The sequence below is a fragment of the Miscanthus floridulus genome, chromosome 5 (genome assembly GCF_019320115.1).
Source record: "Miscanthus floridulus cultivar M001 chromosome 5, ASM1932011v1, whole genome shotgun sequence".
NCBI lineage: Eukaryota > Viridiplantae > Streptophyta > Magnoliopsida > Poales > Poaceae > Miscanthus > Miscanthus floridulus.
Window position 1 is genome coordinate 27,348,635 of NC_089584.1, and position 72,089 is coordinate 27,420,723.

The 72,089-nt window shown below is 45.6% G+C and overlaps 2 protein-coding genes and 2 pseudogenes across 9 annotated transcripts in view; 3 read left to right on the forward strand and 1 right to left on the reverse strand.

Annotated features, from left to right (window-relative positions):
* Window positions 1–36,563: 36,563 nt before the first annotated feature.
* Window positions 36,564–46,909, forward strand: LOC136451843 (putative pentatricopeptide repeat-containing protein At2g01510; annotated as a pseudogene).
* A 1,355-nt stretch (window positions 46,910–48,264) lies between these two features.
* LOC136454441 (uncharacterized) lies at window positions 48,265–53,377 on the forward strand (annotated as a pseudogene).
* A 140-nt stretch (window positions 53,378–53,517) lies between these two features.
* LOC136454442 (uncharacterized) lies at window positions 53,518–56,903 on the reverse strand. Its single transcript, XM_066454866.1, has 4 exons — window positions 56,726–56,903; window positions 56,138–56,322; window positions 55,722–56,032; window positions 53,518–54,235 (listed from the first exon to the last, which is right to left on the reverse strand). Exons 1-4 carry the CDS (start codon window positions 56,877–56,879, stop codon window positions 53,800–53,802), a joined length of 1,086 nt encoding a protein of 361 aa, XP_066310963.1. The 5' UTR covers window positions 56,880–56,903; the 3' UTR covers window positions 53,518–53,799.
* Window positions 56,904–65,588: 8,685 nt separating this feature from the next.
* The window catches only part of LOC136449734 (uncharacterized), a 7,629-nt gene continuing 1,128 nt past the window's right edge, over window positions 65,589–72,089 (forward strand). For 2 of the 8 annotated variants that reach the window (XR_010758110.1, XR_010758111.1), the window contains exons 1-4: window positions 65,589–66,677; window positions 67,410–67,914; window positions 70,734–71,782; window positions 71,900–71,979. Coding sequence is in view for 2 of the 8 variants with exons in the window: in XM_066449898.1 (XP_066305995.1) it covers window positions 65,696–66,677; window positions 67,410–67,914; window positions 70,734–71,613 (2,367 nt within the window). In the remaining 6 variants the exon portion in view is untranslated. Of the gene's footprint in view, window positions 66,678–67,409; window positions 67,915–70,733 lie in introns of all 8 variants that reach the window. The other 6 variants (XR_010758108.1, XR_010758109.1, XR_010758113.1 and 3 more) reach the window with 5 other exon arrangements.

The following is a 72,089-nucleotide window of genomic DNA, read 5'->3' on the forward strand; positions in this document are numbered from 1 at the left end:
AGAACAAAAGAGTTAGTCAAGCTTATATGACCCAAGCCAACACAATGTACTCAAAGGATATGAATTAAGCATGAGTACTAATTACAAAGCTCATTTGCTTCGAAGTATAACCGCGGAAGCAAAGGGCAAATGAGCATTACTCAAGTGATATGACATATAGATAAAGCAAAGTAGGAATCACACATGTCAAATATCACAATCACGTAGATAGCACTATCACATATATATAATAGTATGCATGAAAGTAAACACACGAATGCATAAGTAATAGTGTATCACACAAATAAAACTCCAAATGTATATAAAAAGCTAATACTAGATAACTAGCTCCCCCTAAAACTCGCTCCCCCTAAGTCTACATACTCAAACCCTCTCCCCCTTTGGCGTCAAACACCAAAACCTAAGGGTCGGACGGCGGGGCTGCAGCGGACGAGTCGGGCGCTGAAGTACGTGGAGCAAGATGGAACTGGGCGCCATCATCATCAGATCCTGAGCTCTGAACTGACTGACCCTCTGAAGCAGGAAGTGTCGCTGAAGCGGTCTGGGTCTGAGCTGGGGCTGGTGCTGCCTGTGACGCTGCAAGTAAGTCTGTCGTAGGATCTGACGAGGCGACAGACGAGGGGAGCCTCTGAGTGGTCATGATAGCTGGAGCTGCTGTAGACGGACCGGCAGTATGCATGTGAGGCGGAGTAGGCATGCCGGTCAACTCGCTGAATGATGCTCCAAGACTCCTGGAGACTGACGACTCAGGCACGAACAGCGAGGAAGACTGCTCTGGTGTAAAGCCCGTCTGAAAGGGCGTGAACTGCGGGGCAACACCCGGTGAGGCTAACCACTGGGACACCTGTACTGGAGGTGACGTGAACTGAACTGGAGGCTGTCCCTGACTCTGAAGCCCGATGGGCTGTACTGCTGGAGTCGTCGAAGTGGTAGGAGGCTGTGCAAGCTGGGGCGAAGGCTGTGGCATTGGGACCCCAATAGCTGTCACTACATGCTGCATGAATCCCATGAGCTGCTGCTGCATTAGTAGCTGCTAGTGCTGAAGGAGCTGCTGCTGCCGCTGGAACTCGTCCTGACGAGCCTGAAACTGTGCGAAGTTGGCAGCTGTCTCCTGTGCCTGTCGTGTCTGATCCTGCTGCATCCGCTCAAGAATAGCAATGAGAGCGGGGTCTGTCTGTGGAGCAGGTGGAGCAGAACTGGAGCTACCGGCCTCTGCATCGTGTCTGCGTGGAGGCATCTGAGGTATAGGCTGGTAGTCGTCGTCGGAGCTATCACTGTACTCGCTCACCTCCTGCTGTGCCTCTAGCTCCGCCTCCTCAGTAGCTGCAATCCCTCTGATGATCTCATCCTACTGAGCTGCAGACTCTGGCACGTCGGGGCGACGGCTAGGCTGACTGGGTGCCTGAGGAGTGGCGTGTCTGATCCGCTGTGACAGGTTGTAAGCTGGGAACTCTGTGGTGGCACCTGTATACTCATCCATCATGCCAGGGGGCTTATCCATCACAACTCTGCGAATAAGGAAGGTGATCCAGTGAGCATAGGGAAGCTGCCTGCGACCCTTGAATCCCTCAGCTATAGTATCCTCCATCTCAGAAAGAAGGAGGTCCCAGATGTCAAACACTGTCATCTGCATGATGGCATTGAGAAGCCAGAGCTGTAAGCGAGTCAGGCCCTCCCTGTATCCCAACCTGGGAAGCAGTGTCCTCCTGATGATGGCCTCTAGTATCCTCGCTGTAGGAGTCAAGTCACTGGGGTTCCTGCTCGACCCCTCACCAAACGGCTCCTTGAAGCAATGCCGCACTAAGTCTGTAGGGGGCACCAACCCTCCATGGGGACGCCTGGGAGGTCCCTGCTGTCCATAGCAAACCTCATGCATCTTTATGGGTTGCTCCTGTAGTCTCAGTATCTCCCTGGCTCTGCCACTAGTCACTCTATGGTCTTTGCCGTTGAAGGCAAAGTGAATGAATCTGTGATGAGGATCAACATAGAGCGAGGCATAAAACTGACGGACCCAAGATGGTACATATATCCCCGTCCGTCCAATCAGATCTGACAGTCCTGGCAAATATGACAAGTATTGCCGAATGCCCTCTCCGGCTGCTGCCACAATGGACTCTATCTGACAGACCCTCTGTGATCTGAACACTGCCCCACTGTTAAGATATGCATTGTAGAAATCCTCATGCAGTGGCGTGTAGAACCCCTCAGCTGCTCTCTCATCCCTCCTCGGAGGAAACCAGATCTCGAACTCAACAAACCGCAGCTGCTGAACCTGCCTGGCTGTAGCGGCCCTCAAGTCGAGGTGTACCACTGGAGGCGGACCCTCTGGTCTGGGCGGGGGACGTGAACCCCTGCGCCGTGTAACTGGCCTCGGTGGAACTGTAGCACTGGTACGACTCGAGCGGCGTAGCTGAGGTGCCGGCTCGGTCTCCTGACTCTCCTGAGTCTCCTGGGCTGGCTGAGGCTCTGCTGGTGGGGGCTGCTTGCTGTGCTGACGGACCCTCCTCAATGGCAACCCGTCGTCCTGCCAAACGTGGCAGTCCCAGCTGGACTACCCATGACGACGCTCAGCCTCCTCAATCGCAGCTCTGAGTTGCGGGTGAAACTGGATGATCTGCAATAACAACTCCGCTGCGGTACCACCTCTCTCTGCACGCTCTGCGGCCTCTGCAACAGCTGCTGCTCTCGCTTGTCTCGGCGTCGGGGTGACTTGCGCTTCTTGGATGTTACTTGCTTGGTTGACTTGCCCTTGGATCCGGCTGGCTGACGAGGCGGGGGCCTCCGATCATCATCGCCTGGGCCACCACCAACATTCTTGGTGCGAGCCATCTGAGCTGACAAGATGGTGAACTGCCGCTGATGAAGATCAACTGTCAATACTGCTGCTTTCGAGGCTTGGCCTCGATCCTTACTCGCGAGCTTGGCTCCGAGTTTGCTGCCAACTGCCAGACGAAACACAACGGAACCGACTCGCTGCACGATGGAATAGATGGATATACAAATAAATACAATATATCTAATAGATGCGAAATCCTAATAGAGAAAGCAATGTAGATGCGAAATTGAATCGTATGGCTTTCTACCTGACGAAACTCGAACCGAGAAGAGGTAAGATATCACGCGGGGGATTTTCGGAACCGGGCTAGGGTTATGTCAAATGCCCTGAATGCAATGGGGAATCAGTGCGATTAGAGTTTGATCTAGGTCACAATTTGAGATCAATATTGAAGCACAAGATTTTGCCTTACCAACCAGTGAGAGGATCGGGCAAAGAGCGGCGAAGATTGGCAGCCTCGGCACCGATGGGGCAGCGAGCTTGGGTGCGAGGTGACCGGCGAGGTGCTGAGCAGAGGCAAGGCAGGGCCGGAGCTCGGCGGCGCTTGGCTGCGACGGGCAGGTGGTGGCGCGGGACAGCGGCGCGGGGCTCGGTGCGCGCGCTAGGCGAAGGCACGACGGCGGGCGCGGGGTTGCAGGCTGACCGGAGTAGGTGCCGCGCGGCTGGGCTTGCGACGGTGGCTCGGGCTAGGGCACGGCGGGCACGGGCGCGAGGTAAGGCGCGAAGAGGCGGCGGCGCAACGGTGCGGCGGGCGACTTGGGCGCGGGTCACGGGTTAGGTCAGGGAAAGAAAAGATTGAAGGCCCGTTAATATAATCCCCCAAGAACGTGACAGAGAAGGAAACGGGAAAAGAGACTTGAAGTCGCGCGAGATCCACTGACCGGGACGCTCCGGTGGTAGCGACCGGACGCTACCACCCAGCGTCGGTCGATTCCAGAGAGGTCCAAATCCTCTGGAATCGCGACCGGACGCGTCCGGTGGGTCCTTGACCGGACGCAGGCAGGGTCCGGTCAGTACAACTTTGTCATCCTCCGATCGACCGGACGCTGAGCCCTTTCTGACCGGGACGCACAGACGCAGCGTCCGGTCACTCCTTCAACAGCAGTTCACCTCCTGTGAACTGACCGGACGCTGGACAGTAGCGTCCGGTGCAGCGTCCGGTGCACCTTTTTCAGCAATTCTTCAACATACCTTCGCGGCTACCTGTTCCCAATCAAGTCCCAACTTGAATAAGATCCAAATAAACACCAATTGGGACTGATGTGAGTGACCTCTCTCAAACCCTCATATTTTTCAAAATATTTTGCCTTAGGCTATAATTCTTTTTAAGAAAGTAGGCAACAAGAGGGCAAATGGAACAAAACGACAAAACAACATTCATGCATATGTAATGCTTGTAAGTAAATCTAGTTGCTTGTCAAGTTTGATCCAAGGTTAAGCTTCTTCACACGCTTTTCGGCGGTTATCTTAACCATGTTAGACAAGCCCTATATGCATTGCCACAAATTAAACATGTTGTATTTTACAATGAATGCAAGGGACAACACAAGCTCAATTTTTTGTGAAGTTACTAAAATCAAGTACATTGAGCTCGTTCCGCAATCTACAAAATGTAGCTTCATCTAGCGGTTTAGTGAAGATATCCGCTAATTGATCTTCGGATCTTACACCTTCTAGTGATATATCATTTTTGGCTACATGATCTCTTAGAAAGTGATGGCGGATATCTATATGCTTGGTGCGAGAGTGTTGAACCGGATTATTTGCAAGTTTTACCGCACTTTCATTGTCGCACAAAAGAGGTACTTTCTCTAGAACTACTCCATAGTCTAGTAAAGTTTGTTTCATGTATAATATTTGTGCACAACAAGCACCCGCGGCAATGTATTCCGCTTCGGCGGTGGACAAAGCCACACTATTTTGTTTCTTGGAGGACCAAGACACAAGAGATCTACCAAGCAAATGGCACCCTCCGGATGTGCTCTTTCTATCAACTTTGCATCCGGCGTAGTCCGAATCGGAATAGCCAATTAATTCAAATAAAGCTCCTTTGGGATACCAAAGGCCAATGCTTGGTGTGTGCTTAAGATACCTAAGGATTCTTTTTACGGCAATTAAATGTGTTTCCTTAGGACTAGCTTGAAATCTAGCACACATACACACACTAAACATGATGTCGGGCCTAGATGCGGTTAAATATAACAAGCTACCAATCATAGAACGGTAGAGAGTTTGATCAACCGAGTTACCTCCCTCATCTAGGTCGAGATGTCCATTGGTAGGCATTGGGGTCTTGATTGGCTTACATTCATCCATCTTGAATCTCTTGAGAAGATCTTTTGTGTATTTTTCTTGAGAGATGAAGATGCCTTCTTTCATTTGCTTGACTTGAAAACCAAGAAAGAATGTAAGCTCACCAATCATTGACATCTCGAACTCCTTAGACATCAATTCACCAAATTCTTTGCATGAGTCTTCATTTGATGATCCAAAGATGATATCATCAACATATACTTGACAAATGAAGATATGCCCATCAAGCTTCTTGGTGAATAGTGTGGTGTCGACCTTCCCAATGGTGAAGCCCTTCTCAATGAGGAAGTCCCGAAGGCGCTCATACCAAGCTCTTGGGGCTTGCTTAAGCCCATATAGTGCCTTGGACAACCTATAAACATGATTAGGATATCTAGGGTCTTCAAACCCGGGAGGTTGATCAACATAGACTAGTTCATTAATAAAGCCATTTAAGAATGCACTTTTCACATCCATTTGATATAGTTTCATTTCATGATGTGATGCATATGCAAGAAGGATACGGATGGCTTCTAATCTTGCAACCGGTGCAAAGGTTTCTCCAAAATCTAAACCTTCAACTTGAGAGAACCCCTTTGCTACTAGTCTTGCCTTGTTCCTCACAACAACACCTTGATCATCTTGCTTGTTGCGGAACACCCACTTCGTTCCAATGACTCTTGCATCTTTTGGTCGCTCTTCAAGATTCCAAACTTCATTGCGAGTGAAGTTGTTCAACTCTTCATGCATGGCATTTATCCAATCCGGATCTTTAAGAGCATCTTCTACCTTGGTAGGCTCATAGCAAGAGACAAAAGAGTGATGAGCAATAAATGAAGTAAGTTTTTGAGATCGAGTCATCACCCCCTTTGTTGGACTCCCTATGATGAGATCTTGTGGATGATCTTGTAGGAGAGGTGTATTTCTTCTATTGACCACTTGAGGAGGAGGTTGTGGAGCATCAACATCTTGTGCTTGTACCACCATTTGCTCATGGGAGATATGAGTATCTTCATTTTCTACTCTCCCAACTTTTTCACCATCTTGTGGTACATTTGATGAAGAAGGTTGGTTAATGACTTGTACATCATCTTCATCATCTTTTGGCTTGATGTCTCCCACCGGAATGTTCTTCATAGCCTCCCTCAATGGTTCATCACCTACATCATCAAGATTCTCATGTGCTCCTTGGGAGCCGTTAGATTCATCAAATTCCACATCATATGTTTCTTCAACCAAGCCGGTGGCATGATTAAATACTCTATATGCTTTGGACTTCAATGAGTAACCAACAAGAAAACCTATATCACAACGCCTTTGAAACTTCCCTAGGTGTTGCCGCTTCTTGTAGATGTAGCACTTGCAACCAAACACCCTAAAGAAGGAGACGTCCGGCTTCTTCCCATTGAGCAACTCATATGGTGTCTTGACAAGGAACTTTTGAAGAAATAGGCGGTTGGATGCATAACATGCGGTGTTGATTGCTTCCGCCCATAGAGCTTCGGGGGTGTTGTACTCATCTAGCATTGTCCTTGCAAGAGTGATCAAAGTCCGGTTCTTCCTCTCAACTACACCATTTTGTTGAGGAGTATAGGTTGCGGAGACTTCATGTTTGATTCCAACTTCATCACAATAAGCTTCTATATTTGTGTTGTCAAACTCTTTGCCATTGTCACTTCTTATCTTCTTTAGCTTCACTTCAAATTCATTTTGAGCTCTCTTGGCAAACTTCTTGAAACATGATGCAACTTCGGATTTGTCATGAAGGAAGAACACCCATGTATATCTTGAATAGTCATCCACAATCACAAGACAATAGAGATTTCCTCCCAAACTCTTGTATGTTGTTGGTCCAAATAAATCCATGTGTAGGAGTTCTAGCACTCTTGTGGTTGACATGAAGGCTTTGGTTGGATGAGTGTTTGCAACTTGCTTGCCGGCTTGACATGCACTACAAAGCTTGTCCTTCTCAAACTTGACATCCTTCAATCCTCTCACCAAATCATTCTTCATAAGCTTCTTGAGTGAGCTCATCCCAACATGAGCAAGTCTTCTATGCCATAGCCACCCAAGTGTTGTTTTGGTGAATAGGCAAGTCTTCAAGTTTGCATCTTCGGAGGTGAAGTCAACTAGATATAAGTTGTTGTATCTAAATCCATTGAATATCACTTGCTTGTCATCTACCTTGGATACAACAACCTCCTTCTCGGTGAACAAGCATTGGAAGCCAAGATCACACAATTGTCCAACGGATAGCAAGTTGAAACTTAATGAAGCAACATAGAGCACATTGGAGATGGAATGATCATTTGATATTGCCACTTTGCCCAATCCTTTGATCTTGCCCTTTGAATTATCTCCAAATGTTATTTTCTCTTGTCCATCTACCTCTTCATCTAGTGAGGTGAACATACGAGGATCACCGGTCATATGTTGAGTGCAACCACTATCAATAACCCAATGACTTCCACCGGTCTTGTAGTTCACCTACACACAAGAGATTCAAGCTTTAGGGATCCAAGCTTGTTGAGGGCCCTTCACCTTCTCAACAAGTGACTTAGCCACCCAAATTTTCTTAGGCCTACTCTTGTTGGGGGGACCTAAGAACATAACTTTCATCTTTCCACTCGAATCTTTTCTAAGCATGTAGTGAGCATTGAAAGCAAAGGGTCGAGCATGCTTGGGCAAGGGTTGTGGTGGTGGAGTTTGACACTCATGAGCAAAGTGGCCTTCTTGTCCACACTCAAAACATCTCTTTGGCTTTGGCTTTGGCTTTGATTGTTGGTGTTGAGCTTGAGCCTTCTTCTTCTCTACACTTGCCATATATCCAATGCCACTTCTATCCATCTTCATGACGGTATTCATGAGTAGCTTACTTTGGAGATGCTTGCCTCTAGCAAACTTGCTCAATCCCACCTTGAGATGCTCTTTCTCCATCTTGAGCTTCTTATTCTCTTCCTTGAGAATATCATTGTTCTTCTCCTCCTTGAGTTTCTTGATTTCTTCTTTTAGCTTCTCATTTTCAAGGATCACCTCTTTGTCATGATCAAGAGTTTCTAGCACAATGGTGTTGTGACTTTTCATCTCTTCAAGATCTTTCATGAGCTTCTCATTTTCACTCTTGAGCTTGACAAACTCATCATAGTCATTGCACTCAACCACTTGCTTGCCCTTGCTACTAGATCCATGCTCAATGCTTTCATCAATTAAATCATCACATGAGGTAGCTATATCAATCTTAACAACATGGTTAGTAGCATCATGTGGCTCATTTGGTAAGAATTCTTGTGCAATAATAAGAGTATCATAATTGATCTTTAGAGTTGTATATTCATCTTTTAGCTTATTGTGACTAGTGATAAGCTCATTGTGCACCCACTCAAGTTTATCATTTTTATCTTTAAGCTCTTTCTTAGAAGATTTGAGCTCCTTAAGTTTGGATGATATGGAATCATTTGCTTCTTTGAGCTCATCATTAGTCTTTTCTAATGTATCACACTTAGCTAAGAGTGAATCATTTTTAGCATCAAGTTTTTCATTTGTAGCTCTACTCTTTCTAATGATCTTTGTATATTTTCTTAGTATTTTGACAAGATCATCATATGTAGGTGAGTCATCATCATCGCTATCACTATCATCATCACTAGCATGTTCATCATCACTACTATCATCACTCTTAGTTACCTTGCGTTCACCTTTGGCCATAAGGCATAGGTGTGTAGAGGATGATGGCGATGGTGGTGGTGAAGATGCAAGATCAATAGCAATGGCGGCCACCTTTTCATCGTCACTCTCATCATCGGATGATCCACTTGATGAATCAATGTCCGTGAGCCAATCACCGACAATGTAGGCCTTGCCACTCTTCTTCTTCTTGTAGAAGTCCCTCTTTTTGCCATCTCTCTTCTTGTATGGCTTGTTCTTCTTCTTTTCATCTTCATCACTTGACTCATCTTTCTTGCCCTTGTTCTTGAACTTGTCTTTCTTGGGCTTTGTGCATTGATGAGCTAGATGGCCAAGTTCGCCACAATTGTAGCAATCCATCTCGGAGATTGGCTTTCTTCTTGAGCTTGTGAAGAACTTCTTCTTCTTGCCATCAAACTTGATGCCACTCTTATTTAGCCTTTTTAGCATCTTGGTGGTCTTCTTCACCATGAGGGCAAGGCTTTCTTCATCATCTTCATCACTTGAGCTCTCATACTCAAGTCTTGCTTTGCCCTTGTCTTGACTAGCTTTGAATGCTAAGTCCTTCTCTTTCTTCTTTGTAGAGGATGAGCCATCTTGTGGTGTGATGTGCATGTACATCTCATGAGCATTGATCTTTCCCAAGATTTGTGTCGGTGTAGCGGCGGAAAGATCACCTTGATGTAGCACGGTCACAATGTGCCCATATTTGTCAATGGGGAGGACACTCAAGATTCTTCTCACAACGTCGGATGGTGACATTTGAGTAAGTCCAAGCCCATTGACTTCCTCTACAAGAACATTTAAACGAGAATACATCTCATTAGCACTTTCTTTGGGAAACATCTCAAAAGAATTTAGCTTTTTAATCACAAGATGATAGCGTTCCTCACGCTCACTCTTGGTTCCCTCATGGAGCGCACAAACGTCCGACCATAGTGCATGGGCGTCTTTGTGGTTCCTTACACGGTTGAACACCTCTTTGCAAAGGCCTCTAAAAATGGTGTTGCGAGCCTTTGCATTCCATTTTTCATAATTTACTTCATCGCCTTGAAGTTGTGCGGCATTCCTAGGTGCGGGGAACCCTTGGGAGGCGGCTCTAAGAATTCCAATATCTAGAGCTTCTAAGTATGCTTCCATGCGAATTTTCCAATATGGAAAATCATCTCCCTCAAAGATAGGAGGAGGTCCATCCCCGTGAGACATCTTGCTCTAAGCGATTAGGCTTATAAACGTGAGCACGAGGCTCTGATACCAATTGAAAGGATCAAGATGCCCAAGAGGGGGGGGTGAATTGGGCTAATTCGAAATTCTCTTGCAATAAACAAATCCTACGGATAGCCCAATTAACCCCTTGTGCCTAGAAAAGTATTTCTATCAAACTAATGCACAACGAACTCACCACCTATGTTCCAACCTTACTCAAGCAAGCAATTCTATGGATATAACACAAGTATTGAATTGCTTAAAGTAAATACTCAAAGTAAGTGCTCAAAGTAAATAGGGAGAGAAAGGAACGCGGCGATGTTTTGCCGAGGTATCGAAGAGTCGCCACTCTCCACTAGTCCTCGTTGGAGCACCCGCGCAAGGGTGTAGCTCCCCCTTGATCCGCGCAAGGATCAAGTGCTCTTTACGGGTTGATTCTTCAACACTCCGTCGCGGCGAATCACCCAAAGCCGCTCACAACTTTGAGTCGGGTCACCCACAAGCTCCGCCGGGTGAACACCAAACTCCCAATCACCACCAAGCCGTCTAGGTGATGGCGATCACCAAGAGTAACAAGCACGAACTCTCACTTGACCACGCGAAGCCTAATGAGACGATGGATGCACACTTTGCTACTCTTGATTTGCTAGTGAGGCTACTCTCTTGGATTCTCAAATCACAAACACCTCACTAGGACCTTGCTCTTCTTGGCACTCACAAACGTGTTTCTCAGCTGTTGGAATGAGCAAAAGTCACTCCACTCACGAGTGGAGCTTCTATTTATAAGGCAGCCTGAAAAACTATCCGTTATGAGCTTCTGCGGGGTGACCGGACGCTCCGGTCGTGATGACCGGACGCTCCGGTCAGTTCTACCCGCGAACCAGTATTTAAAGAGTCGACCGGACGCTGGCAGGGTCCGGTCAGCACTGACCGGACGCGTCCGGTCGCATAAAACCCTTACTGGAACCTTACTGGACTCGACCGGACGCTGAACCCTCAGGGTCCGGTCGCACTGACCGGACGCGTCCGGTCACACTTTTCCAAGTCTAGACCCTTACTGGAGTCGACCGGACGCTAGCTCTCAGCGTCCGGTCACACGACCCTCCAGCGTCCGGTCACAACAGACTTAACCACCTCAGTCAAACGAACTGACCGGACCCTGCGGCCAGCGTCCGGTCGCACCGGAGCCAGCGTCCGGTCAGTGTTTGACCCTCCATTCACTTTCAACTTTCGAACATATGTGAATGAAGTTTGCTCCAAAGGATCTTAGGCATTCATAGGAGCTACCTAGAGCTAGTTTTAACAAGTGTGCACCACACCTAACTCACTAGACTCAACTAGGTCAAGCTACCCGTTCATACCCCCCTTCATAGTACGGCCAAAGGAAAAACAAAGTCCTAAACTACTCTAAGTGTCTCTCCAACTCCAATCGACACTTAGAACTAGTTATCCTTAACCTTGTCGTCCATCCTCTGAAAACCGAAACGATTTCCATCGTAGGGGCATGACAACCTCGATTGCCCAATCGATCTCCATTACCATGACCTAACTTAATTGCCTCTACAAAACACACGTTAGTCATAGTAATCTTGTATTGACATTAATCACCGAAATCCAACTAGGGGCCTAGATGCTTTCAATGATGACAAGAAATCCATCAAGAGAGCACTAGCAAGTATCGCCATCAACAAGAAGCTCTCCATCTTCAACACTCCATCGACATGCCTCATGGCAAAACCTACCAAGGTAAAATATGATGTGAGTGATGATGATGAATGTGAAAGTGATGCTTGTAGGAGTGATGATGATAAGGAGTACTCCAAGAAGGAGCTCATGGACATGTGTGAGCAAGTGCATGCTTGCAATGAGATGAAGAGAAAGGAGTGCAAAGAATTGCGCAAGAAAGTAAAATTTCTTGAGCAATCCCTTGATGAGCTCAATGCCACTCATGAGGGGCTAATGGATGCCCATGAGAAGCTTGGCAAAGCTCACTCTAAGCTTAAAAAGGCTCACTCCTCTCTCATTGAACAAGTTAAGAAGGAGGAAGCCAAGAAGGAGTAAGTGATAGTAACATGTGATGTGGGACTAACATGTGATCTTATTGATGAATCTTTTCATGAACCCATTATTGTTGCTCCCACTAACACTACTTGTAGCACTACAACTTTCACTTCACCTTTGAGTGATGGTCTCACTTGTGATGCCTCTCTTATGGTGGAAAATGAGAACCTTAAGAAGGAGGTGAATGAGCTCACTCGTGCCTTAGGCAATGCCTATGGTGGAGAAGCCCACTTGCTAAAGTGCTTGGGTAGCCAAAGATTTTCTCTCAAGGCAGCCTTTATCACTCACAAAGCTAGTTTTGTGAAGGGCAATGGTCGATTTTGCAATAGATGCAAGCAAGTTGGGCATATAGAGCAAAATTGCAAGACTAACAAGAATAAGCTACCTAATGTATCCTCAATCAAATTTGATTCTTGTTACATGCTTTATAAGGGTGCCAACAGTGTGAAGGCTAAGTTCATTGGTACACCAATTGTGGGCCCAAAGAAGAAGGCCATTTGGGTACCAAAGACCTTGGTAACTAACCTATAAGGACCCAAGCAAGTTTGGATACTGTTGGTACGGGACCCATAGGATACCCCGCAAGGAAGGAAGAAGACCTAGTCTAATTAGGATTCTTCTCCTATAATCTTAGTAGTAGTATTACTCTGTAATCCTACTAGGAATTCTCATCGTAAACCGACTAGGATTCTGGCCTCTTGACTATATAAAGGAGGGCAGGGCACCTTGGATCAAGAGTTCAACGGAGCAATTGTACGACACAACACTTCATAATCAATCAAACATAAAGGCTAACACCGACTAGACGTAGGGCTATTACTCAATCTGAGATCGAGGGCCTAAACCAGGATAAATCGACTGTCTCTTGCGTTAACCATCAAGTTCAGCATACATCGAAACCCCAAACATACTGCCCCGGGTACCCCCGTGGTAGGCTATTAGTGGTCAAACATCGACAGCTGGCGCGCCAGGTAGGGGCTTTCGGCGATTTTGCATTCGAGAGCTTGATGGACCTCGACAACATGATCTTCTCAAAGGGATCAACCTTCATCTTCGGTTCATGGATCTGCAAGGCAGGTGACGACAGCAAGCTCCAAGGCCGTCTCCTTGAAGAATCAGATCATCATCAAGATCATCCTATTTTGATGATAATGATAGATCAGCTTGCCGGAAGATTCGCACGGCTCAATCCGACTTAGTTCTCGCAAGATCACGAATCCAATTCAAACTCAAGTTCTGCTTCCGAAATGAAGTCTTTTCCGAGTTCTTTCGGAAGACCGAGTTCTTTTCTGACAAAGCTCCAGGACATGATGTCAACCCGTCAAGAATACTACTCGGAATACACCCAGAATACTTCAAAGAAGTCGGATCTTTTTCCATTCGGACTCCACAACATGGCAACATCCTATCAGACATGGCACGAAGGATCCACCTATCCCATGCTTAGAATGTCACTGAAGGGAGCCCAAGAGGGTCTCGTTTTAACCATAACATCTCAAGACTGCATCATTCACTGGCCAGGTACCGTTCCTAAGAATGATGACAACCAACTAGTCGATGACACGACAACAGCAATTCTATCCTACCAAGAAGGAGATTCCATCTATGACTTTGAGACCTATACTGAGGTCATCAATAGCTCTGCCAGTATGGAAATCAACGACGATGACAGAACAACTCACGCTAGAGAAGTCCTCATGATTCGCCATCCTCGATCACCATTGACCCCCCCTAGAAGCACCTGACATAAGATCTTCAAACGAATCCAAGTCCAATATATCACCATTTATCTAGGGATACGATGGTGAGACTGAGAGCCAGAGGCAAGCAAGAGAAAAAAAGAACAAATTAAAACAAGGACAACAACATCATGCGAAACAGCAGAAAGACACATGGATCAAATATGAATCAGACCTGGCAGAGTACAATAGGAAAAAATTAGAACGAGAAATCAAAGAAGGACGAGCAGCGAATACTCCCTACGATAAGATACGGGAAGCACTAGAAGAACTCAGGGCGACCTCACATCCTAATGAGAAACAAGAATAGCTCCGAGATTTTCTCTGATCAACAGTCTTTAAAACAAACAATGGAAAGGCAACATCTCATGAACAGGAAGATCAAAATCAAAGGAAATCTGCTTTTGATAGACTAGGACCAAGTGGAAGTCACAACAGAGGGAGCCGAAGAAATCATAGTCAAAATAACCGAGTAGAGCAACCAAGAAAGGACAGAAGCAGAGCACCTACTCGGACGGCCACACAAAACTACTCTCGCTAAGACAATAGTTGGCAAGAAGGGGGCGCAGAATCAGAATATACAGAAGCCAGAACGCACGATAGATTTCCCTATTTTGCAAACAGACTCACTTCGATTCGATTACCTCACAAGTTCAAACCATCTAACCACTCCAAGTACGACGGCAAGACCAAACCAAAGCAATGGCTCAGGATCTACTCACAATCAATTGAATTAGCCGGAGGAGACGATGACATCAAAACCTTGTTCTATCCCCATGGCCCTAGAAACCATGCCGCTTCAATGGTTCGACAAATTAAATCCCAGATCAATCAGAAATTGGGAAGACTTACAAAGAGCTTTTTGTGAAAATTTTGTGGGAATTATTACACATCCAATCACCCACACAAAATTAAAAGGACTCAAGCAGAAAGGAGGTGAAAGTCTCAGAAATTACTATCGACGATTTGGCGAACTTCGAGCTCAAGTACATGACATCACACAACAAAAAGTGGTCGAAGCTTTCTCTCATGGAATAGTGGCTAGGTGGCAATTCCAAGACTTTTGCAAAGAAAACCCAAGAAATAACAAAGAATTCAGAAGAACAGTGGAAAAGATGATTACTATAGAAGAAAAAACGAAAGAAAGATTCCCAGAAAGGAACAACAGAGACAACTCGGACAGGCAAAATCCTCGAAACAACAGATATCAGGAGGGAAAGTGAGGTCCAGACAACACGGTAGCGATGGCTGACAAATCAAAGAAATTTACCAAGCCCAGAAGATATGACGACATCGAGAACATGCGTTGCCCTTTGCACCCCAACGGGAGGCACACCATCAGAAATTGCTACACCTTCAATGAAAGGTACACTAGAAAAGATAGCAAGGGAAACAATAAAGAAGACAATAAGAAAAAAGAAGGAGACAACCATGATGACAAGGGATTCCAAAAATCCAGAGGGATAGTAGCAGTAATCTTTGCTGGGATTCCAGACTCCAGAAGCAAACATCAAGAAAAGCTCGCGCTACGAACAATTATGGATGCAGAACCCGCTACACCAAGGTATCTCAACTGGTCAGAATACCCAATCCAATTCTCAAGAGAAGACCAGTGGACCAGTGTAGGAAACACAGGCCATTACCCGTTGGTTCTAGATCCAACCATTGCCGGCATGACGATCATGAAAGTGCTAATTGACGAAGGAGCAGGACTCAACATCATCTTTTCAGAAACTCTAAGGAAGATGGGACTACAACTCGTCGGGATGATTACACCAACAAGCACACCTTTTTATGGCATAGTACTTAGCAAGGCAGCAATGCCACTTGGACAAATCACTCTATCGGTTACCTTTGGGACTCCCTCGAACTACCGCACAGAGTTCATCAAATTTGAAGTCACAGATTTTGATTCCTCATATCATGCCATTCTTGGGTGACCGGCACTAGCAAAATTAATGGCAATACCGCATTATCCGTACCTGTTGCTCAAGATGCCAGGGCCTAATGGAGTTCTTTCTCTTCAGAGCGACTTAAAGCGCGCATTTGACTGCAACGTACAGGCGATCCAAATTGCAGCAAAGGCACAGGCAAACAATGGGAGAAAAGAAATAGCCACTATCACCGCAGAAACAAGCCAAGAAGAACTAGAGATACCGGCTAAGAGACCAAGCATCCTAGCACCACCAAAAGAAGCCAACATAAAGCAAATCGACCTAGGCACCGGTGATCCCACAAAAACAGCAACCATCAGTGCCCACCTATCGGTAAAATAGGAACTCACGCTCACCAACTTTCTTTGGGACAACAAGGATATCTTCGCTTGGAAGCCGGCCGACATGCCAGGGGTCCCAAGAGAGTTGGCTGAGCACGGAATTGATATCAATGAAGGCTCCAAGCCTGTAAAGCAACGACTACGACGATTCTCTCCCAACAAGAAGGCATCAATTAAAAAGGAAATTACAAAACTAATGGTAGCTAGATTCATCAGGGAAATTCTCCATCTGGATTGGCTAGCAAATCCAGTTCTGGTATAGAAAAAGAACACAGATGAGTGGCGCATGTGTGTTGACTACACAGACCTCAACAAACACTACCCAAAAGATCTGTTTGGGCTACCATGCATTGATCAGATAGTTGATTCAACAGCAGGATCTGCCCTATTATCTTTTCTTGATTGCTACTCCGGGTATCACCAGATCGCATTAAAAGAACAAGACCAAAGCAAGACATCTTTCATCACTCCGTTCAGCGCCTACTGCTACAGGACAATGTCATTTGGACTCAAGAATGCTGGAGCCACTTACCAAAGAGCCATCCAAACATGCCTCAGTGATTAGATCAGCGAAAACATAGAAGCATACGTGGACGACGTGGTCGTAAAAACAAAGAATCCAGATACACTAATTGAAGACTTAAAACAAACATTTGAGAACCTAAAAAGGTGGAGGTGGAAATTGAACCCAAACAAGTGTGTATTTGGAGTTCCCTCAGGACAACTACTCAGATTCTTGGTCAGTCATTGCGGAATCAAAGCAAGCACTAAGCAAATTCGAGCAATAACAGAGATGGGCCCTCCTCAAAACATCAAAGAAGTACAAAAGCTAATAGGCTGCATGGCGGCACTCAACCGTTTCATATCAAGACTCAGAGAAAAAGGGTTGCCTTTCTTTAAACTACTAAAGAAGACAGACAAATTCGAGTGGATGGAAGAAGCCAATGAAGCTTTCAAGAAACTTAAAACATACCTCACCTCCTCACCAATCCTCACACCTCCAAAGAAAGACGAAGACATGATGCTATACATTGCAGCAACTACTACTGTAGTCAGCACGGCAATAGTAGTGGAAAGAGAAGAAGAGGGGCGCGTGTATAAAGTACAACACCCAGTATACTATATCAGCGAAGTGCTATTAGAATCAAAAATCCGGTATCCGCATGTGCAAAAACTACTCTACGCCCTACTGATTACTTCACGCAAGCTTCGTCACTACTTTGAGAGCCACAAGATTACTATGGTGACAGATTTCCCACTAGGAGACATCTTATGCAACAAAGATGCAACAGGATGCATATCCAAGTGGGCGGTTGAACTTGGTGCTCTCAACATCGATTTCACTCCACGGAAAGCAATTAAATCTCAAGCCCTTGCTGATTTTGTTGCCGAATGGACAGAAATTCAACAACCCGTATCAAGCGCCATCCTTGATCATTGGAAGATGTACTTTGATGGATCACTTAAGCTAGGCGGAGCTGGTGCAGGCGTCCTCCTAATTTCTCCAGACGGAAGACAACTAAAGTATGTCCTTCAGATATTATGGCAAGCCACCAACAACGAAGCAGAATATGAAGCTCTCATACACGGGCTAAGAGTGGCTATTACACTCGGAATCAAGTGACTACTCGTATACGGTGATTCGGCAGTAGTAATCAACCAAGTCAACAAAGATTGGGATTGCACCATAAAAACATGGGTGCTTACTGTGCTGAAATCCGAAAACTCAAAAAACACTTCTAAGGACTAGAAATTCTACATGTCTTACGGGATTCCAACATTGCAGCAGATGTTTTTGCCAAGCTTGGATCTGATAGAGTAGAGGTCCCACCCGGTGTATTCATAGAGGAGTTATCAGCTCCTTCTATCAAGCAACCCGATGAGACAACCACAGAACTCACATCCAAAGACAACCAGATTCTGGTAATCAACACATCATGGACATAGGTTTTTATTGATTATATCAAAGAGAATAAGTTGCCAGCAGAAAAACAGCAAGCCACACAAGTCGTTCGTAGAAGCAAGAATTACGTCCTAGTAGGAGACAAGCTATACAGAAGAGCCGCATCATCAGGAGTACTCCTAAAATGCATCTCATTTGAAGAAGGTAAACAAATCCTAGATGAAATACACTCAGGCTACTGCGGAAATCATGCCACCTCAAGAACACTAGTCGGCAAAGCATTCCGCACGGGTTTCTACTGGCCAACCGCTTTGAAAGACGCAGAAGAACTCGTCAGAAGATGCAAAAGTTGTCAGATGTTCGTAAGGCAAGCTCATGTGCCAGCCCACAACCTCATCTGCATTCCACCCGCTTGGCCTTTCTCCTGCTGGGGGCTGGATCAAGTAGGACCTCTCAAGAAAGCAAAGGGCAGTTTTGAGTACATCTTTGTAGCAATCGACAAGTTCACCAAGTGGATCGAATACAAACCACTCGCAAAATACAGCGCAGCCAAAGCGGTCGAGTTCATCTAAGATATTATGCACCGCTTCGGCATGCCAAATCGAATCATCATAGATTTGGGTTCTCCCTTCACGGCTACAGAATTCAAAAGTTGGGCACAGGATTGTGGCTTCAGTATAGATTACGCATCAGTCGCACATCCAGAAGCCAACGGACAGGTAGAAAGGACCAATGGACTCATACTAGCTAGATTAAAACCAAGATTGTATGAAGAACTAGTAGACTATGGGTCAAAATGGATCGAAGAATTACCCAAAGTTGTATGGGGACTACGGACTCAAATAAGCAGAGCCACCGGATACTCACCTTTCTTCCTGGTATACGGATCAGAAGCCGTACTACCTGAGGGTAGCTAACAAGCTGACACCCAAAATAAAATGCAAAATGGTTGAAAATACGCCTGAGCATCCCGGTCGAGAGCAAAATAGCTGAAAAGACGCTTGAGCCCACCGATGAGGGTAGCTAACAAGCTGACACCCAAAATAAAATGCAAAATGGTTGAAAATACACCTGAGCATCCCGGCCGAGAGCAAAATAGCTAAAAAGACGCTTGAGCCCGCCGATGAGGGTAGCTAACAAGCTGACACCCGAAATAAAATGCAAAATGGCTGAAAATACGCCTGAGCATCCCGGCCGAGAGCAAAATAGTTGAAAAGACACTTGAGCCCGCCGATGAGGGTAGCTAACAAGCCAACACCCGAAATAAAATGCAAAATGGCTGAAAAGACGCCTGAGCATCCCGGCCGAGAGCAAAATAGTTGAAAAGACACTTGAGCTCGCCAATGAGGGTAGCTAACAAGCTAACACCCGAAATAAAATCAAAACGACTAAAACTAAGCCTGGGCATAGACCAGAGCAATATCAAAAGCAGGAACCTCCAGCTACTTGTACCAAATAGCAAGAGGCTCGGGGGCTACACTGGAAGATACCCAAGAACATAAAGACCTACATATAATGAAGTTGTTTACAACGCGACGGATCAAGAAAGGTCGTCAACACAAAGATCTACATACAACGAGTTGTTTACAGGGCACAAGAGAAGGCCAGACAAGCACTCGACAGATCAAGAAAGGTCGTCAACACAAGTTGTTTACTTAAATAGAAAAGTACTCAAAAAATCTATAACGAAGTTGTTTACAACACGACGGATCAAGAAAGGTCGTCAACACAAAGATCTACATACAACAAGTTGTTTACAGGGCACAAGAGAAGGCCAGACAAGCACTCGACAGATCAAGAAAGGTCGTCAACACAAGTTGTTTACTTAAACAGAAAAGTACTCGACAAATCATCCGAGGGATAGGCAGGGCATTCAGGCAAAGAAGACATCAACAAAAAGGACCTTCATTCAAAAAAGAAGTATAATGTCATATTACAAGGCACGAGCATAAAAGTCAAATACATCAAGCCTCATCATCAGGAGAAGGGAGGACGATATTAAGATTATCTACTATCCTACTAGCTAAGTCTTCAACTTTAGGCTCCATCCTCTCAACAGCATTGATGTATTCTTGACTATCAGATTCCTCTGCTATCTTAGACAGAGGAGCCACTGGAGCAAGAACCCGGACTTGGGCCAGAACATTCTTGGTACACAGTTGAGCGCACCTCTTCACAAACTCTTGGAAATGAGTCGGAATTCAAGGAATCCACTGAGCCCAAGATTGCCCGTCATCCGCTAGAGTTCGAAGAACGTTGGCCACTGAACGAAAGGATTTCCACAAAGCCTTCTAGTTTTCAGTAGCCATTGTCAACCTGCCAGACAAGTCTTCAATGGTTTTCTAGGCCTGCACAAGATCTCTATCAGCTCCACACCTAATCAACTTAGCAAGCGCAAGTTCCTCTTTGGCACGAGTAATTACCTCCTCAGCCTTGTTATGACTTGTACGAACAAGAGTTTTCATTTCTTCAACGCCCTCCGAGAGTTTTTGCTTTTCAACCCGGAGAGCTGGACGAAGCAGCAGACAACAAGTCAGCGGAAAGGAAAGTTTCATTACAAAAAGAAACAAAAACAACTCTCAATACCGTTGCACTCCTTCACGGCCTCCAAGTCCTTCACGGCCGTCGAGTTCTTTCGGGCCTCCTGAAGAGCGGCAGCCCTCTGCTTCTCGATTTCAATAGCCCGAGCACGAAGAGATTTTTCTTCATCCTGATGCATTCGTCGCTCAGCCTCCAGCTCAGCCCGGAGGAGATCAAGATCAGCTTTCAGGGTGCTCACTTCTGAAGACAACTTTCTCTCATTTTCAGACGAGAAAAAAAAGCTAGTATGGTCATGAGAGAAGGACTGAGCAAAAAGATACAAAGAAAAACAAAGAATAAGGACCAAAGAAAAGCGAACATCCAAAGAAGGAACAATGAAAAAGCTTACCTGTAGCTTTTCTCCAAAAGAAATCGCAAGGGACGACAAGTTTCCCCAGGCAGCAGTTAATTCCGATAGCCAATGAGTGGCATCAAACTGCTGCACCACGTCATCAGCAAAGGGAGGACCGCCAGAAGCGAGAGAAGGAGAAGGAGAGGCTGGCCAAGGTGAAGAAGGAACGACCAGAGCGACCTCCTAGGAAGCCGAGGCCAATCCCTCAGAAGGACCCGACGTAATGGTCACCTCCGGGGCGGCCAAGTCTGCAGCGGCGCCATCGCTAGAAAGCTTCATAGCCCCCACAGCCACTTCACCAACTGTCGTAGAACCGACCAATTTATAAGAATACAAGTATAATGGCAATCCGCAAGCGGTCTCACTATCATACTTGAACCCATATAAACCTGGTAGTCCGTCGAGTACCACGATGGGTCTCGATAAACGATTTACAACAACCAAGATCATACAGGATTCAACATACATGCCACATATTACATAAAGTTCATAGATACTTTTCATCATTAGAGTACGAATAAAAGTTATTACAAACCGAGTTTGATAAATAAAGCGGAAGCAAATAAGTTTGAAGATAAAGTTTCCAACATAGTTGATACAATGCCAAGCCAGATCACGGTCCACAAAAGCAAAGATAGGAATTACTAAAGGAGCCTGCCCAAGGCTTACTCCTCATCCACAGCGAGATAGAAGCAACTCTTGCAATACCCATGATACACAGTGCCATCTGCAACAATGGGAAAATAAACCCTGAGTACGAGAAGGTACTCAGCTAGACTTACCCGTCATGAACCAGAAATAAAATGACTCCAAGGATTATGCAAGGCTGTATAAGTGGACGTAACTTGACAACATTTTGCGAAAAAGGCAATTACCCATTGTACAATTATGATTCCTTTATCAAGTTAATTATAACTATCCATTTCTAGATTAGCAACTATCCTGTGCCAAACATGTGGTATATCATTAAGAAGCATACAATAGTAACCATAGCAGGTATTGTAATTCCATATTCATCTGAACCATCATGTTTCATAATATAGTTGCTACAATGTTGGGACTAGCCAAGTTTCTCACTATTCGGGAGAGACGGCGATTCGAATCGATTTCAACCAGCTGGGAATTTATTCCTAACACAAACCCAGATCTACCAGCCACGATAGTCTTAGGTCACCTTTGGTACAACTCCGGTACACATTTCGCGGGTCCATACTGCGCCGCACAATCTAGAACACCAGATGCCAGGATGCTCAGGCCAAGCCTGCCCTTGGGCTCAGTCTGATCGTTCCCCGGAAGGAGCGCACAACAGAACGATTCTCGGCCTGAGTTGAATTACTCGGTTTCGCGGTCGGAACGAGTTATCCGGCCAGCTAAGTGAGAGGCATGCGTTCAATCTTGTCAGAAGCACCAACAATGGTATGGTCCTTAATCGACACAGACGGGGATAGATCCACACCCAAGACCTCCATGTCTTGTTGCTTCTCTATCTACCTCCCGTCCGGTCTCGATTTACTTTTACCTCATGGTTCTGTTCCACGATAGCAGATATAGCCAACCGTGCTCCGGTATCCACCTACATCTCGCAGGTGATAGGACATCACCCAACTTCTACCGGTCTAAGCATGGCTAAGCATATATTCGACCCTGGACCTATACCGGTTAAAGGGTTAATATCTGGACAAGGAATTTACATGCATCAAGTGGTTTCATTCAACTCTTATAACCTAATGCATCAATCATAAGTACGTAAGTAAACATTTGTAAATTACTGGGAGGCTTATAATGCTCCGAGGCTTGCCTCACAGAAAGGAAGTAGGGCGATGGTTAGGGCACTCCGGAAGCTCTTCAGGGTTCTGCTCCACGCCTTCGGGAGCTACGGCTTGCGGATCCTCCTGCGGGTTCTCTTCCTCTGCTTCTTCGAATTCCAGCAACATGATCTCTTCCTCCGATCCTAGATGCATGAGTATGGTATAAGTATTACGAATGCATATATGTTAACAAGTGCATCACGTTGTTTGAGTAGGTGCATATCTCTTCTCGATTATTGCTTAACTACTTCTACAATGCATCGACTATGCCACAAACAGTAGCTACTTGTTTCACTCATAACTGGAGTTCTACAAATCCAAAAACAGTGATCCTAGACTTTCTGGAAAGCTTATCAAATTCTCTACCACTTTGTTATTAACCATTTTTACAGTACACATCAGTTTCAACATACAACTCATCACACTCTAGAATTAGTCCGGAAACCATTTAACATGCAATATAAAGTAATAATACTTCTACTTCATGTAATCATTTGAAATTTGACAACATATAATCTACCAACAGTTTAAGCATACTAATTACATTTAATATAATATAATGGTAGAGCCCAAACTATTTATTTAATTGCCTTTATTATTTTATTTAGATACCTAGGTTAAATAATAAACATATACCAGATGTACTTAATAAATTCTCAAAAATTTACAGTGCCTTACTAATGCTATCAAAGGACTACTATAAAAATTTCATGTCATTTTACCAAGTAGAACATTCTGTACAAAAATGATAAGGCAGCAAGGCTTGAAATAGCATAAATGGAAAATCCTATTGAAAAGTGTCAAGCAACAGATTTCCTATTTTTCTTAACATCCATATGGTACTAGGATTACCTCCAACAAATTTCATGAATTTTGGACTCATAAATAATTTATAAAAATTCATGCAAGGATTGACTAGTCATAAAAGAAAAATCTATAACTATAATTCTACACATGCACTGATCCTCAAATTTTTACCCAAGCTCATATATGCTAAGACTAGCTTACCACAAAAATTTCATAATTTTTGGAGCACAGAACTCTAGATATAAAATAAACAAATTTGAATACATTCAAAAGCACATTTCAAATCATTATTTAAATCTCCAAAACTTTCTACTGTAGATGTTAAAAACATATTTTTACTAAATACTACACTTCCTAAGGAACACTACAACATTTATTTCACAAATTTAGGAGCTACCAAACTGAAGATACAAAATTCACAAAACAAATCAAAATCTGGAATATTTGAACTAGCCTACAACACTGCTGTCGCTGACCGGTGGGACCCGCTGGTCAGGGGACCCCACGCGTTAGTGACATGAAATAGGGCAGCGGCGCTGCACAGCGCTGGCGTGGCCAGAGCTCGCCGACGGCGAACTCGCCGGCGGTGACATCATCACGGCATGACCTAGGTGACCTGGCGCATTGATTGAGCTACGTGGGTGGCCTTCTCGTCGGAGCTAGAGACTACGGCGGCTACAATGGCGGCACGGCGGGGCAGAACGACGGCGACACGTCGGAGGAGGCCACGGCGAAGCAAGCTCAAGCTCGGATGAGCATATACTAACTAATACGCACTCGATGCACTAGCTAACGCATGGAGAGGTGGACGGTGGCGCTCCGGCCACAGTGACGGGGCTCGCGGTGAAGCTCCGGTGAGGTCGCACGCGTGGCGGTGGCTTACCAAGCACGGTCAGCGAGCACGGGAGGAGGCAGTGGGTCGCTGGGCACTAGTGGAGGCGTTGCAGGGGTGGAGAAGCAGTGAGGGCGAGCTGGCGTTGGCTATGGCGACGGCGGAGGTGCGGGCCGAGCTCGGCTGTCGCGGCGGCGAGGAAGACGGAGCAGAAAATGGGAAATGAGGCGCGGGATGGCTCAGGCGGGCGCTGGCGATGTTAAGGCCACGCTCGGGCACGTCGTGGCCTGGCTAGGCAGAGCAGAGGTGACGCGCGGCCGTTTCTCCTCCACGCGGCAGCCATGGCCTGACGGCGGTCGGCCACTGAATCAGCCGATTTAGTTTGCCAGTCACGAACGGTGATGCCTGACAGCGCGTTTTCAAGTCGACATACCTGCTAATCCGTGGCTCCTTTGTGTAAACATCCTAAACAAATTTTGTAGACTCATGTACCAGCTACAAATGTTGTTCAATGATCGTGTTCCAATTCTCAATGTAAACTGAGTAAAATCCTCCCCAAAGTGAGCCTGTCAGTCGGTCAGTGAAAAAGACTTGGTGAAATTTGCTAAGTGTGGAAATCAGTGATTTGATGATTTTTGAAATCCAATTTCACACATGTTAGGAGCTGAATCAGTCAAAGGCCCAAAAATCAAAGTTGTTCCTTATGTCAAACACTACAACATTGCTTCAGTGAACTCCTCCATGCAAGGTCTCTAACACCTAGTTCCAAATTGGTCAAACACGTCACATTTAAAAGAGGAAACACATCAAAGCATGGCTTAATGACCAAACTAGCCCTAGCACTACATACCAAAGTTGTTCCTAATGATATCCTAAGCATGTTTAAGCAATTTGCAAGGCCATTCAAGCATTTCATGTAGTAGTCACTCATAGAGCTATTGAAAGTAATCACACGAAATATGCCTTAAAGACTTGACCATGAAAAATGACATTCATGATCCAGGTTCCATTTGTGAACCTAAGCATTGCCAAATATTTTTGGTGACTCAAATCTACCAAGTACATGTTTACCTTCATGATCAGTTGCATAAGTACAAAGAAACATGCAATAACAAGCAACGTTGCATATGTTTTGATTCAATGTTTCAATTGTAAATGCTTGTTTATGAATGCGTGATGATCATGCTCATGTTATGCAAGTCAAGTTATGCAAGGCTAACACCCAAGGTGTTACACCAATAGTACGTTGCGAGTCCTGAGGCTCGGTACTCGGTGGCACAGCGGAGGGCTGAGAAGAACTCGATGAAGAAGCGAGAGAAGATGAAGGACTGAAAATTGATAAAAAGAAATCATCGATGAGAACAGGAGAACAGAAGCAAAAGGATGAAGCCAAAATCCACTCACCCGACCACCTTCTTCCTCGTGAAGCCAAAAGAAGACCTTGTTGGGGGAACCACGGTGGCAAAAATGTCCCCGCCACTTGGCGACAGGAGCGGTATAGCCGATACCGGAGCCCCAGAAGAAGCTGGGGCTGGAGCCGTGAAAGAACTCGGTAGCAGAGGTGCAGAAGAGCTCGGTACCAAGGCTACCAAAGAACTCAACACCAGAGCTTCAGAAGAAGCCAGCGCGGGAGCCTTAGAAGAACTCATACCCGATGTCCGGTTACTTCAAAAAGATCAAGACTAAAAGTCAAGACAAAGAGGACAAATTCAATAGAAGGGGAATATGAAGACAACTCACCACCACATGATAAGGGGTACTTCATCATCCTCTTCCCCCTTGGTCTCGACCAAGGCCACCAAGGCACCCGCTGAAAAAAGAGTAAAAGCACTCAGTTCAAGACAAAAACAAGAAAACAAAGGGACAGAGAGTATAAATATGCTCACCTAAGAGCATGCTAGCTACAACTGGAGTACCTGGAGGAGTACTTGGCTTGCGAGACTTCTTAGAAGCAGGCAGGCCAGATGAAGACCCATCCATTCGCCCCCTCTTCGAGACACTACGAGGACCGCGGGGGACTAGATGAGGAACATATTCTTCATATACGTCAACAAATCTGGAAGAAACTCCAGGAAACGCTGGGGAGATTGGGGACTTACTGGTTGCGGAAGCTCCACCGAGTTCTTTCCCAGTGTTCGCCACGACAGGGGGAACAGTAAGAGAAGGGATCAGGTCAACAAAGTTGTGCCCAAATTCCTACGAAAAAGAATAAAACAACAAGACAAGAAAAAGTTAAACAAAAAAAGATACAGCAAGAATACATAAAGCACTCGAACGAGGAGAAAACAACTTATAGCTAGAGGAGGGTTGTTGGCAAAAAACTCAGAGACGGTAGGTAGGACAACGCTTGCTCCTTTTAGCATCTTCTGAAGACGCTCAAGTACTTCCTCATCGGTCAGCTCAAGAGCTAGGACCATGCGTGAAGGATCCTCAGCCCTAGAGTACTCAAAGCCAAGGTGCTCTTGCTCCTTCAAAGGCTAAACTCGACGATGAAGAAAACTTGAAACAATGCCGAAGCCGGTTAAACCATGCTATTTCAGCACACTAATCCTATCAAGGAATGGATGGATTGCCTGGACCTCAGCGGGTGACATAGGGTTCTTATCCCATCGGTCATTAACCACGGGACCAGACCCAGAGTGGACAGCAAGGGAAGGGATTAGATTGGCGGCATAAAACCAGTCGGCATGCCAATCTTTTACAGAATCAACCAGGTCATAGTCAAAGAACTTGCTCTTAAGACCCTGGCAAAATTGAATCCCACAACCACCAAGAACGCTGGTTTCCTCGCGGCGGGGTTGGGGTTTCAGACGAAAGAAGTAACGAAACAGAGAAAGAGAGGGAGGAATTCCAAGGAAAGCTTCGCAAAGATGAACAAAGATAGAAAGGTGAAGGACTGCATTAGGAGCAAGATGGTTCAAACAAATCCCAAAATAGCTAAGAAACCGATGAAGAAAAGCAAAGGCAGGAAGGCAAAGTCCAGCATGAATGAAAGAGACAAAAAGGACGATCTCACCAGGACCTGGAGCAGGGACCCGATGCTCGCCTGGAACTCTCCATTCAGCAATGGCCTTGCTCTGGATCAAGCCATCGCTGACAAGCTCATGGAGTTGCTCCTCGGTGGTTGTCGGAGTCAGCCAAGACTTCTAGGCGGACCTCATGGCAACAAACTCCTGATTTTCAATCACGGAGAGTGAAGACTCCTCATGCACGAAGGAAGATTAGGACTTGCTTGCGGTTTTCTTCTTACCCATATACTAACGAAGGAAAAAAGCGACTAGGGGAAGAGAAAGCCTAGGCAGCGGTGCTAAAGACGGTGGCGGCAATGGTGACGGCGGATGACTGAGAGCTAGGGTTTGAAGGCAAGAGAAAGATAGTAAATAAAAAGAAGATGAAGGGTCTTTAAATAGATTTTATAGCGTTAAAAATGGCCCACCAGGCCCGTTAAAGCATCATGTGAGAACACAACGGTCCATTTACCGACACAGCTAAAATGACGGAGGGCACAAATCCACACAATGGTACAATTCAGCGGGTAGATTTCAGACTTATCCATCTAGCGATACTGCGGAGTTATCAGATAACTACAAGAACAACCCGTCAACAAAGAAGAAAAGAAGGGCAACTTCACAAGGAACATAAGAACTTGGTTCTTACGAAAAGAACTCGGGAATATCATGAGCAACTGGAACTACAGCAGAAAAGTAAATAACAACTCAGAAGACAAAGATTCTTTTCATTACAAGCGACTTCAAAGGTAGAAGATTACAAATCTTACAAGACCCAATGTACTCGATTCCACAAAAAGCAAAGTAGCAAAGAAGAACACGGACACGGCTAGGCTCTGGAATGACTACGTGTCCCAAATTGCTACTCGGAAGGACAAACCGCCATCGGCTACACTATTTTCTTCAAAGGACAGACGTAGTGCATCCAAGGTGGAAATCAGCAGCACAGCAGGACAACATGGAGCAGAGAAGGCTGGTAGGCATCTGTCTACCCAAGACCGATGTGATGCTGGATATGGTGTTGATCTGCACCGGACAGTCTCAAGACAGGCGACGAAGATCAACCCAGAACTACCAGATGAAGGAACGAAGTCCACATCACAAGACTTCCTCCAACTACCGTCACATACATCCTGGTACATTACTACCGTGGGATTAGCCTACCTCTAATCCCTATCACAAGACCTCCTCCAACTACAACAAGACACACAGGAACTACGGAACATGCCTGGGGGCTGCTCTACTTCACAAACTACCATGTTAAGTGATCACAAAGGTTTCAATAGAATGTTCAATGGATGAAGGCAAGCACTCCGGGAGGGTATTTATTGATCAAAGGAGCGGTGCACATGGACTAGGAGTACCAACAAAATAAGACTAACAAAGGACACAGTGAAAAGACAGGACTCAATAATGGAAGACTCAGGTGAGAGGGAGTAGTACTCGAAGATGGGCATATTTGGAAGAATATACCGACACAGTACAACCCATGAACAAAAGGCATTCAAGCTCAACCACCACCATACAACTACGTCTGACAAACAGCAGACTACCAGAGAATATGCCAAAACCCTTCTTCTGAGTTCTTCCTGAACAAAACAACCTGGATATATGCTCGGGGGCTACAAGAGGAGAGGTATACAGTTCTATCAAACAACTCAGATTCAAGACCCTCCAACTTTTTGTTCCAAATAGCAAGAGGCTCAGGGGCTACACTTAGTGAGTGCACTTTTTTCTCCAAAAAAGCGCACACCACTCAGAATGTTTCTTCAAGACAGACGGCGTCAGGGCCACAAGACAAAAAGAACCCAAACACAGCAACAGAGCTTTTTTCAAACAAGGTAGTCGGGGAGCCTTTCAATGAAGAATCAGGAAGATTTCAAGAAAAGACCGTCAAGCTCCTTGTGCCAAACAGCAAGAGGCTCGGGGGCTACATCCAAATGGGAGTACTTTTTTCTCCAAAAAAGAAAACACCACACAAAGATCTCACAAAGTGCTACATGGTTTCGCTCAAGAAAGCACTCGGACGATGATTATTCTAGCTCAACGAGACTTGAAGGAACAAGACGAGGCTTTCAGAACTCAACCATGAAGTGCTCAGGGGCTTATCGGTACAGGACCCACAGGATACCCTGCAAGGAAGGAAGAAGACCTAGTCTAATTAAGATTCTTCTCCTGTAATCTTAGTAGTAGTATTACTCTGTAATCCTACTAGGAACTCTCATCGTAAACTGACTAGGATTCTAGCCTCCTGACTATATAAAGGAGGGCAGGGCACCTTGGATCGAGAGTTCAACAGAGCAATTGTACGACACAACACTTCATAATCAATCCAATGCAAAGGCTAACACCGACTGGACGTAGGGCTATTACACGATCTGAGATCGAGGGCCTGAACCAGGATAAATCGACTGTCTCTTGCATTAACCATCGAGTTCAGCATACGCCAAAGCCCGAACATTCTGCCCTAGGTACCCCTGTGGCAGGCTATCGGTGGTCAAACATCGACATGTACCTAAAAAGAATTGATCTTCTTTTGTAGGTAAATTATAAAGCCAGAGGAAGGCATTGGGTGCTTGATAGTGGGTGCACACAACACATGACCGGTGATCCAAGAATGTTCAATTCAATCAATGAAAGCAAGAGCAATGGGATTGATAGTATCACATTTGGTGACAATGGTAAAGGCAAGGTCAAAGGGCTTGGTAAGATTGCAATATCCAATGACTTGAGCATTTCCAATGTGCTACTAGTAGAGAGCTTGAACTTCAACCTTTTGTCGGTAGCTCAATTGTGTGATCTTGGTTTCAAGTGCATATTTGGTGTGGATGATGTAGAGATCATGAGTGTATATGGCTCTAACTTGATATTCAAAGGATTTAGATATGAGAATCTATACTTAGTTGATTTCAATGCTAGAGAAGCTCAATTGTCAACATGTTTGATCACTAAGTCTAGCATGGGTTGGTTATGGCATAGAAGGCTTGGCCATGTTGGAATAAAACAACTGAACAAGTTGATTAAGCATGACTTAGTTAGAGGCTTGAAAGATGTCATTTTTGAGAAGGATAAGTTATGTAGTGCATATCAAGCCAGAAAGCAAGTTGGTAACACACGTCCTAAGAAGAGCATGATGAGCATATCTAAGGCATTTGAGTTGATGCATATGGACTTGTTTGGACCAACCACATACACTAGCATTGGTGGAAACAAATATGGATTTCTGATTGTGGATGATTTTACTAGATATACATGGGTCTTCTTTCTTGGTGACAAGAGTGATGTGTTTGCAACATTTGAATCATTTGTCAAAAGCATTCATAATGAGTTTGAAACAACAATCAAGAAAGTTAGAAGTGACAATGGAAGTGAGTTCAAGAACACTAGAATTGATGAGCTATGTGATGAATTTGGAATTAGACATCAATTCTTGGCCAAGTATACTCCTCAATCAAATGGGCTAGTTGAAAGTAAGAATAGAACCTTGATTGATATGGCAAGATCAATGTTGAGTGAGTACAATATGAGTCATTCATTTTGGGCCGAAGCAATCAACACGGCTTGCTACTATAGCAACCGACTCTATTGTCACCCCATGATGGAGAAGACACCTTATGAGCTTTTGAATGGAAGAAAGCCCAACATAGCATACTTTTGGGTTTTTGGTTGTAAATGCTACATATTGAAGAAAGGCACTAGATTGAGCAAGTTTGAAAAGAAATGTGATGAAGGTTTCTTGCTCAGTTACTCCACTACTAGCAAGGCTTATAGAGTTTGGAATTTGGCTAGTGGTACTCTTAAGAAGGTTCATGATGTAGAGTTTGATGAAATAAATGGTTCCCAAGAAGAAGATGAGAATCTAGATGATGTAAGAGGCACTCAATTGGTTAATGCAATGAAGAACATGGACATTGGCAATATAAGGCCTAGAGAGGTGATTGATGTTGAAGATGACAAGAACCAAGTGCTCTCTAACTCAAATGTGCAAACTAGTGGTTCTCATAATCAAATCCAAGTAAGCACTAGTGATGGCAATGTGCAAGATCAACAAATGGCTAGTTCATCATCTCAACCAAGTGATTAATCAAATGCTAGCAATCAAGTGCAAGTGCTTCAACCAACCAATGTTGCAAGAGATCATCCATTGGACACTATCATTGGTGATATTTCAAGAGGTGTGCAAACAAGATCAAGATTGGCTTTATTTTGTGAGCATTTCTCATTCATGTCATCTATTGAGCCTAAGAAGATAGATGAAGCTTTGAATGATGTTGATTGGATCAATGCTATGCATGAAGAGCTAAACAACTTCACAAGAAACCAAGTATGGGAGTTAGTTGAGAGGCCTAAGGATCATAATGTGATTGGAACCAAGTGGGTCTTTCAGAACAAGCAAGATCAAGATGGGATAGTGATAAGTAACAAAGCAAGATTAGTGGCTCAAGGTTACACTCAAGTTAAAGGTCTTGACTTTAGAGAAACATATGCCCCGGTTGCAAGATTGGAAGCAATTAGGATCTTGCTAGCTTATGCTTATGTCCACAACATTAAGTTGTACCAAATGGATGTGAAAAGTGCATTTCTCAATGGGTACATCAATGAGCTTGTGTATGTCAAGCAACCTCCTAGTTTTAAAGATGAAAAGAAACCCAACCATGTTTACAAGTTGAGAAAGGCTTTGTATGGATTGAAGCAAGCACCTAGAGCATGGTATGAGAGATTGAGGGATTTCCTACTCTCTAAGGGATTCAAGATGCAAAAGGTTGACACCACTCTCTTCACCAAGAAGCTTGGAAATGACTTGTTTGTAATGTAAATCTATGTTGATGATATTATCTTTGGATCAACAAATCAAGAATTTTGTGAGGAGTTTGGCAAGATGATGGCAAGTGAGTTTGAGATGTCTATGATTGGAGAACTTAGTTACTTCCTTGGTCTTTAAATCAAGCAAATGAAGAATGGAACATTTGTGAGTCAAGGCAAGTATATCAAGAACATGCTCAAGAAGTTTGAAATGGATGAGAGTAAAGCTATTAGTACACCAATGGGGACAAGTGGAAGCTTAGATAGTGATGCTAGTGGCAACATGGTGGATCAAAAGATGTATCGGTCTATGATTGGAAGCCTACTCTATGTGACTGCATCAAGACCGGATGTGATGTTTAGTGTATGCATGTGTGCTAGATTTCAAGCCTCACCAAGAGAAAGTCATTTGAAGGCAACTAAGAAAATATTGAGGTATTTGAAGCATACAAAACATGTTGGATTATGGTATCCCAAAGGAGTAAGATTTGAGTTGATTGGATATTCGGATTCTGATTATGCGGGATGCAAAGTTGAGAGAAAGAGCACATCGGGCACATGTCAACTATTGGGAAGATCACTTGTGTCTTGGTCATCAAAGAAGCAAAATAGTGTAGCACTTTCAACCGCCGAAGCGGAGTACATTTCGGCCAATAGTTGTTGTGCTTAATTACTTTGGATGAAGGCTACCTTGAGTGACTTTGGAATCAAGTTCAAGCAAGTGCCATTGCTATGTGACAATGAAAGTGTCGTGAAGCTCACCAACAACCCGGTTCAACACTCAAGAACAAAGCATATAGATGTCCGTTATCACTTCATAAGAGATCACCAACAAAAAGGGGACATTTGCATAGAGAGTGTGGGCACCGAAGATCAACTTGTTGACATATTCACCAAGCCACTTGATAAGAAGAGGTTTTGCAAGCTAAGGAATGAATTGAACATACTTGACTTCTCCAATATGTGTTGATGCACCCCCTATTATATGACATGCCTCTCCTTCGAGCAATACAAGGTAAAAATTGATTGGCATAACATACATCCTTGCTAAGGACTTGTTTAGTGCATCTAGACATATTTCCCATTTGAATAGGCTCATTCATGAAGATTAAATGAATTTGATGCTTGTATGGTACCACTATTGCTTGTATGTTTGAAATGATCTAGTGGTAGCATATGACATGTTTGTGGGCTTGTAAACCTAGTGTTTGATTTAGAAAATGAGCTATAAGTGTTTAACTCAACATGGTACAAGATAACCCTTATTTGGAGGTGTGAAGAAGCTTGTCCTTGGATCAAACCGAGTTAAATAACTTTTGTAAGTACTCTAGATTGAACAAAATTGGGAAAATGATCCTCATTTCACATGGTTTCACCCCAACCTATCTATAATTTGAGGTCATCTTTGGTGCTAATTGTTGACATTGATAATCCTACCCTATCTATTCTTTAAGCCTTTGTGGTCATTGATGACAAACGGGGAGAAATATTATACAAAGATAGTGAAATGACAACAAAGAAACAAAGGGAGAGAGATAAAATATGACAAAGGAAGGGGATCAATTAAAATTTTGAGCATACAAATAGGGGGAGCAAGCTCATAAACTTGTATAGTGCATTTGAATGTGCATTACATATGTTTGCTTGCATGGCATAAGTTTTAATTTCAAATATCCATGCTTGTGTGGTGTATGCTAGTTGTAGGTTTGAATGTTGAAATAAAAAACTAGCATGCATAGGCTAAAGTAACTAGACCTATGTTCATCCTATGGAAACTAGACCCTTGCTTGTAATATTGATCTCATGAGATATTCTAGTTTTTGTGTATGTCTAGTTACTAATGGTGCTAAGGATGGTATATTGGTGCACTCCGATTGGTATCACGCTTCAAAGGTCCATCTCTTATACTTTAGCATCATTTGGTAGAAATTGTCTCCTATATTTCCTATCTAATCATATGTGCAAAGCTTCAATCCAAACTCTTAGCACATATGTAGGGAGAGCAATTGCTATCATATGGAGTTCATGAAACTTGTACATATCCTTTATACATAGTAAATATGCTTGGGCAAGCAACATGGATTCAAATGAACTTTAATTCATATCTTTGTATAAGGGTTATCATCAATTACAAAAAAGGGGAGATTGAAAGCTCTAGTTTGGTTTTGGTTAATTGATAAAACCCTAAGTGCTAACCTAGTTTATCAAGATGATCATGAGATAGGTAGCACTACTCCAAGTGATGAAGCAATGACGAAGATCATGACATTGATGATGATCAAATGCTTGAACTTGGAAAAGAAGAAAGAGAAAAACAAAAGGCTCAAGCAAAGGTATAAAATATAGGAGCCATTTTGTTTTAGTGATCAAGACACTTAGTGAGTGTGATCACATTTAGGATAGATAGCCGTACTATTAAGAGGAGTGAAACTCGTATCGAAATGCGGTTATCAAAGTGCCACTAGATGCTTTAATTCATTGCACATGTATTTAGGATCTAGTGGAGTGCTAACACTCTTGAAAATATTTGTGAAAATATGCTAACACATGTGCACAAGGTGATACACTTGGTGATTGGCACATTTGAGCAAGGGTGAAGAAGATAGAGTCGAAGAGGAGTTAGTCGCGCTGGTTACAGAGTGACCGAACGCGTCCGGTATGTGACCGGACACGTTCGGTATTTTGGTGGCAGACTCAGCGACCGAACGCGTCCGGTCGCCACACCGGACGCGTCCGGTGTGAATCAGCAGGCACAGTGTTCGGCAGGGCAGTCGATCGGACGCTGGCAGCGTCTGGTCCGGTATCACCGGACGCGTTCGGTCATGAGTGGATGCTTACTGTACTCGACCGGACGCTGAGGCTCAACGTCCGGTCAGTTTCCATCATACGTGTCTGGTCGGCCCTGGTGGCTTACTGGACTCGACCGGACTCGGCGGCTCAACGTCCGGTCAAGTGTGTTTGAGCATCCAGTCGTCAGCGAATGGGCAGCAACGGCTAGGCTGGTTTGAACAAGACACGTGGCAGTCTAGGAGCTACCAGACACGTCCGGTATGCCGACCGGACGCGTCCGGTATTCACGACCGGAGCGTCCGGTGCTGCGTCCGGTGCAGTGTGACCAGAGCGTCCGGTCGACACGCAGTCAGCCCATTTTTTGAGCCAACGGCTCTATTTGATGGGGGGCTTCTATTTAAAGCCCCTTGGCCGGCTCAAGCTATAACTCTTGCACATTTTCATTGACATAGCAACCTTATGAGCTTAACCAAAGCACTCCCACTCATCTCCATCATTGATTCATCATATTTGTGAGATTGGGAGAGAATCCAAGTGCATTGCTTGAGTGATTGCATCTAGAGGCACTTGGTATTCGTGTTGCGCTGCGGATTTCGCTTGTTTCTCTTGGTGGTTGCCACCACCTAGACGGTTGGAGCAGCGGTGAAAGATTGGCATGAGTTGGTGATTGTTTGTGGCCATCTCCGGTGATTGTAAGGGGAGTTGTACCTTCCCCGGTGGAGTGCCAAAAGGTAACTCTAGTAAATTGCTCGTGTCATTGAGTTACCTCACTTGTGGGTCAGTTCTTACGGTGTCCTATCGTGTGGATGAGGTTTGTGAAACACCTCTTAGCCGCCGAACCACGAAGTGTTGGTCGACACAACGGAGACGTAGCGTGTTGACAAGTACGTGAACCTCGGGAGAAAATTGATTGTCTCTTGTCTTTGGCATTCTCCCGGTGATTGGCTATATATTCATCTTGTGATTGGTTTATCCCCTACACGGTGGTATAATCACCCTACTCACTTATTTACATTCGTGCAAACTAGTTGATACAAGCTCTTTAGTGTAATTAGAATTGAGAGCTTGCTTTATTATTTACATTCATCTAGTTGAGCTCTTTAGAGTAGCAAGTTTGAGAGCTCTTAGTGAGTAGTTACATAGCAAGTTTGTGTGCCTAAGTAATTATTGCAACTAGAATTGTTGATAGATGGCTTGCAACCCTTGTAGAGCTAGAGCAAGTTTGCATTACGCTATTTGTCTTACTAATCAAATTGCTCTAGTTGATTTGTAGAATTTTAAATAGGCTATTCACCCCCCCCCCCTCTAGCCATATTAGGACCTTTCAGCGATGGCATAGATGGCCAACAGGCCAGCCCAGCCCGGCATGGCATGGGCCGATAGGGTTCGGGCCGGCACGACACGCCGTGCCTCATTGTAGGGGACCGTGACGACTAAGAGGGAGTGAATTAGGCAACTTAAAAAACTACTTCTAAACTATGCCCTCTTATTCTAACCCTAGCAAAAACCTATGCAATAGATAAACTATCCAAATTTATAAACACCACGCACTTTCAGGATTTGAACCAACGACGGTTAGTTCGAGCCCCGGCCGTGCGGCAGCGCGACATGGCAGTTGGTGAAGCAGGCATCAGCTATCAGGGCATCAGGCGGCGACGGAGGCGGCTGCAGAAGGCAATACCCTGGGGCGAGGGCGCGAGACCTTGAGGGGCTGAGGAGGTGGCGGTGCCGCGGATTGCCCATGCCGCCATGCGCCCATTCAAGCCCACCGCCGGCGCCTGCAGCATCGCCTCATGCCTCGCCGGCGCCTTCACGCCGGCGGACGCGCGCATGGTCAAGGCAGGCTCCGACCCATCCACCTACTGCCTCGAACTCCACTTCAACCATCTCGTCTCCTCCGACCGCCTCGCGGCCGCCGGCAAGGTGCTCGACCAGATGCCCGAGAAGAACACCCTCTATCTCAGATCACTCAACCGCCTCGAACTCCACCTCAACTACCTTGTCTCCTCCGGCCGCCTCGCGGCTGCACGCAAGGTGCTCAACCAGATACCCGAGAAGAGCACCCTCTACCTTAGATTCCTCAACCACATTCTCTTGGGATGCTCCAGGTCCTGCGACCTCGCTGCCGCCAAGGCGCTATTCAGCGCCGCGGCTTGCCGCAACACCAAAACCTGGACAATCATGATGAGCATGCTCCCTGCGGATGGCCGTGGCTCCGATGCCGTGTTGTCGCTCTTCCGAGACATGCTCAGGGAGGGCGAGGCGCCCAACGATGTCACCGTCACCACTGTGCTCAACGTGCCTGGCTGCTATGTCGGGACACTCCATCCCGTGGTCACCAAGCTTGTGCCTCGTTTAGTTGGCGAAATTTTTGGCGAAATGGTAATGTAGCACTTTCGTTGTTATTTGGCAATTAGTGTCTAATCATAGTCTAATTAGGCTTAAAAAATTCGCCTCGTGAATTTCGTCTAAACTGTGTAATTAGTTTTATTTTTTATTTATATTTAATGTTTCATGCATGCGTCCAAAGATTCGATGTGACGGGGAATCTTGAAAAATTTTACAAAATGGAGAGAACTAAACAGCATCTTGGCTTTGGCGCCAGTGTTGTCATCTGTAACACGCTGCTAGATGTGTACTGCAAGCAAGGATTCATTGCTGCTGCTCAGAGTCTTCCTGGAGATGCCACACAGGGACACCATCACGTACAATGCCATGATGATGGGCTGCTCCAGGGAGGGGCTGCACGGGGAGGCACGAGAGCTATTTGCTGTTATGCGACGTGAGGGCGTTGACACCAGCCACTTCACGTTCTCAAGTTTGCTAACCGTAGTGACAGGTATGGTTGATCTCCACCTTGGGCGTCAGATCCATGGTCTCGTTGTCAGGGCCAACCCATCACGTAATGTCTTTGTCAACAATGCATTGCTTGATTTCTACTCGAAATGTGACTCCCTTGGTGATCTGAAGCAGTTGTTTGATGAGATGCCAGAGCGGGACAATGTTTCATATAATGTGATGATATCTGCCTGTTCTTGGAACCGATGTGGTGGCATGGCTTTGCAGTTGTTCAGGGATATGCGGACACTCGGCTTTGACAGGCAGGCCTTACCATATGCTAGCTTGCTCAGTGTAGCTGGGGCACTGCCTCACATTAAGATTGGGGGACAAATACATGCACAATTGATCCTTCGTGACCTTACTTCAGAGGATTTCGTGGGAAATGCCCTGATTGACATGTACTCAAAATGCGGTATGCTAGATGCTGCAAAGACTATTTTTTGCATACAAAAGTGACAAAACTGCCATTTCCTGGACCGCGTTGATAACTGGGTGTGTCCAGAATGAGGAAGCATTGCAACTATTCTCTGACATGAGAAGAGCTGGTCTAAGTCCTGACAGGGCGACATGTTCTAGCATCACGAAGCTGTCACATAACTGATCAATTTATAAGAGCACAAGTAAAAAAACAATCGTCGAAACGATCAAATTCTCGCACTTGAGCCCATATAAACCCGGTAGTCAACTGAAACCTCGAAGGATTTCAAACCAACTTGCATATAACTAAGATCACAGTAATTCAACGTAACTTATCATATGTTACAACATTTCACAGACGGTTTGCAAATAGATTATATCACCTCAGAGTCATCGTTATTACAAAACAGGTCTTGTAAAGTATGCGGAAGCAAATAGTTTAACTTACACACCCAAGTTCAAATACAAATACTGGTTTGCTGATCATAACCCGCAAAAGCATTCAGATAAGAGAAACATCGATCATGCCCATGATCTAGTCTTCGTCACCCGCCGGGTGGAGACAATACTTACAGAAGCCCTGATATACAGCTTGTTCATTTGGCTGTGGCTTATCGTAAACGATCGTAAATTTCCAGCCGGAACAGTATTTTTCTCTCACACAAACCAGCCAGCAGTACTTCTTCACGAACCAGCAACGATACGAACCAGCCAACCGAACAGGCTGATAGAAGGTCATCTGCAACAAGAGGGGATAAACCCTGAGTACGAGAATGTACTCAGCTAGACTTATCCGTCGAAAACCAAAACAATTGACACCAAGGATCATGCATAGCTTAATTTAGTGGATCTGGCTGACACTTTCTTTTTGCGGAAAAGTATAAGTAATAATGATCAACTCTTAACCTGAACTAGCAGTGACTTTTAGCCATTAACCTGTCATCTATATTAGCATCTGTACTAAGCAATCATTTGATTAAGATGCAAACATTAATAACCATATCAGGTATAAATCGTGGCAACATTATCATCATCGTCCATTTAACCATATCGTTAAATTAATTGAATCTACGTTGCCGCTGCTCAGTCAAGTTCTCACTATCCGGGAGAGACGGCGATTCGAATCGATTCCTATCCAGCTGGAGGGGTATTACTAACGCAAACCTTGCTTCCCCCGTCAGGGTCGCAAACAAGTCACCGTTGGTACAATTCAAGAGTCGTGAGTCCGAACAGTGCCGCAAAATCAGAGAACCACTCTGCCATGAGTGTTCGGTGACTTAACCCGCCCTTAGGCTTACGCTAATGGCTCCCCGCACATCCTTACTTCCATCCAGATTACGGACTCCTGCTCGCGTCCCCGGCCTAAATCGAGCTACTAGGCTTCGCGGTCAGAACAACTTATCCGGCCAGCTAAGTGCTAGACTGTGTTCAACATGACATAAGGACGTACAGTGTATCGGTCCTTAAACAACACAGACGGAGTCACTATGTCCAAACCTACACAAGACTCCGTCTAGTCTTAATTCATTATTAACATGGTTCTTTTCCACGACAGCAAATATAGTCAACCGTGATCCACCTCATCCTAAAGCTCGCAGGTGACAGGAAATCATCTGACTTCTACCGCACTAAAGGCTAAGCATTTAACCCGTTCTTAAACTTAAATAGGATTCCAGTGCGATATCTGGACAAGGATGGATATATAATGCAACAATTAGTTCCAACCAATTCCTATACTTAATGCATCGTCAATAAATAAAAGATACTCAAGGTATTTATAAAAACATGGGAAACTTAATATGCTCCGGGGCTTCCTTTCAGGAAAGAGGAAGGACGGTGGTCAGGGCACTCGGACAACTCCTCCTCGACGGCTGCTCCGTCGATTTTCTGCACCTCGGGCTCCTCCTGGCTCGCTCTCTCGAATTCCAGCAGCGTCACTCCCTCCGGCACACCTATTGCATGTATGCGCACGATAAATATTATGAATGCACATGAACAAAGTTAGAAATACTTGGGGAATGCATATGCTTACTACAGTCCACATTTTCCAACTTAGGCTCTATTCAAATCACTTTAACTTATCAAGTTTATACAATCTAATGTATAATTGCTCATCTTCAGTTAAGGACCTAGCACCTGCACCTAAGCATGTTCTCAAGTTAGGCTAGCACCTAAACAATCAACAAGAACATTGCAACAAAGCATGCCCACAAACATTCATATTTCAGCGAAACAGAGACTATACAGCGGTATGGTAAACTGACCATAACTGAAGATCTACAATTCTAAATGACATGCAACAAGACAATTTGGAAAGATTATGAAATCACCTACAATTTATTTTTAGACCTCAAGGCATGATTCCAACCTTTACTAGGTCAAATTTACAGAATTACATGATCAGGTCCAAACAAGACAAAGAACAAGCAACTCTGTGATCCAACTTTGAATGACCATAACTCCTAAACTACTAGGCCAAATGCCACCAAATTTTGACAGGAGCTAGATACATAAGTTATCTACAACTTTTGTATTCACCACATTCCCAGCAAACCAAAATATCATGGGGAACTTTGTAAAGTCCCTAGAACTGTCCAGAGAGACATAATACCAGGAAATATTTATTAACTTACGTTGCAAACAAATAATTGGACAAAACCAACTCTACTCACTTATCTCACATGTCAGAAGAACACCAAAAAGTAAATTGCTCACCACCAATTAATTTCTTTTAATGCCTTTCTTAATTTATTTAATTAATTAGGAGAAATGATAAACATATATGAAAACTACACCATTTAATCTACAAAAATTACAGTAGCTACCACATGCTCCAAGTAGACTACTATAAAAATTTCACATCATTTGAGTAAGTATAACATCCTACACAAAAATGACAAGACATAAAGGCTTAAAATGACATAATTAGGAAACCCTAGTGAAAAGTGTCAAGCAACCGATTTTATATTTTTCCTAGCATCCTTAAGGTACTAGGACATTCCCCACAAAATTTCATGGTCATTGGATTCCTAGATAAATTACAAAAATTCACACAAGGATCATTCAATGATAAAAGGAAAATCTATAATTCAAAAACTATACATGCAATGATTCTTAAATTTTTACCAGAGCTTATACTAAGCAAGAATAGCTCACCAACAAAATTTCATAATATTTGGAGCACAGGAACTCCAGATATAATTTAAACAAGTTTGCATGCATTTAAAAACACATTTCAAGTTCCTATTTAATTCATCCAAAAATTCCACTACAAGTGTTCATGTTATATTTTTCCTAAATACTAAACTTCACTATGATCCTAACAAAATTGGAACCACCCAATTTGGATCTACAAAACTGGAGATACAAATTTTACAAAACAGCATTCAAAACTGGAAATATTTGAACTAGCTTCTAATACTTAGTCACTGACAAGCGGGGCCCTCGGGTAAGATGACCCTACCAGTCAGCGAGAGGAAACAGGGGAGGCGGCTGCGACGGCGCGGCAGCGGCGAAGCTCGCCGACAGCGGCTTCACCGGCGACGAGGAGGGTACCTCCGTGGCCGCCTCGATCTCCCGCATCATTGACCTACTCATCCTAAGCTCTAGCGGGCTCTAGGTAGGGCGGCCATGGCGCATGGCGGCTCGGCGGAGCTCCGGTGACTGAGCTAGCGACGGCGAGCCTCCATTGTCTCTTCCGAGCTAGGTATGAGCTTCACGAGATCACAACAGAGCTAGCAAAGAAGAAAAAGGAGGATGAGAGGGATCCTAGCTATCCCGACCACGGCGGCCTCGAACTCCGGTGAGGTCGCACTCATGGCGGTGGCGGTGGAAGTGGCAAATGTGCCATCACCTCGACTCGATAGGCTCAGCTAAGAGGTGGAGGAGGTAGAGGAGGACACGGTGGAGCTTTGGGCTAGCTGGAGCTAGGTAAGACGCGACAGCGAGCGAGAGTGAGCTCAACGAGGCAATGGCGACGGCGGCGGTTGTTCTTCTCTGTGCTACGGACGCGCGCGAGAGGGAGGAAGCGACTGAGAGCGAGCGGAGAGGCAGCAGGCGTCCTTCTCTTTACGTCGGCTAGCGTGCAGCGTGGTCAGGGCCAGCCGAGCGCGTAGCGGCCACGCGGCGGCAACGGCCTGTGGCCGGTCGGCCACTGTGCCGGTCTGAAATTCCCGATTCAGTGCCCACGGTGACGACTGACAAAGCAAGTTCATCGCTCCATATCTCCTAAACCGTGATGATTCAGCTCATGGCGTAGTTGACAAAGTTGTAGTACTAAGTGAGATCTTCAACTTTGCCAATTGGAGCTCGAGCTAGTTCGGCTTGGTTAGGGAGCTACAACGTGAACAAGTCGGGTACATGAAACTGAAATCCAGTCTTCACACTTAGAAAATTTCTAAGTGTTGAATACAACCCCAAAACTGACTTGTGGGACCTTTTTGAGCATGTTGTGCACATTTTCATGACTTGGCTTCTAAACAAAGTTTGTTCCTTATAAAAGTTGCTACAACTTTGCTTTAGGTTGCTCAGACATGCAAACATTCTAAGCTACACTTTTTAAACAGTCAAACTCAGGAGCTCTAGGGGTCCATAATGGTCAAACCATGACTTGGGAACCTAATTAGGCAAAATGATCAACATGAACATTGTTCCTAATGACATTCTAAGTATAACTAAGGTTCTTAGGAGAATAATTAGCCACACCACACATTGGTCACACCAAAATCAAGCATTACATGTACTGAAACAAGGAAAAACAAGTGAGATGTTACCTTTGTTTCAAAGTCATGTTTCACATGTTTTCATGATTTTGTTGCATAGTACTAACTAACCATGTTTCACTAAAGTGAGTTGCACATGTTGCACTTGAGTGTTGCACACTATTCATTTCATAAAACAAACACACATGAAATGTAACAATATGTTGCAATGTTTCGAAAACATGTTTCATGCAATATAAGCTCATGAATGGATGAATGATGCTCATGTTCATGAAATGCAAGTGCAAATGTGGAAGCCAAACACCTGGGGTGTTACAATGAAGTCTTCCTCAAGCCTGGCAGTGATTGGGATTGGAAGGCAATTGCATGCTTACCTCACAAAATCAGGCCAAAATGCGGTATGCTAGATGCTGCAAAGACTATTTTTGCATACAAAAGTGACAAAACTGCCATTTCCTGGACCGCGTTGATAACTGGGTGTGTCCAGAATGGGCAGAATGAGGAAGCATTGCAACTATTCTGTGACATGAGAAGAGCTGGTCTAAGTCCTGACAGGGCGACATGTTCTAGCATCATGAAGTCTTCCTCAAGCCTGGCAGTGATTGGGATTGGAAGGCAATTGCATGCTTACCTCACAAAATCAGGCCACATGCCCAGCGTGTTCTCAGGTAGTGCCCTTCTTGATATGTATGCAAAATGTGGCTGTTTGGATGAAGCCATCAGAACATTTAATGAGATGCCCGAGAAGAATTCCATCACGTGGAATGCTGTAATTTCAGCATATGCGCAATATGGACAGGCAAAGAATGCCATCAGGATGTTTGACAGCATGCTTCATTGTGGTCTTTGTCCAGATCCAGTCACTTTCTTGAGTGTGCTAGCAGCCTGTGGTCATAATATGGTCTTGCGGAAGAATGCATGAAATACTTTGACCTGATGAGATATAGCATGTCACCCTGGAAGGAACACTATTCTTGTGTTATTGATACCTTGGGTCGGGCAGGCTGTTTCGATAAAATTCAGAAAGTGTTAGATGAGATGCCATTTGAGGATGATCCAATAATATGGAGCTCCATTCTTCACTCGTGCAGGATCTACGGAAACCAGGATTTAGCTACAGTGTCTGCTGAAAAATTGTTCACTATGGTGCCCACAGACGCGACTGCCTATATATGTCATACTGTCCAACATATATGCTAAAGCTGGTAATTGGGAAGGTGCTGCACGTGTGAAAAAGATTATGAGAGATAGAGGAGTTAAGAAAGAGTCGGGTACCAGTTGAGTTGAAATCAAGCAAAAGATCTACATGTTCTCTTCTAATGATCACACCAACCCAATGATAGATGAGATTAAAGAAGAGCTTGAGAGGTTGTAGGAAGAGATGGATAAACAAGGCTATGAGCCCGATACTAGCTGTGCCTTGCGTATGGTGGATAATAACGAAAAGTTGGAGTCACTGAAATACCAGTGAGAGATTGGCCATCACATTCAGTTATTTTTCCCCTCTCGCCCCCGCGTCGCTCCCCCACGCGGGCGACACGGATGGACGCACCCTCCCAAACCCTAGCAGACGCCCTCCCCTCCCCCTGCCACGCCGCCGCCGGAGCTGGCCGCCGGCATGGCCACGCGGTTCGCGTAGGATGGCGGTGGCGGGGCTCCTCCTCTCCTCGCGATTTGGTGGTGCAGGTGACAGCGAGCCGGCGGCTCTCCTCCCACACGGGCTGTGTGGAGCCTGGCGGGGGCGTCCACCACGGCTGTTGGCGGTGCCGGCTGGTTCCGGCTGGCGCGTGGGGACGGCGGCGGATCCCCTTCTCCCTCGCCCGTCCCTTCCTCCAGACTTGGCGGTGGCGGCGGCGTTGGCCCGGATCGTTGGATCGAGTCCTGGGCGGTTGGATCCGGTGTCCACGCGGCCGGATTTGGAGCTCTGGCGCCTGGACCCGGCACTCTCTCGGAGGGCTGGCGAGGGCGGTGGCTGGCCAAGGCGGAGGCGGCGGCGACAGCAAAAGGTGTTGGCACCGGTGCTCTATTGCCGGTTCTGACGCCACTAGGCAGGGGGCGGCGCCCACGGGGGTGGGGCACGTGTCTGGTGGTGGCTGACGTCGGGTCGCAGCGTCGGCAGCACGTGCCAAGAGCCGACGACAGCGGCCGGCTGAGGCATTGGTCGTGCGGCGGTGTTTCGTGAGCAGCGGAGTCAAGTCCGGCTCCGCGTTGCCCGGCCGGAGGGGGTGACGACCGACGCAACTGTGCGGCTGCTGCGTGCAGCCGGCGCATCGAGGCCCCTCTAAAGGGGTTACTGTGGAGCGGTAGGACAACGGCGAAGGCAGTGATGGATGGCAAGGGGCCTTGCTTCTTGGCCCGACGTTCGTGCTAGAGGACTCCTTGGGTGAAAGCCTAGCGACGGCGACACCTGTGGGTGCCGCTTTCCCTGTTGGGGGCGTCGTGTATCCCCTCTAGCATTATCATCCAAGGGTGAAAGCCCGGTCGACGGTGGCGCCATTGGCGTCGTACCTTCCTGAAGGCGTCGCGTTTGGATTTTGTCGTGGCCTCGATGTCTCCTCGGTGATTGTTCTTTGCTTCTTGGCGCCTCGATGACGCGTGGAGGCGGGTCTTGCTGCGAGAAGTCAAAGCTGCTGCGTCAGGGACGTGGCTCGGCAACGATGACACGCGGCGAGCCCCCACCTTCATCGTAGGCTGGGTCTGCTAGGGGTCGGCAAGCGCCGAAGGCGAGGCGTGTGGCCGTGATTGGAAGTCGGAGCTGCTCTTTGCAGGGTGCTTGAGCTTGGCAACGATGATCGGTTGCGGCCACTTGCTTCGGGCTCGTTGGTGGGTGGCTTGCGTGTGGACTGCCATGAGAAGTCGGAGTTGCTGGCGTCTTCAGCCATGCTCAGCAACGATGACCCATGGTAGTGTGCCGTGTTAGTGCTCAGCTGCGTCGTGTGGGTTGGTTAGCCTATCGGGTGCCTTTTTTAACATCCCGTTGGCTAGCCCTCTTGTACATAAATTCTTTCGTCTGCCTTTGTTTCAAAAAAAAAAAAAGAGATTGGCCATCGTGTTTGCCTTGATTAATACCCCACCAGGGACACCAATTACGGTTATGAAGAACTTGAGTGCCTGCCTAGATTGTCATGCTGCCATCAAGATGATATCGAAGATTGTGAACAGAGACATTATCGTAAGAGACTCACGCAGGTTTCACCATTTCAAGGATGGGTTTTGCTCTTGCAGAGACTACTGGTAGGAACTTGGCTGGCTGCCTAGTTAGATGAACAATATAAGTTACACACTGAAGGTCGACAGGAACACATATTTCAGGTATAGTGTATGTACTAATGATAAACCGAACGTAGTGCTGTTCTTCGCATCACCATTATGGTGCAATGTTGTTAATGGTATTTAAGTTCCTCAGTTTTATTTTCGGGGACAAAAAGGTATCAATGGTTTTCTATTGCATTTGCATCCATGTCGATGGACCATGGAGGAGTGGAAGTGAATCTGAGATCCATATCCATTTTGCCATTTCAAACAAGGCTTCATGTATTTAAGGTGTGAAATTGTTCCCATTGTAGTTTCCCAAATTTAACCACACATAATAATTGCTGAATCTGAAAATTTCCTGCGTCTGTGAATTTCTATTGCCGCGTTCCTGTCAAGAAAAAAAAATTCTCTGGTCACATTGATATTCCTAGTGATTCAACTGTAGTTCCTGCTGAGTTTGACTACAAGCCAAAAGTCGCATTACGCAGATTCTTAAAATCATGGTATATAGATTTCTATGCATTTATAGTTGCCATTGTCTTAACTTTGAATACCTTCCCTTTTCTTTACTGTACCTGAAGACTTTTATGGTTTGCGCAGAACTGAAGACAACCCTGAACCATTTGCTGTTGAAACTTGAGTCATAACCACAGTGGTACTTGGCTCAGTTGTAATTGACGTATTCAAGGCGAACAAAGGGTTGTTATCATTCAGCCTTGAGGCCTGACAGGTTAATGCCTTTAGTTTTGAAGATACACTTTTAGCTGCGATTGTTTCTCTCTTGAGAAGGATGTGTTCCACTGGAAATCCATGATGAAGGAGGTTTTATGTACACTTCTCCTGGTAGCATGAGTAGCTTGTAGCATGACAGCTTATACTGTGTTTGCTAGTCTTTGTTAGAAGAGAAATGTCAACTATGGTGAGAAAAGTAAAAAAGTCAGGCACAACTTTCCAAAAGTAAAAAAAAAACAAATATGGTCACATAATAGAGTGTCTGCTGTCTGCATATATTTCGAGCATTTTCCCCCCAAGACATAATAGTATGAGTGCTACTTCCTTCACACACACAAAAAAAGTATGGGTGTTACTTGTCTGATAATAAAAATGGGATGTTTTAGTTTATCGGATATTCCATGGATGGGTGAATTATGGTGCCTCCATCAGTGTCGACTCTACGCATTCTTTGGAAATTCGAAATTCAAAAAAAGGAAAGAAAATCTTGGTACCGGCCTGGAGAAAAATATCTTTGCTTGTTTGGAGGCATTGGTGCTGATCTAAAAAATCCGTGGACTGTAGCGAATTCGGTTAGGCAAGGTCTGAACGGCCGGCCAGCCGCACCCTGGTCCTGGTGGGGTTGAGGACTTGAGCTTGAGGCTGAGGCTAAAAGCTAACCAAGCGGTCTGTGATGGAGCACGTCAGTCACACAACTCACAAGATTTTACAGCGTTGCGACTCGATCGCTGTGGAGTGTGGACTCGGATTTTCCTTTTTCTTTGATGATGATGAGGAATGCGGACCAGCAGCCTAGCAGAAATTAGAGCAAAGGTTGACAAAACGTAGTATTTCTAGTGGACCAATAGTGTGCTATGCGTGCGCACGCTCACACCTTTTTTTTCTATAATTTTTTTTCCCTTTTTTGCTGCAAAAACTACCCAGAGCAGTAAATAGCCACAGTTACCAGCTGACCTCTCTCTCGATTCCTTGGGCCGCCTGGTGGCTTTCTTCTTGGTCTCGTTCCTTCGGCTGGACACCTGTGGCCACGGCCGCGCTGCTTGCCTTGACTTGCTCTCGATTCGTGGGCATGGCGGCTTCGCCGGCTTGTGCTCCAGGCCTCATCTCTTGCCCCACGCTCCCTCCGCAGCCCGTTATCTTCCGCTGCTACTGGGCCCAAAAGCCCTCCTACGCGTCGTCCACCTCCAGGCGCCCGCGCCGCAGGGGGTTCGTTCCGGTTGCAGCTGCCTCCACCCGCACCTCCCCTGCGGCCGCTCGGGGCCTCGACGCGGACGACTTCCGCCACCCGCTCGACAAGCAGGCTAGCTTTCCTTGATTTGACAAAATCTTTTCTTTCTGTCCACGTATAATCATCGATTGCGGCTGCGGATGATAGATGAAGTTCCTGTCTTCTGAAAGAGAAGCCCTTTTTTTTCTTGTTTCACAGAATACTTTGCTGCTAAGAGCGATTCCTGGGCTCAACGACATAGGCAAAGCTTTGTTAGGTCGCTCACTCACATTTCTCCCTCAGCGTTACCAATCCATCTCAACGTAGTATCCTCAACGATTCATTCTTGCTTTCTTTTGCTACTGCAGGACCTGTCTCGGAGCAAGTTATGGTCCTCCAGAACATTGGAACATCAGTTCTCGTCTCCCCAAACCAGGTCCGATCTGCCTGTCGCATTAATCAACTCAATGTATTCTGAACTTCTGCACGCTGATAACACGCTTGACTGACTGATATCATTGACTTCTGTTGTTTCCGGACCTTATAGTTTGTTGTTTTGTCTATCACCACACCCTACAGGTTACTGTAATTCAGGGAACTAATGATTTGTTTCTCTCTTCAGCTTCCAGATCTCCACCAACTGCTGGCTGAGGCTGCAACGCTCTTGAACACGGAAGCTCCTGACTTGTACATAAGGCAGAATCCTGTTCCAAATGCTTACACCTTAGCAATCAATGGCAAAAAACCATTCATCGTCGTTCACACAAGCCTTGTGGAGCTGCTTACTCCAAAGGAATTGCAGGTGCTGTTGTGTCTAAACAAACTCATCAACTGACAATGTCTAGATGAACAATCCAAATAAGAATTATTATTTGCTTACCTAGTGTCTGAATGCATTGATTACTCATCATATAGGATTTGTTTCAATTAGGCTGTTTTGGCTCATGAGCTGGGTCACCTCAAGTGCGATCATGGTGTGTGGCTCACTTTCGCCAATATACTCACAATGGGAGCATACACTGTCCCTGGTAGACCATCTAACCACTTATATCTCATTAGAAGGGTAGGCTATGTACCTACACTTCATTTCAACCGCATCTCATGGTAAGTGCATGCACTTTCTTCAGGTTTTGGCATGGTTGCTGGCTTCCTGGAAGAGCAGCTATACAGATGGCTACGAGCTGCAGAGCTGACTTGTGACAGGGCAGCTCTTCTTGTTGTGCAAGACCCAAAGGTACCTTCAGTCTGAAACTACCTCATTTTTTAAAGTTGATTTGTATTGAACATGAGGTATAGGCGTATAGCAGAATAGCTAGCAATGCTACTCTTCTATCTTTGATTTTGCTCTGGAAGTGGACTTTTTGCATGGTGCGGTCATGGATTATATATGACTCTTAGCAAAAGTAGAGGTTCGTGTAGTTTTCATCATCCAAGTAACAATTTTTAGTGCATAGAAAGAGCAGCTGTTCTTCAAATTCGAAGAAAAGGAGCAGCTGCTAGTGAATTTAACATATAATGCATCCATGCTTACTCTACAAGTTGGTATCTTCACCTAATACTAAACTCTTGATTGTCGAGAGGTAGTCATCTCCATTCTTGACTGTCTGAAAATACAAATAACTGTCTTCCGTTGTAATGCTTATCCTGCAAGTCTGTGTCATCACTTGATACTTATTCTTCATTGTCAAGAGGTTGTCATCTCTGTTCTGATGAAATTGGCCGGAGGATGCCCATCTCTTGCCGACCAGCTAAACGTGGATGCCTTCTTGGAGCAAGCTCGTTCCTACGACAAAGCTGCATCGAACCCAGTTGGGTGGTACATCCGGTTAGAACTGTTATCACTTGAACCATGATTGGCGACATTAGTGTTGTGGAAATGAGCATGTGTTGTATGACATCTCTTTCTCAATCTCTTTACATGCTGCAGGAACGCGCAAACCAGAGAGCTTTCACACCCTTTGCCTGTGATGCGAGCCTGCGAGATTGATGAGTGGTCAAGAAGCCAGGAGTACAAGACCATAATGCAAAAAATGCTTCAGCTGGAGCTAAACAGAGTATAGTTAGTGGCAACACATACGAAAAGGTTTGTTGACCAAATCGCACATGTTTCTTTGCAAGGATTTAGCTTCAAATCATGACTATTCTTTTGCTCTATATCTGATCATGAGTTTGCGTTTTCCTCCTCCTGGGTGGCTCGGCACCAAATTTTTTCAGGACTGTAGAGTTTGTAGCTTGTGTATGGAAGGTAATGTCTGTATTTGGTGAAGGCTGGTGCTGCTGGAAAACAGATACAAGCATAGACATACTGTATATATTTGCAGTTGAATTTAGTTTCCTTGTATATGCTGTCTTTTTTCTTTCTTTCTGTCACAGTGCAATACTGTAACTAGAATAGAATGAATAAAAGTTTATTTGAGTTGCCGGATAACTGGAAGGATCCGCATGATTAGTCTTTCTAAGTCTGAGTCGCGTGACAGTGTCATGCATAAGAGACTAGGCTATTGTGACTTGGGATCAGGAAGCTACGCCTAGTAATTGAGCTTGGCAAGAAAATCAGGATAATCTTGGCCATTTGGGTTCCGATCCTCCTATCCAGACAGAGCAACAGAGGCTTAATTTGGTTCTCAAACAGATTTTAATTTCGTCCCATCCAGATTTTGGCCTCCCGTTACTCTTTAAGAGGTGGACAAAAAGATTGAACCTGGCTTGAATTGGCCTAATTCTGGTGTATTTTGGCTCACATTTGGATGCATTTCGTCTTGGGGGACACTGGTTGTGGCTGGACCAACCGACTGGCCGAGAAAGGCCACACCTGTCCGGCGGTCCCGCCGCCTCCACCCGGGGAGCAGCTGCTTGCAGCCACTGGCACTGCAGTCTGCAGAGGACAGCATTTTCGTTGTTATTTAGTAATTAGTGTCCAATCATAGTCTAATTAGACTTAAAAGATTCGTCTCATGAATTTCGTCTAAACTGTGTAATTAGTTTTATTTTTTATTTATATTTAATGTTTTATGCATGGCGTCTAGAGATTCGATGTATCGAAAAATCTTGAAAAATTTTGCAAAATGAAGTGCATAAACAGCACCCAAAGCCCAAAAGGCGGAAAGGCGATCAACACGTACGATAAAGATGGGGATGGCATTGGCATCGCCGTTGGCCATTGCCGCCGGTGTCACAGGTAGGTACACCGCTCCCCTTCCCTGCCTGCCTGCTCAAGTGCTCATCTACTGGTGCCCTGACTGTTTTGGCTCGATCCAACTCCGAGTCCGAGGTAGGGCTTGTTGCGTTCCAGGATGAGCTTCCTCGCTCCGTCGCCGCCGCCGCCGTCGCTCAAGGCAGCCGCGGGCGTTCCGGCGGCCGGAATCAGCATCCCGTGGCCGCGGCAGCGATTGGATGGTCTCCGTTTGCGAGCAGCCCCAGCAAGTCTTCCTCGGCTGGCATCAGTGGTATCATTTATCCTGGATTTCCTGTCCTCCGTTGCATCAATCATATACATGCCCAATGCGCAATCGGGTGGCTTTGATTGAAATCGCACGCAGCAAAGCGCGGTGCTGGACATCGAGGGCACGACGAGCCCTATCTCGTTCGTGACGGACGTGCTCTTCCCCTACGCCCGCGACAACGTCCGCAAGCACCTGGACGCCACCTACGGCACCCACTAGACCAACGACGACATCGCCCTGTTGCGCGCTCAGGTCAGCTTTCCCGTTCCCCGTCTCCCGTCATGCTGAATGCCGCTGCTGAATTGCATTGCTCAACAGCCAATGAACTTCGGCTCCTTCTGAAAGAGACCGGCTTGGAATCTTACAGGTCGAGCAGGACCTAGCCGAGGGCGTCGCCGGCGCCGTCCCGGTTCCGCCGGACGAGGCTGGAAAGGACAGCGTCATCGACGCTCTGGTCGCCAACGTGGAGGCCATGATCAAGGCGGATAGGAAAATAACCTCACTGAAGCAATTGCAGGTACTGATACTGATAACTGGCTACTTACTCTGTCTACTGACACTATCCGGCAATTCCTTCAGTTTCAGGTTGAAAATCTGGCCAGGTCAGATTCAGAACACCCTGAGATGATTTGATTCAGAACACCCTGAGATGATTTCTCATTTTCTCTTCATTGGTTGAAGGGCCACGTCTGGAGGACTGGGTTCGAGGGCCAAGAAATCAAGGGAGTGGTGTTCGATGACGTGCCACCAGCTCTCGAGAAGTGGCACGCGAGCAGCATCAAGGTTCTCGCTCCTCCTCTACTAATAAATTTATATATGTGGATACGTATACATTGATCATTCCAGAGCACATTTTACCATTTGTCATCAACCATATACACTGATTGTCAGCTCTTGCTGAACTTAGTTTGATTTACATATGCTTGCAGACATACATATATTCCAGTGGTAGCAGAGAAGCCCAGAGGCTTATTTTCGGGAACACTACCTACGGCGACCTTAGAAAGCACCTGTGTGGATTTTTTGACACGACAATTGGGTACGCTGTACAGCTAATATCACCTTCCGTTCATTGATTCATATCACTCTCTATGACTGTGATTGTTAATTTATCCTTTTGGCGTCTGCAATGAAGAACCAAGAGAGAAGCTCGCTGCTACTACGAAATCTGGCAGTCCGTTGGGGTAGATCGGCCGTCTCAGATATTGTTCTTGACAGATGTGTATCAAGAAGCCACAGCAGCACAGGCCGCAGGTGAGCTTCTCACCACATTTTTCCTTGCTAAAAATCCAACATGTACTACGAGAATATCTACCAGTTAGACAACTTAGATTCATGTACTAGGAGAACCATCCAATACGACTAAAATCCAACATGTAGATACAACACTTTTCCTTTGGGCAATTTTCCAACTATTGAAATTGCCAACCTCAGGGCAAATGGCAATTCACAAATCAAGTTGCACATCGATCACATCCATGTAGATGGCAATGGTCAAAATGTCAATCTTTCAGAAACTCATGCTGTCATGAATTGTTTAAACTTTTTACAGGCCTTGAGGTACTAATATCTATCAGACCTGGAAATGCGCCACTCCCTGAAAACCATGGGTTTGAGACAATCAAGTCATTTGCTGAAATCTTGACATGAAAGATGCATCTTCGACATGCCATATGCAGAAATTGTTATTTTAGATGGAAACAAACTAATTCCAGATTAGATATATGTAAACTAGCACAGTTAACAATATATAGCAAGTTAAAGGCAGACGGAATGGTTTGAAGACTTTTGATTGTGACTTGCTATGAACAAAAACAGGAAATACATAGATATTTCTTATTTCACAAAAAATCCTTGTGCTACAATGCATTTGTAGAAAGATCTATATATTGGGTGAAATGTGTTTGTAAGGTGATCAATGTATTGAGCAATGCTACAAAAATGACCAACATAGAAGCTCAACAACACATAAACATGAGCAAGACAGACCTTGGTCTCATTTGCATCTCCGTCACACTAGTTTTACATTGCCATTCATCTGTTACACATGTTTCAATTGATAACAAATCCACTTCCTGAATCCAGTCATACAACAAATATTGTCACATCTATAATGTGTACAGAAAGATACCCACTACAAATGGACAAAAGCTCAAAAGATGAGAACCTGCAGAGGGACACAGAGTCACGGACTATATTCCCTCACCTTAATCTTGCATTTCAATGTCGGTGGATTCAAGCTTCATACTGCTCGATTGAATGGAGACAACCAGATCCTCAATTCTTAGCGGAAGATTCCTTGCCACATGCTGGAACAAAGCTTTTGAGTGGCCACATGCAAAAGCACGGGCACGATTCGGCTTTCCAACAAACTGCAGCTCACCGATTTGCATGTTCCAATCCACAAGTTTCACACTTCCATCTCTAACAGCAAAGCGGAGAAGGTTCCCTGGTCGCCGGTTTGACTTCCGTATGAATTCACTGTACAGACCACCAAATACAATAGGAGGATCGTCAGAAGTAACTACCTTGCCATCTTCTTGTAACTCCAGCACAAGATGCTGCTCACTTGGTATTTCTCCCTTACTATCTTTCCATACTAGTGCGAGCGGTGTGATTCCAGCTTGATAATGTGCATGTTTGCTGTTTTTTTCAAGAATACGCAAAAGATTTACATATTATTGTAACTAAGAAGAATAGTTTAAGCATACACACGACACGCTTCTAATGAGCGCCCTAGAAGGTCTTACATCTGGACCTTCCTAGCAGTTTGTTTCGAACTTCGATATTACATAAAAGTAAACAACCGAACTAAGAGCAGTGCAGTAACCTACGGAGCTAGACGTCTCCGTTGCTGACCGCGCGACCCTGCTCCGTCATCCGAGAAGAGTCTTCTACCAGTCCTAGCATTGGTCGCCGGGAACAGCTTGTCCAGAGCTTCCACTTCGCTCGACGTCAAGTCCCCTGCGAATAAGTCGCCGTATGCTCGCTTAGACGCGGATGAAATTGGAGTTGTCGGCGGTGCAAAGCCCATCATTTGCATGAGGAGCACCTCACCCCGCTTGGAGGTCGGAATGTGCGCCAGCGGCTGAGCAGCGATCCGTCTACTCCTTTTTGGCAGGGGTTGCCTTGTGGTTGCCACCTTCTGCCTTGGTGGGCTGGCAATTAAAGGCGACATTCGCTTGAGCTGCACCTCCTCAGTGAACCAAGCGAGACGCGGGGCAGCTTCGCGTGGTGTGGGCGTCGCGTTGCTGTGGGTGGTGCAGTCATCTGCGACGCCGGGTTGTCCCGCCCGTGGTGGCATGAGCTATGCCGGCCCCTACACTAGCGACAACAGAGCCGTTGCCAGGGAACAGGTGCCCACCACTGGTGCTTCAACCTCCTGAGGGGTTGCCACTGCCGCCTGAGTAGGCAGACACTCAGGTGTTGCTGCACTCATTGGCCGGCTCACGACGAGCGAGGCGGCAAGCTCCTCCAACATCGGGTCGAACGAGCCGACCCATACGGGAGGTCCCGTGCTCGCACACGGCGCCAATGCCAGCGGATCTGGCTCAAGGAAGCAAAGTATAGTAGCCGAAGAAGTGGCGTTGTCAGCAGGCGTGCCCCCTGCTGATGTCCCTCGCCGGCTTACTCCGACGGCGTCGGTGGCAGCGGCAAGTGCTGTTGGTGCCCCCCCCCCCCCCCCCCGCCCCCTTGTGCGGCCCCATCCGAGCTCGGTGGACCGCCATGTGGCGCCTGGGAGGCTGGAGGGTCGCCACGAGGAGAGTGTCATGGCAGGTTGCCACCCTTCGTCGCCGACTTCGTAGGCCTGGGCCGCTTGCAGTCCCTGGCGAGGTGGCGGTAGTCGTGGCAGCGCAGGCAACGTCGTGGCAACCGGCAAGTTGCGACACGGTGCGAGTAGGAGAGACAGTTAAAGCATCTGTTGCGAAGCTCTGCGAGGATCCTCCGTGCCTGCGGGAGCTGCTTTTGACGATGCTCAACCGAGGCGGTCGCAGGTTGCGTCTCCTGCCGTGGAAGGATCTCCCGCCACCCATCGGCGTTGGGGGCGGAAACCCTTCCGCGACGACCAAGGCGTTGGCGGGCAAGGATACGGCCATCCAATGGCCGAGCAGGCCGGCCGTGCACCAGCTAGGGGCGCGGCCGGCTGCGTCTCCTCCGTCTTCGCCTAGGTCCCTGCCGTCCATCGACCACCACGTCATGGCCCAGAGCCGTGATCGGACGAGCCTGGGTACCTAAGTATGCTGCTTGAAGACCCTGAAGAGTGCATTCATATATAGGGACGACACCGAATTTATATCTGTGATATGCTGATGGAGGATCGCCGGCAGAAGTTTCTGTGAGTTTAGAATTCAACCAGAAAAACCTGAACTCTGCGGCGTAATCATGCATCGAATAGCCTCGCCAACAAATCATGTCGATGATGTAGTATGTTTCATCAGGCTGCACCACAAGCAAAATAAAATGTTAAAAAACAGACAGAAGCAGCAAGTGAGTACACAAGTAGATTGCACCAAATGAAAAAGGAAATGTGTTAGGTTTAGGTACCTCGTGAAAAATACAATCAAGGATGGAGTAACTCGCTGGGCCAGAAGTATCTTTTGATGATCCATTTGGTAGAGCAGAAGGGAACCGATGAAGAATGGTTCCATTACGTCCTCTGCTCACTGTCATGCCATTAGTTGACACGACCAAACATCGTTTGCCAGATGGCCTAGCGAAAACATACGTATCTAATAAAGTGAAAGGGAAAAAAAATAGTGTCAATCATAATCAGCCTGTTCGGCTGGTGCTGATACGATCATGGATTGTTACTGCTGGCTAGTTTGGTGTGAGAGAAAAATACTGTCCTAGCTGAAAATTTACGATCGTTTACGACCAAGCGAACGTGCTGAATGTTGGAGACTTATGCAACTTTGAAGACATGATAGGAGTAACTGATGACCAGAGATTGAATAAATGTAAGTGTATTATATATGATTTTTTTTTGTTAATTTCAACGGGGCAACAAGGAAACAAGAAGAATATTTCGTAATGTTTTTGCAGAAGAGTAGAGAGGCAGAATGAAATAAATCAAACCAAATTCAGATAAGTATGTGCTAGATAAAAAGGACAGTGGGAACGAGAGTAGCAGACCAGTGATCTGCGCGGGCGGGGCGTCGACCATCCACTCGGGGTCGGGGAGCATGATCTGGCGAGCGAACCACGGGCGTGCATTGGAGCCGCGGAGCCTGGAGGGTGGAGGCGGCCGCCGCGACGTCAGCGACGATGTTCTCTTGCTGTTCTTCATGCTCGTCGTCCTCGTCGTCGTTGAGGTTGGTGGCCGGCTGTCCGCGGTAGGGATTTGGGCCGCCCTGTGCGAGTAGGCTAAGGTTCCAAAGCGCGACGTAGATGCGATGCACCATCGAGGGCCCCGTGGCCACCCATGCTGCTCGCCGCGAGTCCGCGCCCGTCGGCGTCAGGAGGAGGTAAGGTCGGGCAAGGCATGGTCGCATGGAGGCTCGTCGGCGTCAAGTCGCGTGCGCGCGCGGTGTGCTAGACGCTTAAACCAGGCTCCTCTGAACGTCACCATTGTAGGATCTCCGGCCAGCCGCCGGGCCGCCGGCCGCTACCACTTGACCTAACGCTACGGCACCATCACCAACGGTGAACCGCGAGGACGGGGGACGCGCGCTTCACCATGGACGGAACGAGCAGTGCCAGCATGCATCATGTCATCACGGACGTACGGAACCAGCAGCCGTCGCAGCCACCACCACGACCTTCAGTGCGCCTGGATCCGAGCATGCATGCCCAGGGACATGCGGCCGAAGAACTCGACGGCCCTCTGGCCCCCGCCGTCGCTATCTGTGATCCCCCACGCTGGGCTACCAGCAGGCCAGCTCACGGACACGGGCTTGCTGCCCCTCCGAGCGGCGCCGTGTCTGCAGGCCTCGCCTCCAATAATCCAGGATTTCCCCACCGATAGCTGCTCTAGTAGGAGAGCGGAGGAAAATGGCGGGCTCTGTGAGATATAATAATTACACCAAAAGATAAAAGACGATTAGTTTAAACAAAATCAATTTGTAGCAAATACGCAGAAATTCACTAGGTCTGATAAAAATAGGGATTTGCTATTTATCTATCAAAACAAATTTCTTCACAACAAAACTGTCAAATCTATCGAATTTATCAACTCACAATTTAGCATAAAGATTCGCATCACAATTCTCCTTCATCTTCATCAAGTCCGATGTGCGGCGGGTGGGATGATGAGACAAGACGACCGTGATGGCAAAATGGCAAGGCGGTGAGGAGGCAGCAAGGAAGCGACGAGGAGACGGTGAACGGTGAGGCGGTGAGGAGGTGTGGCAAGGTGGAATGGCGAGGAGATAGCGAAGTGTGGCGGCCAAAGGAGCGTCGTTGGCGTTGAAGGCGAAGAAGTCCCTTAACAACGCTCATGAGGGTTCGAAACAATCTCGTCCCCTACCAGTCTTGCACTACCAGTCTTGCATTGACAATGTGAATCCACTATATCGCTTCTGATAAAGTTCAAGCTCCGCCCGAGTAACGAGTGTAGTCCCAGACTCATAAGAAACGCTACCTTAGGGTTGCTCCAAAGGAGTTTCTGTATCATTACCACCACTAACAAAACCTTGCAATACTCTTCGTTCGGGCCATCTGCAAATACATTCAGAGGTAGCAAAAATCACCGAGCATGCGCACGACAAAGTAGACCATTCAAGATTAAAGGTAAACAACGATAACCTACCCTCGAAGTAAGAAAACCAAAGGACCTATCCAACCTTACCTTCATAAAGACCTTGGAGCATGGCTTCGAGAAAAACTTCACAATGATCCATATCCGGAACCGACAAAAACCAAATAGCCACCACCTGAGCCCAGTATTTATAAGGGGGTGGAAACCCAATTGTTGCAATACACAAATCCCAAAAAAAATCTCGGGTGCGCATCAGGGCAGGCGACATACGTGCAAAAAATCTCGAATCAACAACTAATACAGAAGCAAAACAAACAAACAAACAAACAAAAAGACGTACAAGCATCCTAACCAGGCAACTCATACGAGGGGCGCTTATCCCGAATATCCTCCAAATCTCCCTTTGGTCATACCAAGGCTCTGCTTCGTTCCATATGAGATGGCACAACACAAAGCTTCGAGGTATGAGGGGATATTGTTGGGGGCGGCACCTTCGGGACTCCACAAGCGCTGCAACCTGCAAGTTCTCTTTATATCACACTTGGGTCCTATCTTGCAGGGTTTGCATTGAAAGTCCCTAGTGAGGGTCATACGGAGGTGCTCACCCCCAAGGCATATTACGAAAAGTGGGTCTGTGTGAGGGACCACCACTAGCTCATCCAAGCAGAGGGTTGTCGACCCGACCACCTTCGCTTAAATACAAGTGGCCATCAAGGTTCGACACCCTCGACGTGGAGGAGAGTGGTTGAGACCGAGAGGACCAAGGACCAACTTACCCTTGGATATGTGAGAAATATGCCCAATCGGTTGTAGGAGTTGTATAATTTGTGTGTCACCCATATCCCCTATAAATATAGTGCCTCATGACAATGACGAGGTATATTAAATGACACTGCCATCTTTTACATTTGGTTCACTGCTTTGGGCTCACTACCAAAGAACCCTTGATCTCGCGATTGAAGGTCTTCTTAGTGGTTGTTATCCTAACGAAGTGCTACATAATTGATGATCGATCGTTTAAATTTTAAATGTGGTTATGTGGTTTTCTCCGTAGTGAAGCACACGCATATTTCCTAGTTTTGGATTCGATTTTGATTTCCAAACACACGGATTTTTTTTGTTTTCATTTTTGTATTTTAAGGGGAATTTTTATCCTTTTTTTAGAAAAAAGTCTATATCACCCCCTGAGGTTTGGAGAGGTGTCCACTTAACCCCCAAAGTATAAAACCAGGTATTGAACACATTAAAGTTTGCAAAACCAGTCAGTTAACCCCCTGGGTGGTTTTGCTAGGTGGTTTTGTATATGGCACTCCTAGCTGGCTGCCTTTGCTGTGGTGTCCAGGCTATCAGCCCGCACCACTGCTGCTCCACGCACACCGCCGCTGACCGCGCGCACGCACTGTTGCGATTCCTGGTTTACCGACTCCTCTTCCTCAGTCACCTGCGATTCCTCTGCGAAGGCTGGATGTGGGACGAGAAATAGCGTCTCTGGACAGTGGACGGCCTCAAAGCCAATGGCAACGGCTTCAGCGGCGGCGACGATAAGCCAGGATGGAGCTGCAGGGTGGTGGCGCCGGGCTCAAATCAAACACGGGGCCGGGCAAAGAGAGGACGGGGAAGAAATTCGACGTGCATGCATGTCATCAGGCTGGCGCATGGCTGCTGTTACGAGCGACTACGATGCGGTTTGATGATAGGCTAACAAGAAGCAAGCTGATGCATAGGCTCTCACATACCCATCGGAAGCGGTTAAAACCCACTTCACTCTGCTGCAACGAGAGCATTTGAGGCATTGCTGGCTCCTTCGCAAGCTGACGCGTGGCCACTACAAGTTTCACAAAAACACACTCTTTCTTTTTAGAAACTAACCCGCCGTCCAGAGCCTCGCTCGCCGCTCGGCCGCACCCGGCACCCGCACGATGGCTTGGGTCACGGTCACGCCCACGCACGGCTTGGGTCAATCCCGAAACCCTAGCCGCCGTCATCTCTTATCTCCCCTTAGCCTCGCCGTGCCGGAGAAGCGCGCCTCGATCTACAGGGGAGGGTGGTGTGCTCCCGTGGCCACGCCGCGGTGGGGTGCGAAGATGCTCTCATGGTCAGAGCAACAACCCTGACTCCCCGAGGTGATGACGAGAGCTGAAGGTATGAGCAAGCAACTTCTCCTTTCCCTTCTCGTGCCTTATCTCTACCTCCTCTCTAAGATCCATTCGCTAGAGCTAAGCTTGATCTCTCTCCCTCTCAGATCTGACCACGAGCTCCTCAATGGCATGAGCATACGCTCGGACGGAGCTTCTAGGTGGCGTCTTGGGGACTCGTCGGTGGTGGTGCACAAGGCCTCCATATCGGGTAGCAATACACTTGTTTCCTTTGTTGAGGGTGTTGATTTGGTGTTGCTTGGGGAAGCCCAGGTGGAGGCCTATGTTGTGGTACTAGAAGATTGCACAGCTCATCAATCATCAGGCGCTGACCACCTTGGCAAAGTGAAGCTAGCTACGACTACAGATCGGTTGTTACTTTCTCCTGTTCGAGTGTTCGTGTTGTCATCCTCACAGGCGATGCCATCTCCCCTGTTTTCCACTCCACATAACAGGTGCAGTGCTCCTTCTGATCATTTTTCTTCTCCACCATCCCCTAGATTTCCTGGCTCCTCCAATGTCAGTTAAGGTATGTAGTGAACAAGAGAAAAGATCCGAGTCAATTTAAATCTAACAGTATTTGATTCATTAGGGCTGATATGTGATTGTTCGCGTAAATACAAGTTTGTTCTAGCTGTAACTTTGTTCTTGTGATGATAAAAAATTGGATCGTTTGTTTATTTTTATTATAATATAGTATGGTAGAGATGCATCTCGTGTTAATTGACTTTCAGAGTTTCCATTTATTTTGATAGGGTTAGTGTTAGCCATATTAGCTAAGTGTACTGATGATGCTCCTCCTAAACTTAATAGTCATCCACATAGTGGTAAAATTTACCATGGTTTCCAAGGTGCATTAATGGTTGACAATGAGTAGTGTCTTACTGAAATGCAATACTTTGAAAGTATGAACTAATCTAAGCCTTACTCTTAAACCATTTACTTAATGCCTTCTTGCAGGTCTCAGTTATTGTCGTCTTGAGTCTGCAGTTATCTATTGTGAAAGCATTGTTATACTAAGATGTAAATTGACAAGGCATGAACAATTGGCTGCAGAGCTATATGAGTTAGATGGATTTGAGTTTTAATTTTGACACAATTTTAGGAGCTGTGACCACTTTTGACTGATACATTGTATTTCATGAGGTAATCTTTCATCTAAAAAATGGTTTCATGTATCTTTAACTATTATTAGCATTCATCGTTGTCATACATTGTCCAATATGGGAGGTGAGTGAAGGGTGTTGATGGCAAAAGGGAAACTAATATCTTGTCTTTGCAAAACCTCTAAGATGGATTGCTAGCAAACTGAGAGATTCAGAAATTTAGTAACTCCTGATGGCCATAAGTGCCTTGTTAAAAACAGCCAGGAAGCTTGAAAGAGGAAAGAAGATGGGCATAGTTTTAGATGAATATGATGTTGTCAATGTATGGTTGACAATGGGCCAGGGGATTGATACGTGTGAATTATGATTGAATATGGTATAAACTATCTGCATGTTGCATAGTAGACTATTGAGATGAAAATTCCATCCATGTAAAAAATATATTACATGGTCTACAAAACCAATAGTTGATAACCAGTTTTCTACTATGTTGATTCTTCTAAACCAATATGCAACACTTTGATTTTAGTAGAAAATTATTACACATTAAAAAGGTTGCCTAGACTATTTGCAGATCATAAAATGAAAACTATTTGCACTCAAGTTTCTTCGGTGCAAGCTAAATGTTACAGCCGCAGAACAGAAGTAGTGCACTTGGGAAGTACATTTAGAGAATGAGAATCTATCTGTTAATTTAGAGTAACCCTTAGAAAACTATATACAGACTCTTAGTTGTCTAATTCTAGCAGTCCAACATGGCACCCCGCAATTTGCCTATGCTTTGCTTTCTGCAATTCTACATGTGTGTTTTTAACTCCATGTTTTGCTTATGATACTTTCTATAGCCTTTCTAGATATTATAAATATCTATGTTAATCTATTACCTAATTCTATATCAAGGCAAGGAGTATGTTGCAAACTGAGAAGACAACTTAGGTTCTATACACGACGTGATACTATGTGTAGTCCCCTTAACCATAACAAAAATCCTAAACCATTTGATCAACAACCAGAATGAGTACTTCATAGAGGTATGCAAGATTGGTTTGTTTGTGGAACCTGAGCTTTGCAAGGTTGGACTAGCAATGCCTCAGCTGGCAGCCAAACCTCATGGTCTGGATGGCAGAGCATAGCTTCAGGTTATGGTTCGAGGAGGATGTTCATGGACTCTGATGTAATATGTTCTGTTGATTCATCGCAACGCATGTGGTCGTGCTTGTTCATTGTCCCATCGATGTAGTATGTTCTTGTGGCCGTTGATGACTGATATCATCCTGCTGCTATCACCCATGCTCTCACCTGCCGTTAGCGGAGCAATTTTGATAAGAAAAGGCAGCGCAAGCGGGTGGATGATGCAGATATTTCCTTCTTCATAGTAATAAGTAGAGATTTGTGCTATGTACATGTCGGTGTGACATGCTGATCTTAGGCTCTAACTCTATGATGGCGGTGATAATGACTATATATATATATACATCAATGTCTGATTAGTTCTTAACATTATTGTCTAACTATAAAGCATGTCCATTACGCGTGAAAATAGTCTTTGTTCTTCAAATCATTGCACGGCGCCCTTCGGGCGCCTGATGTTCTAGTAAAAAGAAAAGAAGCTAGCCAATGGGTGCATGAACCTATCAACATGGTGCTGACACCCATGGGGTCCTTGGATGGATGTGTTAAGTTTAATGTACTGATGTTTAAAGATAATGGTACTGATGTCTGAAGTTAACTGTAGTGATGTTCAAAGTTTACTGTACCGATGTTTAAAGGTAACTGTATTGATGTTCAGAATTAGCTGTACTGATGTTCAAAGTTAACCGTGCTGATGTTTAAAGTTTACCATACAGAGACATGGCGGAGGAGGCCTACAGGAAGACCACTAGACCTGCGTTGTCGTGCGGTGAAAGGTGGCAGTAGCACGATCTTGGAGGACCGGCCATGGCAACGACAGACTCCATCCATGTAAAAAATATATTACATGGTCTACAAAACCAATAGTTGATAACTAGTTTTCTACTATGTTGATTCTTCTAAACCAATATGCAACACTTTGATTTTAGTAGAAAATTATTACACATTAAAAAGGTTGCCTGGACTATTTGCAGATCATAAAATGAAAACTATTTGCACTCAAGTTTCTTTGGTGCAAGCTAAATGTTATAGCCGCAGAACAGAAGTAGTGCACTTGGGAAGTACATTTAGAGAATGAGAATCTATCTGTTAATTTAGAGTAACCCTTAGAAAACTATATACAGACTCTTAGTTGTCTAATTCTAGCAGTCCAACATGGCACCCTGCAATTTGCCTATGCTTTGCTTTCTGCAATTCTACATGTGTGTTTTTAACTCCATGTTTTGCTTATGATACTTTCTATAGCCTTTCTAGATATTATAAATATCTATGCTAATCTATTACCTAATTCTATATCAAGGCAAAGAGTATGTTGCAAACTGAGAAGACAACTTAGGTTCTATACACGACGTGATACTATGTGTAGTCCCCTTAACCATAACAAAAATCCTAATCCATCTGATCAACAACCAGAATGAGTACTTCATAGAGGTATGCAAGATTGGTTTGTTTGTGGAACCTGAGCTTTGCAAGGTTGGACTAGCAATGCCTCAGCTGGCAGCCAAACCTCATGGTCTAGATGGCAGAGCATAGCTTCAGGTTATGGTTCGAGGAGGATGTTCATAGACTCTGATGTAATATGTTCTGTTGATTCATCGCAACGCATGTGGTCGTGCTTGTTCGTTGTCCCATCGATGTAGTATGTTCTTGTGGCCGTTGATGACTGATATCATCCTGCTGCTATCACCCATGCTCTCACCTGCCGTTAGCGGAGCAATTTTGATAGCAAAAGGCAGCGCAAGCGGGTGGATGATGCAGGTATTTCCTTCTTCATAGTAATAAGTAGAGATTTGTGCTATGTACATGTCGGCGTGACATGCTGATCTTAGGCTCTAACTCTATGATGGCGGTGATAATGACTATATATATATATATACATCAATGTCTGATTAGTTCTTAACATTATTGTCTAACTATAAAGCATGTCCATTACGCGTGAAAAATAGTTTTTGTTCTTCAAATCATTGCATGGCGCCCTTCGGGCGCCTGATGTTCTAGTGAAAAGAAAAGAAGCTAGCCAATGTGTGCATGAACCTATCAACATGGCGCTGACACCCATGGGGTCCTTGGATGGATGTGTTAAGTTTAATGTACTGATGTTTAAAGATAATGGTACTGATGTCTGAAGTACTGTAGTGATGTTCAAAGTTTATTGTACCGATGTTCAAAGGTAACTGTATTGATGTTCAGAATTAACTGTACTGATGTTCAAAGTTAACCGCGCTGATGTTTAAAGTTTACCATACAGAGACATGGCGGAGGAGGCCTACAGGAAGACCACTAGACCTGCGTTGTCGTGCGGTGAAAGGTGGCAGTAGCGCGATCTTGGAGGACCGGTCATGGCAACGACAGACTCAAACAGAGAGAGAAAGCGAGCGAGAGGGGCGTAGACTCAAACAGAGAGAGAGAGAGAGAGAGAGAGAGAGAGAGAGAGAGAGAGAAAGGCCCAGAGAGGAGAGATCGCAAGGCCGGAGAGAAGAGATGACCCAACAGGCTCACAAAAAGCGGGCCCATGCATCAGGGAGGAAAAGGAGTTGGGAAGCCAAGAATCGCAGCAGCGCATGCGCGTGGTCAGCGGCGATGTTGTGGAGCAGTAGTGGTGCGGGCTGATAGCCTGGGCACCATGCCAGCAAAGGTAGCTAGCTAAGAGTGCCACATATACAAAACCACGTAGCAAGACTACCCAGGGGGTTAATTGACCGGTTTTGTAAATTTTAATGTGCTCAATACCTGGCTTTATACTTTTGTGGTTAAGTAGTCGCCTCTCCAAGAGTTTTTTTTTTTTCATTTTCTTTAGGGGATGGGAATTTTTATTCGATTATCTTTGTTTAGTTATTGGGCTTTGTTCCTGTTGGGCCGTCTTTCATTGCAAGATTCCGGAGGATCTGTGCCGGGCCTTTTCCTCTTTTGCCTTCTTGCTTGGTTGCCCCATCCGATTCCGCCTGCATCTGCTCCCCCTCCACCAAACCCTAGCCGGCCAGCAGAGCTTATTGAAGGCAGGCTAGGCGAGAGCAGCGTCCGCCGCCGCGCTCTCATGGCGGCGCCCAAACCGATCTGGGTGCGCCAGGCTGAGGAGGCCAAGCTCAAGTCCGAGGCGGAGACCGCTGCCGCCGCCAAGGCCGCCTTCGAAGCCACCTTCAAGGCCCTCGCTGCCGCGCCCGGCGACGACGACAACGACGCCGACCCCGCCCCACCCTCCCCGGCCGAGCCCGCCTCCCCCGAGTCCGACGACGATGCCCCGGCCCCGCCAGGCCCGGTCGACCCGTCCAAGTGCTCCGCCGCGGGGCCCGGCATCGCTGGCGGCTCCGCTGGAACGCCCTCCACCTTCACCGTCGTCGCCAAGGACCGTCACAGCCGGAGGCTCACCGCGGGCGGGGCGCGCGTGCGCGTGCGCGTCTCGCCCGCTGCGGGAGTCGGCGGGGACGATCTCGAGGGTGCTGTCAAGGACAACGAGGACGGATCCTACACGGTCACCTACGTCGTCCCCAAGCGCGGCAACTACATGGTACACGTCGAGCTCGACGGCGCCCCCGTCATGGGGAGCCCCTTCCCCGTCTTCTTCAGCGGCTCCACCGCCACACCATCAGCCGCTTTCCCCACCGCGCTACCCGCGGTCAGCTCTGCCTACCCCAACATGGTCAACCAGACCATGCCTAATATGCCCAATTACACAGGCGCGCCCTCCAGTGCCTTCCCCAGCCTCCTCGGGGTCATGCCTAGTTCCTCTGTTGGTTCCCCGGGCGGAGTCATCCTGCCAGGGGTTGGTGCTTCGCTGGGGGAGATATGCCGGGACTACATGAGTGGGAAGTGCACAAAGGTGGAGACTGACTGTAAGTTCATGCACCCACCGCAACAGCTGCTGATGTCGGTGCTCGCTGCCACGACCTCTGTCCATGCTCTTGGGCATGCGCCCTTGGCGCCCTCTGCGGCTGCCATGGCAGCTGCTCAGGCCATCATGGCTGCGCAGGCACTGCAGGCACATGCTGCTCAGGCCAAGGCCGCGGGTGGGGCTTCAGGTGATGATTCTTCCCAGACATGTATTAAAGGTTTTTAAACTTGATTTTCCTAGGCGATCCATTGTTGAACTAGTAATGGAAAGGAATTCATGACGTTTTAAATCCAGTGTTGAACTAGTAACGGAAAGGAAGGAGGCTGCTGTTCTCGCCTATAGATTCGTAACGTTTTAAGCTCAGGCAGATCAACATGCTTACTTTGTTAGTTAGTAAATAAATCTAGCATCTGACTTGTATCATTATTGCAGTATTGCGACTGTTGCTTTGTGCTGCTAATGGTTGTTTGCTGTTGCTTTTTTCCCCTTTATGTGTGCCATGGATAGAAGGGCGGGCCTGGTGCAAGCGGTAGAGTCTTACCGCCTGTGACCGGAAGGTCCCGGGTTCGAGTCGCGGTCTCCTCGCATTGCACAGGCGAGGGTAAGGCTTGCCACTAACACCCTTCCCCAGACCCCGCACAGAGCGGGAGCTCTCTGCACTGGGTACGCCCTATATGTGCCATGGATAACTATATATATCTTACACCTGGCTAAGATGGTAACCCTACAAAGCAAATTTAGTTGTGAGCTCTCTGCAAATTTGTTTCTTTTAATTTAAGCTGCTCACTGGATATTCCATTACTGTAATTTGCAGCAGCTGAAATTGTTTCAGTATGCAACTCTAAATTGAAAATGTGATTAACAGTTTATTTTTCTTGTCCACGGTCTTGTTGCTCACTTGTATATTTTATCACTGCAGGCTCAATAAACAAAGCTGATGAAGCTGATGCCCTGAAGAGAACAGTTCAAATTAGCAACTTGAGTCCACTTCTTACTGTGGATTATATTAAGCAGCTATTTGGGTTATGTGGTAAAGTTGTTGATTGTACCACCACAGATTCAAAGCACATTGCTTATGTTGAGTACTCCAAACCTGAAGAAGCAACTGCAGCGTTGGAGCTCAATAGCAAGAATGTTGGTGGTCGTCCATTGAATGTGGAGATGGCTAAATCTCTTCCTCCTAAAGCAAATAATAACTTGCCCATGATGATGCAGCAAGCCGTTCAGTTGCAGCAGATGCAATTCCAGCAGGCACTAATGATGCAGCAGTCAATAGCAACCCAACAGGCTGCTGCACGTGCCGCCACCATGAAATCTGCCACTGAAGCAGCTGCAGCAAGGGCTGCTGAGATAAGCAAGAAGTTGAAGGCAGAGGGTTTTGGCGGGGACAACGTTGAAGGAAAAGATGCCAAAGGGAAGTCAAGGTATGTTTCTTACTCATCTTCAATTCTACCCTGATTGACGGTTACACATCTAGGATTTTATATAACTTAAATAATTAAATAATAGGGAGTAGTACATTTTTGGCCATCCAAATTTTGTCCGAGTTTGTTTTTAGCCATGCAACTCTAAATCCGGGAATCTTTAACCATCGAACTATCAATACCAGACAAACTTCGCCACCTAGCTGATTTTAAGGTGTTTTGTATTTTTTTAAATGATAAAAGGTACATATTTTATAAAAGTACATATTTAATTCAACTTTGAGCCCTTATTTGTTTGCTTTAGCGATGGAGACACGGATGACTTCCCGATTAAGATAGGACTACATCAAGGGTCAGCTTTGAGCCCTTATTTGTTTGCTTTAGTGATGGATGAGGTCACAAGGGACATACAAGGGGACATCCCTTGGTGTATGCTTTTCGCGGACGATGTAGTGCTAGTTGATGAAAGCCGGACAGGAGTGAATCAGAAACTGGAGTTATGGCGGGAGACCTTGGAGTCCAAAGGTTTTAGACTTAGTAGAACTAAAACTGAGTATATGAGATGTGACTTCGGCACTACTACTCGGGAGGAGGAAGATGTTAGTTTGGAAGGTCAAGTAGTGCCTAGGAAGGATACCTTTCGATATTTAGGATCAATGCTACAGAGGGACGGGGATATTGATGAAGATGTTAGCCATAGAATCAAAGCAGGGTGGATGAAGTGGCGGCAAGCGTCTGGTGTCCTATGTGACAAAAGGGTACCACAGAAGCTAAAAGGCAAGTTTTATAGGACGGCGATTAGACCTGCTATGTTGTATGGTGCAGAATGTTGGCCTACGAAAAGACGACATATTCAACAGCTAAGTGTCGCGGAAATGCGTATGTTGCGTTGGATTTGCGGTCATACAAGAAGGGATCGAGTTCGGAACGATGATATACGTGAGAGATTAGGGGTAGCACCAATTGAAGAAAAGCTTGTCCAACACCGGTTGAGATGGTTTGGACATGTGCAACGGAGACCTCCAAATGCACCGGTGCGTAGTGGAATCCTAAGTCAGGATAGTAACGTGAAGAGAGGCCGAGGAAGACCGAAGTTGACTTGGGTAGAGGCAATAAAAGGAGACTTGAAAGGATGGAATATACCGAAAGACTTAGCCTTAGATAGGAGTGCTTGGAAGACAGCTATTCACGTGCCTGAACCTTGATTACTTCTGTTGGGTTTCAACTCTAGCCTACCCCAACTTGTTTGGGACTTAAAGGCTTTGTTGTTGTTGTTGTTGTTGTTGTTGTACATATTTAATTCAACTTTAAATATGAACAGTACCAATTTTTTCTAAAAACTAAATATGTTTATTGGTCCTATATTTAGAGCTATTTGTATTTTATTTGTTCCTATTCCTAGTGTTTAATTGCTCGTAGTCATGTTCGTTTCTTATTAAATCATCATTTTGCGCTATATTGCACCTGGTTTTGGCCAATGGAATCCATAGCAGATACAAGTAAACAAAAGATCTGGAAGATGGCACAAACCTCGCAGGTGCCATGCTCCACCACATATAGAACACATATTTAGGCATTGCAACTAGTATGGTATCGCTAGCCCTCCAAAAATAGTTTTCTTAATTTGACTCCAACATATTTGCTACTGTATTTGGAGTATGGATTTCGTTTGGTCAATCTTAAGTTTAATATATAGCTGAGAACAGTGATTTAAATAAACAACGGGCATGACTGCGAGCTATATATATTTTTAGAAAAATATTGGTACTGGTTTTCATATTTTTCTGATTTAAAATGAATTAGTCACGAATTTTCAGAAAATAAACCAGTTTTTATTATTTTCAGAAAATACAAATCCACCTTTGAAACCAGATGGCCAAATTTGTCCGGTATTGATAGTTCATTATTCAAAGATTTCTGGTTGTTGAGTTGCATGGCCAAAAACAAAATAGAGTTATAATTGGATGGCCAAAAATGGACTTAGTATCCCACCTTTTAACAACTCCTGGTCATTTTACATTTAGTATTTTTGTCACAGAAAGATTGCTTTCACTTGATTCTAGTATACACGTACATTGAGATGACACTAGAATGTCGGTCCATTTTTTGTTCAGGAATATGCTATAGTTCCCTCTTTTGTATACATAGAGGTATGCATGGGATTTGGGATTTGCTATTTGAAAACTCATCCATCATTCTGAAAGAGATAGATTTAGATTCAAATCATGTGTTTTGTCACTTGGCATATGTATATGTATGTTTTATGTTACATCGCAAATTGGGGAGAGTTTGTGCGTACTCAAGAATTTATCACTGAGTTATGTAAGGGATACTAAATCTTGGATTAAATTAAAAATTGATATAGCTGTAGAGGGAATCAACGTTATGTCCAAGTCTGGTACCATTCTTGTCTCGTTCATTTGTGGTTTATATGTTCCCTAGTTATTCTGTTGTATATCTTCATTGAATATAGTTTATGCAATAAAGTGAAAGAGACCTCTGCATAGGAACTTGCAGCAGTGTTACTTTTGTAGTTTTGGTTTGGCTGCATTATTAGATGGAATTTTGCCTATTATATTCTTTCATTCTAGTTGTTTCTCAACTTTAGGAAAGAAAGGCAAGTTTTGATTAAACCTCTGGGCAGTGTAGTGTGTGGTTGTATGGGTTTGTACCCTTTTCTTTCTTCTTAGTATAATGATACACAACTCTCTTTTGTGTTCGAACTTTAGGGAAGAAAGGAACTAAGGAAGTCACTGATTGTTTTTCCTTCCTATATACATATTGTGTGCTGAAACCTGACCAGTTTATATGATTTACAGATCACCATCACCCCCTACCCGCAGATCAAAATCTCGGTCAAGATCACCTATCAAGTACCGTAGGAGCAGGCGATCCCGCTCCTACTCCCCCCCAGTTAGACGCTCAAGGGAGCACCGATCACGATCACCATCAAGATCTCGCCACTCAAAGTATGGTAGTGATCGATCTCATAGGGATGATAAGGACAGGTATAGCAGGTCCGGGAGAAGGGAGAGTGAACGATCCCGTGATCATCATTCATCTAGTTCAAGGAGGAACAGAAGCAAAAGTAGAAGTCCAAGGCAAAAGAAGCCCTCCAGGGTTGACTCTAGGTCACCCAAGAAACAAAGAGAAGAAAGTTTAAGCCCATCAAAATCAAGGTCAGTTCGGGCTGGTTCAAGATCACCACGACATCATAGGGGAAGCAAATCATCGCCAACTCGTGACCGTCATTCTCGCCATAGCAGGCATTCCAGGTCCAGATCTCCTGACAGAAAGCATCGTCACAGTGATAAAAAGGACAGCAGAAAGTCTGAGATTCAGGATGACAAAAGAAGATCTCATAGAGGTAGCAGACGTGACAAAGATGGAAGGTCAGTAAAGGATGAAGGGGAAAGATCTCATAGAAGCAATAGAGGTGACAAAGATGAAAGGTCTGTAAAGGATCCAGTGGAAGATAAAAGGGTGGATACTAATGCTGTTGCACATAAGAGGAGCTCAACAGTATCCGAAGATGAAATTCTGAATAACAATAGTAGTAACCATAAGAAATCTAGACATGAAGTTGGTTTCGAAGTTGATGAAGCAAATGATGCGGGCTCTGCTGTAGCTGACCTTAATGGGAAACATGAAACTGGAGTAGATGGTTCTTTAGGGGGGGCTGCAGAATCTGCTATATGATGGCTGCTGCTGTATCATTCAGTTGGCTGTTTACAGATTGATTGACGATGGAGAATGCTGAACTGGTGTTTATTATCTTCCTTTCTGATTTAGGAGTTTTATTTGCAGGGTATGAAGATCTTCGGAGAACTTGAGTGCTGTTCGGAGTGCTCATCTGATATATTAAAATGTATTCCTCATTAACTTGAGTTTCGCTCCTTGGAGCAAACTTCTAAATGTAACGCAGGAGCTTGTAAGGCGATTTTATACAGTGAGGTAGAAACCAACCATATATTTGTCGTTTCAGGCTCATGATTCCATGAAGAGTTGTTGGAGCACATTTCTGGCATGTCGGTTGAAGACACAAGGGAGTGCACACTTACTCAAGTAAAGTCCATATACAAGACTATAAACAACTCATCTTCTAGGCTCTTGCATTTGAATTCAAATGCTTTGGCTAGTAAAATGATCCAAATATGCTTGTCTACATACTGCAA

Excerpts from the sequence above, each read along its gene's own strand:
- LOC136454442 (XM_066454866.1), bottom strand. The coding sequence starts at position 56,879 with ATGAAGAACAGCAAGAGAACATCGTCGCTGACGTCGCGGCGGCCGCCT. Across the intron at positions 56,323-56,725 it reads CCCGCCCGCGCAGATCACTG|ATACGTATGTTTTCGCTAGG; the intron begins GTCTGCTACTCT and ends TCACTTTATTAG. Across the intron at positions 56,033-56,137 it reads TTGATTGTATTTTTCACGAG|CCTGATGAAACATACTACAT; the intron begins GTACCTAAACCT and ends CTTGTGGTGCAG.